This window comes from Populus trichocarpa, chromosome 6 (genome assembly GCF_000002775.5).
Source record: "Populus trichocarpa isolate Nisqually-1 chromosome 6, P.trichocarpa_v4.1, whole genome shotgun sequence".
Classification (NCBI taxonomy): Eukaryota; Viridiplantae; Streptophyta; class Magnoliopsida; order Malpighiales; family Salicaceae; genus Populus; species Populus trichocarpa.
In genome coordinates this window covers 6,361,052-6,432,408 of record NC_037290.2, presented here as the reverse complement: position 1 = coordinate 6,432,408, position 71,357 = coordinate 6,361,052, and the positions used below count along the sequence as shown (strand labels likewise).

Below are 71,357 nucleotides of genomic sequence, written 5' to 3'. Positions count from 1 at the left end.
ATAGAGCCAACCAAAGCTTGCTTACTTAGTGTGTAAAGACTACAGCTCCAGAAGATACCGGGCATCTGTGAAAGCTAGAATCGGGAGATGATCTAAAGGAGAAAATGAAATTCTTATTGATCTTCACAAATTACAGGGGAGACATTAACATAAACCATTATCCATGAATCATAATAAAATGAATAAGATGATGCTATCTATTATTTTGAACATCGTTTTTTATGCTCACTCAACAAAGACTTTGAAAGTAAAAAGGAGCAAAACGTGTATGTATGAATACTAATTCCCAGCTGTATAAATGTTGATAGCAAGCAGATCTCTCATATTTTCAATTGAATTTATCTACTATCTCAAAACCCTGTTTGAGCTCAAGAAGAAGTTCTCTTCACCCGCAATGGTGGAGTGCAGCCTTCCTGCAGCCCAACCATTGTTCATAACACGAGCACCAACACGAGCTGGATCACCGGTCACTCGACTTCCCTCAACCTGCTTTTCATATTCTGGAAGACCTCCTGCCTTTCTCTCTTGTCTTCTTTTCCTCTCCTCATCTCTTTCCTTCCTCAGCCAGCTCTCCACTGTTCTCTGCAAATCCAATTTTCATTTCGGCATCACACAATGCAAGAGGATTTATATTCTGGAAATTGAAAAACTATCAACAAGTTGAAAAGTAGATTAGAGAATTAGACATAGCTACTAACCATTAGTGACAAATTACTAGTCTCTTTTATTTTGGCCATTGGCAATGCGAATTGCAACTTCCCATGAGCAACATACAACTGTAAAAGAAGAAACCAATTAGACATCGAGAAGAGCAAGCATTATATGTGATGCCTGTTGAACTACTGAAGAAATCAAGACATACAATATGCGTTGGCCACTCCTCCAAACCATCAAATATATGCGTTGCATAGATAATTGTAGCACCTCGCTCTTCACATTCCTTTCTTAGAAACTTCAGAAGGTCAGCCCTTGCTAGCACATCGAGGTCAACCGTTATCTCATCAAGAAGAAGAACCTAGATAAACAAGGAGGTAAAGTCGGCTTATATTAAGACATGTATGGGAAAAACGAGGAAGAAAAGATATCCTCAACAAACAATAACTTGCCCAAATGAGGAGTTACAAGCATTGTAATGGAAACTCATGATATAAGCGAGAGATATGAAGCAAGAAAAAGGGATACCTTGAATGGCCTCAGGAGACCCATGCAAATTTGCACCCGCCTTCTCTGGCCATCAGAAACCTTGTGCATCCTCCATGACAGATCAATGTCCAATACCTATCCAATCAAGATAACAAGTTGTAATGTCCCACTGCTGTCAATGGCACACCTAAAGAAATAGTTTCTCAGAAATGCATCTTGAATAATTTGAAACTCACCTTGATTAGCTCAGCTCTTCTTTGAGGATCAATACCTGCCACCCCAAATATCATCTTCTCCGCAGAAATATCCATTTGTATCGGAACCTCAAAACCAGCAAAAGCAACTTCTCGCCTCCACTGTAAAAGAAAGACTTTTTATCAACAATGATCAACAAATAAAACTTAGAATATGAAAATCTCGAAATCCGGATAGTTAGGTAAAAAAAAAAATCCTATCGAAATGTCCCAAACACACCATGGTATAGTCATGCCAAGCATATCATGCTCAATATTAGACAAAGTAAAACAAACTATTCCATTTGATTATGATAGATGAGATCCAGTCAAACATTGTTCTCATAATTAATTTAAGCAGGGCCTCCTTTTACAGTTTAGGCTGCTCCCATTTCGCAGGCTGGAATCCTTTTTCATGTGGAAATGAGCTACGATATGAAAGGAATATCCATTGCAATGCAACAAAGAATTTGTTTTTCTTTCTTGTTCTTCCAAGGATTAGATTGGCATATCCAATAACACATTACTGGAGGGGGTAATGTTCCTCAACGTCTTATTGAAGATAAGAAATAAAACACCAGTTTCCAAATTTTAAATTAAACAGCAACAGTCATTAATAAGAAAAAAGCAAATTCATGAATGACTTGTAATTTCTAACCTCTCCTCCAAGATAAGAAAGATGTCCAGAAGAAGTTAAAGCAGTGTCGTGAAAAGCAGACCTTCCTAGAACACGAACCATTTGGGGTTCCACCATGTGTTTTCCTCCTAATATCTTCAGAATTGTAGTTTTCCCTTTACAACACAACAAAACAAACCCATTACTATTCTGGTGTTTTGCATACTAATACTATTATCTTATGAAAACAAACAAAGATCTAACCAGCGCCGTTGGATCCAACAAGAAGGCATCGATCACCAGAATTGAGGTTGAGAGAGAACTCATCGATCAACGGTTTAGACCCAGGAGGTGGGTGACCGTCGATTCCTGGGTACGTGAATCTCAGGCCGTTGATAACTATTGTTGGTTCTTGATGCTCCATATCGCCCATCACAACAATCTGAGAGAGCGGTCTCTGTTTTTAAGCTCTCAAGTCTCAATTTCCTACTTCTTCTTCACCTAACTCGATGGGAAAATTTTGGGGACATGGATCCTACAACGTGGCAAATTTTAATAGTACTACGTGGTCAGTTAACAACCGTTTAAGAGTAGCATGTGAGGGCGGGTCTTGTGGAACGAACGATCAAGAGGGATGGATACACGAAGGCAATTTAGGTATTGTGCTCTCAATATCCTATAACTGGGAACCTAAACTAATTAAACTAGATTTCATAGTTTCATAAAACATACATTTAATCCATGAATTCTTTGGTTCGTTTCTAACTTTAGTGTTTTTCCAATTAAAAAAAAAAGTGAAAAGAGAAGCAGATAAGATGGGAAAGGAAAAAAAGGCGTGTTTGGGTTTAAAAAAACCTACTAAGTAGAATATGGCCAACTCTAGTAAAGAGATCATTAGTTATTTTCTATACTACAGGGACTAATTGTTTAGTTTTGATAAACTATGATGATTTAGTTATAACTAAGCTTTCTAACTTGTAAAAAAAACTTAGATGGTAAAAAACTATTTAACATTGTTATTAAATCTTTGAATTCTCATCGACTTTTTCTTAGCCCTAATTTAAAATTAGCATATATAGAAATTGTTTTAATATGACTTAGTCGACTTGAAAGATACAAAGGTAATTCAAACGACCGGTAAAAAGTATTGTTTGATTTTTAATTCTTTTTTTTCAAAATGATATTTTTGTTTCTTTTTAATATGAAACAACGACATATTGGATTAACCCAAGATTTGCAACTTAACCCGACAAACTCACAACTCAGATCATGGGCTTCATTAGGTTTAATAATATTTTTTTAAAAAAAAAAACTATTTTTTACTTAATGATATAATAACAAAGATAGATACTCATAAAATTAATCAACAATTAAATATTATGATGTTTGTATGAGACTAAAATAATTTATATATAAAAAAATGAAACAAATTATGAAGACTAGTTCAAAATCAATCAAATATTAAATGATGAAATTGAAGAGAAAAAAAAAAGCAAAAATGGATTCAATTGAAATAAGAAAATTGAAAGATTGAATTAAAAGGTAAAAAAATTGTGTGATATTTTTATTAAATCCGACCAGTAAATAATTTTAAAACTTTCTGAATTGATATATTTTCAAGTTCAAATTTAAAATTAATTTGTATACTTAACATATTTAAAAATAACCCAAAAAAGTTAACGCACGTTGGCTTTAAGAAAAAAACCACTAGCCCCACAGGGTTTTTTTGGGATCAATCAACAGTGTTTTCTTTCTAACTATGTTACATTTACTATTTATTCGCCTGTGTTAATTTTTAAAAACGTCACAGTTGTTAGGCTTCCTTCCACCACCAGGTGACAGCAAGAAAGGCTTCGGTTAGAAGAAAAGGAAAGAAGCCTAGTATCTAATATATTACAGCAATGCCATTATCAAATTGTGTTGTCTGCAGCAAGTTTTGGAGTTTCTGAAGGGTGGCACGTGTCATGAAAGAGTAGCGAAGATCAGCGCGACTGCAAGATCGATGGCTAACAGTTAGCAATCCTCGGAGAAAGTTTTTGATCATTTCACCCTCGTCATCCTAATGGTGAATTATATTATTTAAGGAAGATGTACTTCCTTCCTAGGCGACAACTAATTATGCTGGCGCTGCACTTTCCTCACCGCAAAAACTATTCGGCTTTTCAGAAATCAGAATAGAAGAGATTAGGCAGGATCTCCCTCAATTTTACAATAACGTCGATACGTCAAATCACCTTCTCTGCTCTTTTTCACCTTTTGGCCCACCAAATATTTCTTCGAGATAGAAATTTCAGCTTCGAGTTCTCTTGGCCTGAAGCTTGATGGGAGATCTCTCTCGGACTTTGGTGTGTATCTAACAGTGAAGATCTTCGTTGATGCTGATATGGCTTCCTTGCTATCTTTTGCTCTCTTTTTTTATGTATAGTTTTCTCCTTTCTATTTCAAGAACAACTCCATCGAATTTCTCAAGATTATGATTCCAATAACTTGCATTTGATAAATACTTGACAATGGTTACAGCTCGAAAAATTACTCTATTCGAGGTGGAAGATCTTCCTTTGCTTTTTTGTTGGCTTAATTGCATGGAATCCTATGGTTTCCAATCATATCATTTTTAACTCTTTTTATTTATTTATTTGGTCACCATTGGCCCTTTTAATTTTTTTTTTTAGTTTAATGTGGGTGTTCGGGCCAGCTTGCGCGTACCTCGACTAATCTCACGGGCCCTGAAGTTAACGACCATGTAAGTCTTCAGTGGTCATCATATGAGCAACCACATGGCTCGAACCTGAAACCACAGAGGGAGCAAACCTCTTAATCTCAAGTTCTTACCACTGGACCACCATCTAGATGGTTGGCCCTTTTAATTCTTGAAGAATAGCTGAATTGACTTTACTTATCACATGGAGAATTGATATCATGTTGATTTCCACCCGAATACTAGAGGTTGTGGCTTCTCTCTTAGAAAGTCCCTCCTTGTATGCCTGGAGGGATGACTCTAAATCGTATTTCTTGCACTGTAATTCATTCGGTTATTCTTTTATTTTTGTTATCTTAGCATGTGTGGTGGGAAGGGATTTAGTGGTTTCCTCTTCGAAAAACCTCAAATATTTTGAGATACCCTTCAAGCTTTTTTAATTTTCAAGACTTGTTTTTTTATGTCATCCTAGGAGGTAGTGAAGATTCTATGTAGTTGAAGCTTTTTAGCATCTTTAATGACCCCATTCACTATTTTTCTGATAGGAAAGTAATCAATTTTTATATTTTTGATTAAACAGAAGATCTTTTCAACTTGATTAGCTAGGTTAGGGACGTAGTGGACCGTTGCATGAACAATATTGTTTATGATACTTTCTTAATACTTAATGATATATTCAGATTTTATCTCGCCTATTGTATCATCACTATAATACTTAGTTTTTTTTTAATGTGCAAAGGTAGAAGGAGCTTTAGAAATATACAAGTTATTCCCTATATTATTGAGGACTAGCAAAGGTAATATTATAAAGGATGTATAATTCTTTTGGGATTCCTAAAAAATGCATTAGCTTAGGATTCTTTAAAATCATTTCCTAACCCTTCGCTGGTATATTTGATCATCCCATTTGAGTTGACATGGCTAGTAATTGTTTGATGGATTCTAAAATTTTATGCAAGCTATTTGGTGATAAAATGATATGGAAAGTTAATGGACTTTTATATACTTCTTCGTCAATGAAAAATTAATATATAGGATGAGATATTTAAGATATATTATTATAAATATAAGATTTTATAAATAAAAAATAAACTAATAAAATAATGTTATGTGACATTAAAAAGAAATATGAGTGCCTTTACAAATTTATATAAATAGAGAGTTTTACCCTAAACACGAGAAATTATAATTTTTCAGGGAGAGATACAAAATTTTATTCAAGACAGGCTCTTTAAATAAGAAAGCTCTTTCAAAAATTTTTAAACCCCCTTCATGTACGTTTCAAGTTTAAAAGAAATAAAGCTCTGTTTGAAGAAATAGTCCAACCTGCTAATGTTTTGTAACTTTACAGGTCAGGTTGGGTTTTCATATCTTTCACATCCAACCCAACTTTTCAATTTTTCCAACATTGCTCTCCTAGTTTCTAAAATATGAAATAGAATGAAAATAAATTCTATTTTTTAAAATAATTGAGAATTTGAAATAAATATAATAAATGAAAATGAAAAAATTAAAATTGATGAAAGGGGTGGTATTTGAAAGAAATCAAAACTTACTAATAATGTTTTTTTAACTTTTTGTTTTTTAATCCCATCACTTAATATCTTTATTGTTTAAGCTTAGCCATGAAAAATAGTTTTTTTTTCTTTACTTTGTTTTAAAAGGTCAATGCAAAGTGTTACATTTATTTTTAATATTTTTTATTTTTTATAAATTTCATAAATATTTTAAAAGTTCTTACTTCAGAATTTGAAGATCAAGTCAAATTAAAACTAAAAGGACTTATATAGTATATAATCAGCTAACAATACATATGAGGTATGTACTTAACCCTCTCTGTTTTTTTTTTTGTTTTTTTTTTTTGCATATTGTATTGTTTGGGTTTGATGCTTCTTATAATATTTCAATGGCAAGGACTGTAAATCTTGAATCATTTATATATATAAGAACAAGCTCGAATTTGAGAGTTGTCGTGGATAAAGAAATTCTAATATTGCATTTGACATCTAAGGAAGATAAAAAAAAAATTAGGGTTATTTAATCAAATTTTATATATTTGACGTATTCTTCCATATACCTTCTTTTTTAAAAAAAAAATTTCGTTTTCATTTGTCATTTTGTTAAATTTTTTTAATGTGTTCTTACAATCTTCAAAGGAAAAATTAATTTTCAAAATATTAAAAAACTTTAAGGTCCATGAAAAGAAAACTTAAAAACATTTAAAAACTATAACAAAATAAAAAATCCAGAAAAAAGAAAACTAACTTCGAAAAATATATATATAAAATCATATCCATAATGCTTCATAAATATAAATTTGTCTGTGCATGGCGGTGAAATAATTTTCCCAAGATGAGTGTTTTATAATATTTTCATTAGTTCCCAATATATATATATATATGGGTTAATTGTTTCCATTTTTTTAGGTCTTTTATTTATCTTTTGCACTATATTGTAAACATAGCTAAGTATGTTCGAGGTCAATCATCCATGTGTATTAGAAAAGATTTTAGCAAAATCATATGTTTTGTTTGTGAGGGCAAAATAGTTATTATAAAAAGTAAAAAAATTAAATTATCCTCAATTAATTTTATAATGTCTAATAGACTATTTTTAAAAAACCATTCTATCTTTAATACCAAGATAATTAATTTTTTTGTTAAAGGATAAAATAATAATTATATTGTCGTGGTGAATAGTAAATTGTGTATTGGCGCATAATGAACTCCCCATGGAATTTTTTTTGTAATTATAATATAATAATTATCAATTTACCAATGCATTAATTATATGAATTTGGTTGGTTGGTTTCGAAGGACAATTTTTTACTACATAGACGTGGTGTATTTACAATGTTTCAATCTCAACATATCAGAATATATTTGATAAGTTCTACATGTTGAATGCATTTTATACTTGTATTTGGTTAACTAAAACCTATAAATATTTTAAACTCCATCTTAGTCTCATTTAGAAATTGTCATTAAATGTTATTCATTTTGCAATATGTAAGTGAAAATGAATTCTTTAATAGATTTATTTATTACATTATAAAAAAATATTTTTTTTATTTGTAATTTTCTTAATTTATCCTAATTGTGATAATTATGAGTATACTTTCACAAAAAAAAAAAGTATCTTGTTGCCTTATATATAAGAAAAAAATATTATTTATCATGTAAAAACCTATTTTAAGTGATTATGAATTAATAAGTATTTTTACTTTCGGTGTCTTATTGCTATTTAGAACATGATTACGGTTGCTTTTCAAAGTATTTTTCACTCGGAAATGCATCAAAATAATATTTGTTTTTTTAAAAAAATTATTTTTAACATCAGCACATCAAAATGATCTGAAAACACTAAAAAATATTAATTTTAAGTAAAAGAAAAAATTTTAAATTTTTTCAAAAATATTTTTGAAATACAAAAATAAACAAGTTTTAAATTTAATAGTGTGGTAGCAACTATACTTGCTAAATAAGTCAATGCCTATTAACTATTTATATTATTTATATTTTTAGGACAAGGCATTCATGCCTATAGAACTTTATAGTTTGTAGTATAGGTGGTAGGAAGATTCTTTTTATATATGTGGAAAGTAAAACTTGAAACTTGATTTCATAAATTTTTAACTAACTTGTTGCTTTCTATCATTTTTATTAAATCAATTTATTTGATGAGTTAATCTCAGAAATCTTCAAAAATTTAACCTAGACTAGGTTTTAATTTGAAAAAGAATAAAATCTGACTTAGTTGAACTTGAAAGAACCAGTACAAATATTTTTTTAAAAATAAAAACTAATATTATTTTAATAAATAAATATTAATTTAGGTTAATTCAACGAACTAATAACTCGTTGAGGAGGGGAAATTGTTGTTCTCTCCTCATAAAGTACTGTTCTTCGAAATAATACCTTGTTTTATTTTTTGTTTTTAATTTTGTTATTTAACATTATATTTATTGAGAATTAAGTTTTATAGTTTATTTTTGTTTGTTTTATAGGAGGTTGTTTTAGTTCCATGACTCGAATCATGAATTTTATGAGTTAATTTAATTGACTTGAGTTTTTAGGTCTTTTTTGTAATTGATTTTGTTTTTAATTTTATCTTTTATTATCTAGATTGATTAAAATTAAATTTTATAATTTATTTTAATTTTTTTATAAAATTATTTTAGTTTAATAATCTGAGTTAAGAAAGTTTGACGGTTTAAATTAAATTGAAATGATATAAAATTAAATATAAGATTGGACGCAGGGGTAAAAAGGGAAGGGAGAGGGGGTAGTAGCATGAAACAAACCTGGGGTTTATTTGTACTGTTAACCACTAACCACAGGAATAATAAAAGGGAGAGGAGAAAATGGCCCACCAGCAAGTAGAGCCAGAGATAGATGGAAAGAGAGACAATAAAAACAAAGCAAAGGGAGAAAAAACCGACGTAACGTATCACTGACAAATTTGCTGCGCGTACCAGAGCGTCCTGTCACTTTCACCTCTCGTCTCCTTGTGCCGCGAAACCCGGACTACAGTCTCCCCCACCTCAGTAGGCCCTCCTTTCCTCCCAAGTCGAAGTAGGGTTTTGAAAAATCTTAATTCCTTAAAATAGCGTATATTGAACGTATTTCCTATGAGAAGATATTTTCCCACGCAGATCTAAATTAATCTGATAAAATATGTTTAATTCCCACACAATCACGTGCTCAGGAAATCCATTTTATCTAAATATCAAATAATATATATAAATATCTATCGAAAACACACTGTGTATCCAAACAATTTCACATGCACAAGATCTAGAAGACATTGTCGTGCTGCAGAGGGGGTTGTGGTAAAGAGAAAATAGCGCCGATGCCCATTTACTTCGTGGAAAAGTTTCCCTTTAATTTATCATCGACGAGGAAGAACATTTACAGCGGCGTGGCAAGAAAATCTCTAAAACAAATAGAAATTAACGTGAAGAGAGATGTGTTTTCTGCCTTTTCTCCTGGGTTCCCTAATTTTACGCATCCACTCTCGCCATTGCTTGGTAATTTTGTGAGATATTAATTACTTATTTGCGATGTACGAACATTATTTATGTGGACGGACAGCAGAGACGATCGGAGCTCGGTTGCCAAGCTTTGACTGTTAATGGAGCATTAATGCAAAATTAACTTCGGACTAATTTCAATTTCCTTGTCGTTTTCTCTTGTCATGAATTTCAATGCCATCTAATCAATAAATCAGTTGTGTTTCAATGCTAACATTGGCAGAAAGCATGTCGTTTCGACAAATAAGTTTATAACTAACTACCCTAGTCAAGGCATTAAGATTTAAAACTACAAATACTTGAAAGAATTAAACAAATAAAACTTCTCCCAAGTCCTAATGCAATACCAGCTCCTCTTTCTTGAAAGATCCCATCGTACATCCTACCCCCCTCTAGTGAATCTACCCTGCCCTGATTTTCTGATTTGGATGTTATTTTTTTTTGTTTTAAATTTTTTTTTTTATTGTCTTGGTGTGCAAAATAAATTAAAAGAATAAATATTATTTTAATATACGGTATATGCTGCTAAGAAAACTAAATCAGGTGACTATGTATCTGCTAGGCCTATCTTTATAGAATATAGAGTAGTAGAGAGCAGAGAAGCAGAGGCTAGCTTCTCAAATTGTTTCTGTGAACTGTAACGAAAGGGGAATTCAGAATTTTCTTGGGAATCATCAACGCTTGGTGTAACTGTTAATTTGATGATAATCAAACGGCAAACGTGACGTCTATCGACGGGGCGAGGGGTTTGACGGAATAATAAATAATGGCGTGTTCTATAATTACTTTGCTTTGGTAAAATATCAGCCTTTTCTCTGCAGTCGCTTCCATACCAGTTTATTGCACCGAAGAGCCATTATTTACAGGATTCCTCCTGCGACGCTGAATTTGACTTCGATAACGAATCTTTTCTCTCTGTAATTAGGAATTGCTGTGGTTCCTAATTATTATAAAATCTTGAATAATAAAGCTTATGGCTTTTATACTAAAATTCAAGGTGTTGATATATAATGAAACTCTTAAATAATAATATAAATTATATCTTGAAATCTCATTTAATAATTTAAATTTTTAGATTGAGATAGTTCTTTGATATGGTATCAGAGCCTTGATGACCAAGCGGTCACGAGTTCGAATCTCACCCTATTTATTTGATAAAAAAATTAAGCACAAGATAATATGAGTTTATGCAAGTTTCAAACCCAAAGAGTTTTTACTTGAGAGAAGATATGTTAAAAAAATGATTCTTAAAAAAATCACCCCATTTATTTGATAAAAAAATTAAGAACAATATAAATCATATTTTAAAACCTCACTTAACAATTTAAATTTTTAAATTAAAATGATTCTTTCCAATAACTACGTGATGGAAAATTGCATAGAAGCAGTGAGATTTCCCCCATGACAGATAGAAATTTTGCATTGCATGCAGGATAATAAACAGGAAACGAGCGGTCCCAGCAATAATAATAATAAAAAAAAAAAAACATGCCTGTAATAATAATAATTTAAAAAAATTGATATTACGGAAGTTTTGCTATTGTGCGCTGAAACGGTGGTCTTAATACAAGCTACAAGCGGACTCCTCGTTGACTTAGGTTTTGATTTATAGTATTAAGTCAAGCAATAGATTAATTAGGATTATTATTATTATTAGCATGGGCTTATGTTTAGAGTAATTGTGTTAAGAGCAACAGGGACCACGTACGTGCCTGATAGTGTCACGCTTCCCAATAACATGAAACCGCCGTAGCCCTCAATCACTCTGACTGCAGGTGGCATATGCATCCTTCATAAAAATCGAGAGAAAAGTTGACTTGTTAAAGTCAGAGATATCCATGGCTGTGATTTTGCCCTTCAATACCCTTAAATAACAGGCTTGTTGTATCTGCTATGTTTTTTTTTTTTTTTTAAAAAAATGGATTCACGTCATGTGTGTTTAAACAGGAGAGCGCATGATTACAGGAGGAGGAGTGATAATCAACCCACAAAACTAGAAAGCAGCAAAACGACGGAATGTGGCGCATTTGAAGCGCTGAAATCGAGCGTACACCGTTGCCTCTTTTTTTTTTTTTTTGTCTATATCTCTTCCTCTGTAAACCCCATTAATTTAATGCGCCTCTCACTTCCCACTCTGTAGACACTGCTACCTACTCTCTCTACTCTCTTAGCTCTGTCTTTCTCTGCAAACACTGTGCTGTCAGTTGCTGTTGTGGAGATATATAATGGTGGTGGCTGTGATGGAGGAGGTGCACCGGAGTAGCTGACCCTAGGACATTCCTTATTATATAAAAAAAAAAGGAAAATCTTGTTTTTGCCCTTTGTCATTCGCGTGCCCCCTTTTTAAGCCTAGTGTCAGTCGTCAGATCTCTCTCTTTCTACATGTTTAAGTTTGTTAGTGTTTTTCTCGAAAAATTAATTTTCTTTGCAGTCTCAAGTCTAATCTCTCATTTCTGTCTTTGCTCTCTCGTATTCTGTTCCGTTCCTGCTCGTTCCTCTCTCTCTAGCTAGGCAGGCATCTTTCTCCCTCTCCTCCAGGGTTTGTTTTAGCCCTTTTCAATTCCCATTTTATATAAATTAACAGTATTACATTCGAGATGCGTCGAAAAAGAAGTTCGGTTTCAACCACTTGAAGAAGAATGTACGTGACCATGTTCCTCTTTAATATAGTTTTTCTTTTCCTGCTATCCCTTGCTTCTTCCTTCCAAATAAGAGGTTTGGTTGCTGGATTGTTTTTTTCTGTATATATATATATATCTCTGGATCTAATGACTGCAGCTTTTGCTTTCTCGTTTATTATTAGAGTAGTAAAAAAACCGAAGTAACGGTAAAGATTTTCACACAAAAATTGTTTTGTCAGCCCGGTAATAAAGTATAGTTGCTTGTTGTGTTTTTTTTTTTTTTTTTTTGAGATTGTGTTGTTTCGATGAAGAGTGCTATTGTTAATATTTTATAACATTGTTGCAGTAGCTTAAACGATTATCTTTTTTTCAGATGCCTCTGATTTGTGGCTAATATATAAGTTGTTTTCTTAGATTTTTCAGAAATATTGATATTTGAAACACAACCATTAGATTTGGAGGACGTTGATAGAAATTTGGTTTTTTTTTTTCTTAAGCTGCAGGTCTATGTATAGTTTTGTATTTTCCGTTGTGGCTTGAAAAAATAAATAAATAAAAGTTATGATATCAAGAACAATGGATCATACGGTTAACAAGTTTCGCTTTTTGCACCTTATTTGTTGGTAATTGATTATGGGATGCTCACGACCATTATTAGTATTTTGTGCAGCAAACAAATCCACAAAGATGCATTTGTCATAATATGCCCTTTTTTTTATGCTGAAGTTTATGATTGCTTGAGGAATTCTGGTAGATATAAGTGAAGTTTCACTGAATTCTTTTGGGTTTACAAATCATTGCTATACACGTTTTTGGGAGTTACATATGATATGGTAGGGGAAACAAGGATTTGATGAGATTGTGTATTTGGATGAATTTCTCAAGTATTAGACCACACCACATGCTGTTTCGTTGCTGATGCCTATGGCCCAATACCAATGGTGAATTATTGGTGCTGAGCATTTCTAAAAGTGGAGCTACTTGGTGAATTATTGCTTGACATCATTTGCTGTTTGGGCTGGAATTCTATCATCATAACCCAGTAAATTGCTCAATCTGTTATCGGTTGTAATTGCTTACTTGTGCCTGACTTATGACATGATAAGAAATTCATCTTGCTTATTCCGTGATTGTTTGTTGCCAATGATAGAAGCAATGTGTTTGTTGTGTGTTTTAGGATTATTTTATTTTTTATTAATTCTATGTCTTTTTATGGATACTGCTACTAAACTTGTTCAGGTGTGTATATATATCATACACATGAAGGCGAGCTTTTCATTACTCCGTTTGTACATTCTTGATGCAGGTTATGGCCCTTGTTCGCGGGTCCAAGGTTGATAATTTTGTTGGGATCCTTATGTTAATTTCTGCAGTGCGGACCTACTTATTTAGATGTTATATATTCATCTTGGGCTAAACCCTGCTTTTCTTTTGATGTGGAATAGTAGAGTAATTATTTACATGTTTTGCCTAGGTGAAGGAGATTGATGCCATGTTCTGCTATGTTTCAGATACAGTATGAAGAGTTCAAGGCAATGGAAAGTGGTGTCTACACCTAGAAATGAAGGAGAGGCAGCGTTGGAGAGCTGAGGAGGACGCTTTACTACGTGCATACGTGAAACAATATGGTCCAAGGGAATGGAATCTTGTATCACAGCGCATGAACACACCCCTAAACAGGGATGCTAAATCTTGCTTAGAAAGGTGGAAGAACTACCTCAAACCAGGGATAAAGAAAGGATCTCTTACAGAAGAAGAGCAGAGTCTTGTCATTCGGCTTCAGGCGAAACACGGGAACAAATGGAAGAAAATTGCAGCTGAAGTTCCAGGTCGAACAGCTAAGAGACTAGGCAAGTGGTGGGAGGTGTTCAAAGAGAAGCAACAGAGAGAGCTGAAGGAAAATAACAAGACAGTTGAGCCAATTGACGAGGGCAAGTACGATAGGATTTTAGAGACTTTTGCTGAGAAGCTAGTGAAAGAGCGCCCTTCTCCAGCATTTGTAATGGCCACTTCGAATGGGACCTTTCTTCATCCGGACCCCCATCCCCATCCCCATCCCCCTCCCCATCCCCATCCATCTACTCCAGCACCAACTATGCTCCCCCCTTGGCTTTCTAATTCTAACAGCACCTCCACTGTCAGGCCACCATCCCCCTCTGTAACGCTAAGCCTCTCTCCATCAACAGTTGCGGCATCCCCTCCAATCCCATGGCTTCAACCTGAGAGAGGTCCGGAAAACACTCCTCTTGTTTTGGGCAATTTGCCACCTCATGGAATAGTCCCTGTTTGTGGTGAGAGCTTCTTGATGTCTGAGTTGGTCGATTGCTGTAGAGAATTGGAAGAAGGGCACCGCGCTTGGGCTGCACACAAAAAGGAGGCTGCCTGGAGGCTAAGAAGGGTAGAGTTGCAGCTGGAGTCAGAGAAGTCATGCCGAAGGAGGGAGAAAATGGAAGAGATAGAGTCAAAGATCAAGTCTCTTAGGGAAGAAGAAAAGGCATCTCTTGATAGGATTGAAGCAGAGTACAGGGAACAATTAACAGGGCTTAGAAGGGATGCAGAAACCAAGGAACAGAAATTGTCCGACCAGTGGACTGCAAAGCATTTGCGTCTTACTAAGTTTCTCGAACAGATGTCTTGCAGACCTAGGCTTTCTGAGCCTAATAGTCGTTAAGGAGATATCTTACGTCCAGCTGTATCAGGTCTACAGTTTGGTAAACACTGGGTCGTTGCTCTTCCTTTCATTTTCTCTGTTTGATCTGATGTCCATCCTCTTCAGAAACTCTTATCTGTTAGCATCTATTTATATTTTCATGACTGCTTATGACTTGGACTGCGTGGATTAAAGTTAGTATAAGCGTGATCAACCCTGTCTTGCATTCTATCTCTCTTTTTCAGAAATATATATCATAATTATATTTTGCTGATTGATGCTCTATATTTTCTAGACCTTCTCGTGAAAGGGATTTGCATTGATGGGCTAGATTACTGCTCGTGAATAAAAATATTTTCTTTGTACTGCATAAATTGCCGGAATGGATGCTTGGAAAGTGAACCGGACGTTTGTTTTACTGCTCCTGATGTTCTCATTCCCAACATCACCTAGCTCATATCAATCAAGTTGAACAACAGCAATTATTTACTATGGGTGTCACAATTCTTGACTATCTTGCACGCCCATGATCCTTGCCCGCCAAAACACCTTGCCTTTACTTCTGAAGCCATACCCAAGATTAATCCAGATTTTATTATCTATACCAAGAAGGATCGATGCCACATTGACAGAAGCCGTCCTCTCTACCGTGTTTGGCACGACCACTTCCAGGAAAGTCTGGTCCCTGTTGGCTATGAAATTTGCCTCTCGGTCAGAGCCTCATGCTACTCATTTAAAGCGATCACTACAAACAACTCGCCAAGACTACAAATCTTGCACAAAATATCTTCGGACAACAAAGTCTCGGGAACGTCACCGTGACCATTGATGACTTTCAAGTAGAATTACTAAACCATGAACTGCTACAAGCCTACATCAAAGTCACACCCCACCTCCATATCTGATGAACATAATTTTGTCATGTCTCACCTTTTCAGTCGAAGAAACACAAGTATGGTGTCCACACCAAGTTGCTTTCCCTCAAAACACACTCAGAAGAGAACCATTTGCTTGTTTCTAATAATAAAATGTCATTTTGCGATCACTGCCAAGGAGCAAAATGCAATGAATTACCATTTTCACACTCCACTCAAGCACTCATGCTCCACTTGAACTTGTAGACTTCGATGCATGGTCCTCGCCCATATTTTTAGTTGGTGTCTACAAGTTTTATGTGGTTTTTCATGCTTTACTTGGATCTTTCCACTTAATCGAGAATTTGCTGTCTGCCAAAATCAAGTCTTTTTAGTAGGATGGAGGAGGTGAATTCACTTCTACAATTTAAGGTCTTCTTTACATATGATGGAATCCTACATTGCATTTCATGTCCTCGTACTGTACCAAAAAAAAAGCTCCATAGAATGCAAACACAAACATATTATTATTCTATTATTAATTTTAAAATCCAATATTAACTAAAATAAAAAAATAATATCTAATTAATTTTTTAGATATGTAAGTTTAACGGTAATACATATTAAAAATAATATATAATTTTTTTATATTTCATTTTATTTTATCTATTATTAGCCAAATAAAATATATAAACAATCACTTTATCTTGTATTTTAATAGTACTAAACACAATTACATTTGTCTTTTTTGTTATGTCTTGTCTCTTCTGTCCTAATATTTTCTTCTCTTTTGTCTTAAAGCACTAACAAAAAAAAAAAAGTTTTAGTTTTTGTTGTAATTATTATTTTTTATTTTCAAATTGAGTGGTGTCCACTCTTTAATACATGGATCCACTCTTGATCTCGAGAGGCTATGGCTATTTAGAGTCATTACCTTGATACCACAAAAGAATTCAAAAACCTAAGGATCAACAGGTCAGGTTTCACAGCAATTGCTCGAAATGTATTTGAATAATATTTTTTTTCTGGTCAGAATGGCATCAACAATGCATAGAGCCCTTGCCAGTCTATTGTTGTGCATTGGTATTATGGTAAAGCAAAGCTCCAACAAGCAGAACCTTTCTGGAAATGCTTCGACTTAAATAAAGAGGTTGACTTATATATTAACTAGAGAGTCATCCAGACAAGTCATAAAAGCTTTGGGTCTCCCTTCACTTGGCAGGCTAACTACTGTTGAATTTGAATGGATCATATTCTCCATTGGCGAGGTCCTCCAAATGCCATGGTTTTTTATTGACTTTCTCAGCATTACTAAGATTACAAGCAAAGTTTTGCCGCCATCTGACTTATTCCGAAACTCATCAGTTGAATATAATCTACACTGCAATCTTTGTTAAGATATTGATAGTTATCCCATTCAATGCCTTGAGTTGGAGAAGCTTTTAAGAAGCAATATAGGGTTCAATATAAATAAAAAGAAAACAGAGCTCTCTAGTGGTCATCGACGTACCTTTCAAGACGCGAGCAGGCTTTTCTCTCATGATCCTAGCCTGAATCAAGATGTGAAAATAAAGTTTCTTGGAAGAGAGAAGGATAAAGAAGAGTAGCATAGGAATCTCAGTTCAAGGTCAAGTTCAGGTTCACCTACTTATTAGCGGACTCGGACATCGTCTTCTTGATACTTTCCATGGCTCTCTTTTGAGTTCTCTACGAATGATATTGAAAGAAGAGGGATGAAACTCTCCTGATGTTATAGAGGAAAATGATTTTTTCTTTTTTTGAGAAAAGCATCGACAGTGAATAGATAGTGGTAGTGCATATAAAATGCTGTTTGTCCTCGACCCAGACGGCTATCTGGCACCTGAAAATTTCCCAGCCTGGCCGAATGCGCCGCCACACTTTTTTTCTCCTTTTTCTTCAGCAAGCCCCCATGTAATTTTTTGAGTCTTGAGATGGCAGAATCTGGTACCGCACCGCCGCACACAATATTTTCATAATTATTGGAGATATCTTTGACTGATTATTTGTAATTTTTACACAGACACCATAGTTTTTAGTCAGTGATCAACAATGCAAGTATGAGTTATTTTCTATGGAACTCAGCAGAATTTTTTTTTTTGGTGCTAATATGTCGTTCACTTTCACCACCTATCCCAGCAATAACAATTTCAAACACTAACATTTCTACCAATTGATTACAGTATTATTCTTCACGTTCAAGATAAAAAAATCCATTGTAATAAAGTATATAAATATATTGGATCACCGGTAAATAAAAACTAAGTCTCACGAGCCATAAAATTTACTTTCATTTTTCTCCAGACTACATCTTATCTTTAATATTTTATTATACATCACAAGACTTTTCGTCCTAGATCATATATAGGCCTGTCTTATGTTGCAAGATATAATTTTTTTATATTATTTTTTTCCTATCATCATTACTAATTTAAGTATTTAAGAATTTCTCACTACGTGGAACTTTTTTTTCCAGGAAAACTCAAGTCCAAACTCAGAGCCCAGCTTTGTAAGTCTTCGCCTAGCTTCGGAAACCATGAAAAGCTTGATTCATGTGTGAAGTTTTTCTTAACTTTATCAGTGACATCGTATCGTTTGCGAGGAATTTAAACAAAAACTATTTCATTTATGCTTCACATCTTTTCAACAAAAACACTTTTTTTTTATATATTTATTAAATTACCAAGTTGCCCCTCAGTAAAATCATAATTATATATAAAAAACAGTGTAAAAAGTTGAAAACCTCTATATGCAAGATAAAAAAAGATTTGCTTTTAAAAGTATTTTAGTTATTTTACTGTTCAAAAAAGGTGAAATTTTAAAAAAACTTCAATTATTTTTGCTTTTAAAAATGATTTGATATTTTTAATATGCAACGAAAGTATAAAAAGCTTGAGATGCTTCAATAATAACTAGCTAATCCCATAAAAAAGACTGTATTACCCCCTGCCAAGTTAAGTGATGTGTTTTGGGAAGGAGATAAACATCATTTTATTTTTCTAATCTATAGTAACATATGTTTTAGTCCACAATTAATAACTAATTTTTTTTATATATAATTTGAGATATGAGAGAGAAAATAAAAATAAAAACAAAATTTTATATCTTGTGCTTATTTGAACATTTCCAGGGGTATTTTAGATATTTACCTTTTAAAAATCATGTGTTTTCACGTTACTTTATTAGATTTTTTTTTTAACTTTAACATATGACCCTCACTAAATGCCTATTCGAGACTAATAGTTTGATTGTTTTTGTGGTTTAAGTGGTTTTTTAAATTATATTTTACTTGAAAAAATATGAAATTAATATTTTTTAATAATTTTAATCTACTGATATTATTTTTATAAAATCACCCGGGATTACTGAATAGACACTAAAATGTTCAATTGACTTGTAATTAATATTTAAAGCTAGACAATAACAAAGTTGAGGTAAACTTGTAATTAATCGAGCCAGGAAATTATATATTGAGTCTATTAGTTCAAATGTTACAAAGCATATCATTATTGAAGAAATAAAAAATAAACATAGGATAAAAAAGGTACTCGATAATTAAGAAAGCAATAAAAAATGTGTTTCATAAACGGTGTCAAACAACAAATTAAATTTGGAAATAAGATTTGAATCATTCTAATAAAAACAGAGGTCTTTAACTATATCATCTCCGAGATTAAATTGGTTACCAAGGACCCGTACCGCTGTTGAAGCATCCTCAAGGTCACCTAACTGACCAAATATATCTTCCACATCTCCTTTTTTTCCTGTATTTGATTCAGTAGGGTTTGAAGTTGACGTTACATTGTCCTTCTTCTCCATCACCACTGATTCAACAGGAGTTTGTATGGCAAGATCTCCTTCTTCTTCGCTAGAAACAATTTCAATGACAGTTTTATTCTGCTTCCCATCTCCAGAATTCACCAGGGCTTGATTTGTAGATGAGGAGTGCCCACTCTTCCCTTGCCCTTCTGGTTCATAAGCTCTTTTGTTTCCTACAGACATTGGAAAATATTAAAGATAGAATAAACACAGAATGATGATTTTGGTAGTGATTAGCATAGAGAACAGAATTAATTACTCTTCAACCCCTGAATTTCCTGACTGGGAGGATGTTGAAAAGGTTGCTGAGCTCGATATACATCCTCATCACTTTCTGTAGCCTCACTGTCAGAGTTGTCTAAATTATCTGGTTTAACTTCAACTTCTTTATCAGAACTTGGAAGATTTTTATATGAATCTCCCTTCAATCCTACAAAGTCCTCTTCCGTTTGATTCTTGTTTAATTGCTTACGTACACCAGAACTCGAGGATGCTTGATTTCCATGGACTAATGTTTTTCTTTTCGTTCCAGATCCTTGTTCCTGAACAAGACATTGCAATCCTAGAGTAAAAAATCACACAACCAGCTTATCTTTCTTGATGTGTGTGCATAGACTTACCAAAGGGTTTTCTTGCAATGCACTCTTCTCAGTCACTTGCTTCTTGCCCGGATAAGCATTATAAAGTATGAAGTTGACTACCTCACTAGCTGACCGGAATGTCACATTTGATTTCTCATGATGATAATACTACATAGAACATCGAATATTCATGTTATTTTCTCATTGAAAACAAAATCAATATACATGAGAATATATTAATAGATGCATTTTCTAATACAATCTTATGTCATACATAACATCTGTTAAATTTTAAGCCTTCGGCTCCTTCTCTTCACTTTTATCCCTTCAATAATAGATGTTTACTTCATGATAAGGAGGAGATCACAAGTAAAAACAGATACACTTTCAGTCAATGGAAAAGTTGCAAGAAAGTTTATATATATGTGTATATATATACATGCTCCTAACATCATCTTATCAACTTAAGAAGATTTCATTCATATCCAGTAGAAAATAAAAGAAATTACCAAATCATGTCTCTCATCTGTTCGCCTTCTACGCTCGAATATCCAAGCATTTGTTCTCTCAGAGAAAGGAAACGAGGTCACTTTTTTGTTATGAACCGGTGCTTCATGCACATCCAAATAAGGCAGTAGTAGCTGTTGTAACCGTACAATTAACATGTCAACGACTATACTGATATGTACGTTTTCAAGAAGAAAGAAATTATGCGACAAACTTGAGAAGAGAGCCCATCTAATAAGAATCGACTACCTTATCCATGTCCAATGCAAGATATTCTTCAGGAATTTCGAATGATAAAGGCAACACACCAACCAACACTGATTTAGTTGCTTTTCTCTTCAAGGAATGCTGTGTGAGAGACTGCAACACAAAATCTCATCATTCCTACCATATATGCTTTGAAATCTGGTTAAACAAATCTAGTTGTATGAACGTGCACGAATTGAATTGTGCAAGACCTTCATTTAATAAAAATGGCGCCGTCTATTACGTATCGCACGAATGCTTATTTTTATACAAAAAAAGGAAAGCAGTAGCAGGATTCAAAAGATTTTTATTATGAAACTACCTCTTGTAAACTAGCAGCATGCCAACCGTTTGGAACGCAAGGTACCAGACTCGTCAAGTCTGAAAAACCATTGATCTCTATTTTTGATGATATCCCATTCATTTCTATAAGAGTTCTTTTGGAAGCCTGTTAAGATTATAAGATTAGGCATCATTTAACATGGTGTAAGAAAAAAGTATTCAAAAGCAATTTAAAAATAAAAAGATATATACTATATATTACCTTAATTTGGTCTTTGATCATCTGCGATAGCTTTGACAAAATCTCACTATGAACCCTTGAGCTGCTAAACGTCATCTTGTTCGAGACAATGGTTTGCATCTCTGACACGTTGATCTCAACATTATTTGGAAGGACGGGTTGAATCTGCAATATTCTTGTGGGATCCATCTGCTTATTGTAATGGAGGTGGTTTGTATGTATCACAAATCCAACAGCCTGTATTTGGTTTTTTGTATTTGAAACAGTGCAGATCAATGCTTGGGATTTGGTTTGTAATATACTGAAACCTTTCAAGCTCATGTAAGTGTGGGCAGTTCTTAAAAGAACATAGCCATATCGTGCCCTAGAGAAGAGAAAGATTTAGAGAGTAGTAGCCATATCGTGCCCTAGAGAAGAGAAAGATTTAGAGAGTAGTATAACTAACGAAGCAAAATGAAGGAGAAACTGATAGATGGTGATGGAAGTGAAGACATGCTGAGGGGGTTTATATGAAATCTAGATAGATGCTGATGCAACACCCAAACATGGAATGGCTTATCTTTCCATCTCAAGACTTTCGTGTTCTATTATTAAAAGGCTATTTGACGATATACAGACAATATCTAATTTCATTTATTTATTTGTTAAGGAAATCCATTTAAGAACATGTTTCCTTACATGCCTCGTTACCATTTTGCGCTCATGTCCTTACCCTACTTTGAAAAACCTCTTCAGTTATCTATATCATTTTGTTGTCAGTTATTTATTATTTTTTAACTGTATTTAAAATTGAGAAAATTATTAACCCTAATTATTAATTGGTTGCTAAAATCCAATTCAGTGTTTTTCTTTTTTTAAGAAAAAAACAAAAAAGAGATGAGTAATAAGGTGATTATATATAAAGTGACATTTAAAGTCTTTACTTGCAATGATATCAATATATTAAAATTATTTTTGTAAATATAAAATAATTAACAACTAAATTAAATGTTAAATGATTAATGTCTATAACAATAAACTATAACGATAACCGATCAACGTCTATAACGATAAACGGTAAACGATAAATGGTAAGCCATACATGAACTAAGACATTTTGTGATATTAAATGAAAAGAAAAATATTATAAGGTAACATATTATTAAATGTTTTCTTATAGCTATATCAACATATTAGATTCACTTTTTTAAATAGTATATACTAAATAATCAAGTTAAACAACAAAAGATAGAAGATAAACAATGGACAATCACATCTCATATTAGTCGAGGTGCGCGCAAGCTGGTCCGAACACCCATATTAATAAAAAAACAAAAAAAAAACTTATATAAGGTAATAAATTATTAAATATTCATCTTCATCAATTAATTATTAGATTTTTGAATATTAATAAAATAGAATAAGCAACAATATACTTAAATTCAATTTAGAATTACAAAAAATAATTCAATAATTATATATAGAATGATAGCACTAGAAAATTACTAAATACCTACGTAATATTCTGTTGGAGTACATCCATATATATTCATTTTAATGAATGATATTATAATAATAGAGAAAGCTACAAGTATTTTATTATTATATATTTTTATATTCACAAAAACTATTGACTAACACATTTTATTTGATATGATCATGGAGAAAACATTACTAAACTACGTTTTAAAACAAAATAAAATCTGCAAATCTTATATATCTTCTAATTATATCAACCACATAAGATTTGTTTCCATAAATATTGAGTGCATGTTTAGTACTTGTGATTTTAAAGCACTTCTGCTTTTTATTTGAAATGATTGTTTGGTTAATGCTTATTTTGTTTTGAAACCAAAGCAGGATACCCCTGCTTTTAACCAAAATCACACCTACTTATTGTGGTATTTATTTTTATTTTAATTAAAATGATAATTTCCTCTATTATTAAGTTTTTTAATAATATATATCAAAGATGCAAGTGTGTTATGTAATTATATTTCAAAATTATTTTGTTTATATCATTGATTTTATTAAAATGATGTATTTATTATATATATATATATATATATATATATATATTGTTATCCTATTTAACTTTGCTTTTATTGTTTTGATTTTAAGAATCAATTTTATAAATAATATGCAAACATTTTGAGAAGTCATACATCACATAATATAAATAAAATATATTTCTTAGAATATTTTTAGTAAGATATAGTATTTATTAGTCAATTTTATATCTCATAAGGGGTTAATATATGTTTTCTTATATCCCTCTACCTTTTCTTTTGTGTTTAAAAGATCCTTGTATCATTTTTTTTATTATCTTAATATCATCTATCAATGCTATATTTTTATCGTCATCACATCCTTCCATTAGTTGGTGTCACTAACATAATTAAAAATTGACATGTCATTTTCCTGTAACATGAAATTTTCATTAATGTATATTTGGTTCTTGATTTTTTTTAAATTTTTGCTCCGGTCCTATATTTTATATTTTAATTACAAATAGGCCTTAATTAAAATATTTTTGGTAATCATATTTTATAATAAACATAATTTAGTCCCCTAATCAATTTCTTAATTGAGTCCCTACATATCAAATTGTAAACTTGGTCAAGATTAGTCAAATAATTTAGCAAAAGATTTTTTTTGGTGAATTTAGGGACTCTCGTATGATTGAGTCAATGACTTTTGGAGAGAAAATACAATAATATTACAGAAAGATACTTTGAAAATAAATATGCAGTCGAGAATAGAGATTCTGAACCTTTTTTTATTGGAAATATGGAGATAAGGGGCTAAACCATGATATTGCCTTTATAGTTTTAATGATAGAAAATATCATTGATATATGTGATAAAGTTGATAGAAGTATTCCTGACATATATATTAATATTGGTAAAAAATATCTCTGACATATGTATTAAAGAAGAAAAATATTTGTAACATATATATTAATATTGATGGAAATATGATGGGCTCTTAGATGATTTTTACATGTTATTCCTTACACAACATTAATATATATGGAAATATGGTGGGTTCTTAGAGGATTTTTATACACTCAAGGATGTAGAGAGAGTATGATTCAAAATATAGTTGTGCCTGTAAGACTAGACTCTTCCCTTAAGCTGAACCCAAGAGAGTAGGTTCTTCCCTTGGCTGAGCCTAAAAGAGATCGTGTCCTTCCATTAGTTGAGCTCAATGAAGGGTGAGTCATTCCCTTAGCTGAGCCCAAAAACGTTTAGGTTCTTTCATTGGCTGAGCCCAATGCAGGTAGGGTCCTTCACTTGGCTAAGCCCAAGGGAGATGGGGTCCTTTCCTTGGTTGAGTCCAAGGGAAGTTTTTGAAAGGTTTTTTGGACCCGTTAAATCTAGGGTTATCACTTTTCATTTCCATTAAAAATCCCATACATCTCTTAAATCATTCTCAACTCATTATAAACTCCTTTGCCTAAAACTCCATTTCCTACTTAATCATAATAAAAAAAACCTAACACACCCTGCTTTATCTCTCTACTTATAACTATTTACATTGGGTTAGGAATGGGGAAACAAAAAATTGAAGTATCAACAATATTGGACATAACTTTATTTCGGTGAGTATATTAGAAGAGATTGATAGGTCTTATGATAAGATTATTAAGAGGTGAAAAAAAAGATTTCTATTTTTTTAAAGTCGAGATTTAATTTTAGAACCCTTCTCAGTTGTTTTTAGAAGAAAAAAAGGTTGTTATTATAGATGTGAAATTGTTTGCAATAATGATTTGTTATTTCTATTTTGAATTGATTTAATGAAAGATGAGATTTTGTTAAAGTTCAAAATAAATACTTTTAATTGGCCATTAATGATTGAGCTAATTTGTAAAAAGTTTATTGTTTAGGGATGAAATCTAAATAGTTAGGAAACAAAGAGGATAAAATGAGAAAAAAGGCAAATTTTGTTAAAATTGTGAAGAATAAGGTGCGTAACCAACAATAAAATTGGGGAACAATTTTTTCATGAATTGAGTTACATTACAATAACTATTGTTTAGAAAAAAAAATATTTTTGGAGGAATTTTATTTCTAATTAGACTAGTTTATTTTTCAAGTTTACATGACTATTAATATTATTTATAAATAAAAAAGTATTCTTTATTATGATGACAACAATTCATTACAAGCTTTCTCAAGTTTCTCTATAAATTTATCTTTCTATAATTTATCTTTCACAATTTACTTTTTATAATTTTATTATTTTCATCTCTCTGCTTTCTTCATGGCATTATTTATATGCTTTAAATTTATATCTCAATTACTCTTTATGGTTAAATGTTAATTAGTGTGATGCTTTACTTAGACAATTATTTATCCATGATTAAGATTAGTACGTACAAATAGAAATAAAAGATTCAAACAACACAAAAAATACAAATATAAACTTTTGATATGTATCAAATAAATAGGTATTGACTTATGCTATGTGGTGAAGAATTTTGAAAATAAAAAAAGCAATACTAGATATGAAGAATTTTAAGTTAATTTTGAACATAAAAAAAAATAAATATCATGATATTTTTTAATTAGAAAAAATAAAAAAATATATAAACTGATAAATTAAGAAAAAAGTTATTAATACTAATTAAATACTAAAATAGAAAGCTTTTTCTTCTATCAGTAAAAGACAAATTCATGTGCAAATATATAACCATGATATTCTTTTATAATTTTAATGTTTTTATTTATTTTATCTTCAAGATTATTCTTTTTTCCAAGAACAATAAATTTTAGTTTTATAAATATATCATGCAAATTCAATTTATTTATGTAAAACATGAAAGGAAACTTTTTTAAAATAAATTACAATAAAGTTTTTGAAAAATTATAAAATTTAAAACCAATTAAAAAATAACTACTATTTTAAAAAAGATGAACTAAATAAGTTAAAAAAATACGAGATAAGGTACTAATTAAAATTTAGATATAAAAAAATTAATCTAAAATAAATAAATAAAGAGGGAGGGTGTTAAATAAAACTTAAAAAAAAACTAATGCAAAAAAAATAAGTAAAAAGACAGGGTTTTAATTAAAATTATAAAAACAAAAACAAAAGAGGCTTGACGATGAGGGTCTGATAGGCTAGGCCCATATACCTAATTAGTAATCCAAAAGCTCAAACACGTTGATGCTGTTTTCTTTGGTTTTTGTTCATGGAGCATTGTCCATTCGAGGTTTTTTTTTTAAATGAATAATATGTCATTCACTATAGTTTATGATTAGTCATCTTTGGTAAAAAAATTTCCAAGTTTTAAGTTTTGGAACCCCAAAACTGCATTTTTCAGCTTGTTTTAACTTGAAATTATAAATGCATCATGTAAATATAAATATAATTTCTTTGAAGCATTATAATTTTTTTTAAAAGGAAATAATTACTTATTTAAAATAGATGAACTAAACAATTTTTTTTTTTTTTAAAAAGAGAGGGATGAATTAAAAGTTAAACTAAAAGATCCTGAAAAAAATATAAATAAAAGAGAGGGAGTGAAAGTTAAAAAAAAACAAAAACAAAAAAAAAAAAAACAGAAAATGCTGGGTGTTGCTAGACTTCGCAAACCATGGCCATGCATCCTGTCAACTCTAAAGTCCAAGTGTGCATTGGCCTAGAAGCCTAGGGTATGCACCACAGTTGATTTATTTATTTGTTTTTGGCTAAAAGGGTAAATGACATGTTATTCATATTTTACATATAAAAAAAGAGCCGATGATCCATCATTTGTCGTGTAAGATGATGCACTGTTTACAAATTCAATTTTTTTTTATCACAAGAGAGGTGGTTGAAAAATTAGGTTGGGGTTTTTTTGACCCTAAATATTATTTTTTAATATTTTTTACCTAAAAATATTAAAAAATAATATTTAGGGTCAAAAAAACCCCAACCTAATTTTTCAACCATAAAAATATTTAGGAAGCATCTTTATAGTATCACCAAATCAATTTATCAACTCAAACACCCTGAAATTGGTAAAAAAAAAAAAACCTAAACTAAACCAAAAAATATCTCTCAATCCCGATCTACTTTGTCTAACAAGTCGAAAATCAAAAAACATTTTAATGAAGTTTTTCTCATCCTATGGAATTCATTGATGCCAAGAACATTCTTTTTATGATCAGAATGATGTTAAACAATAACTTTTTTTCTTTTTTGTTTTTTTATAAATTTCTCCAATCCTTTTTGAAACTCAAAAACTGAAAAAATAAACAAAATTAACTTTATAATTAAAATAAAATTCATAAAAACTTTGAAATTGGCAATATATTTTCTATGTGTTTTACATTGTGATATTATCTTTTTAAATTTTATCTTTCTACTCTAATTTAAAATTTTATTTTATGAAATTAGGTTATAAAAAATTAAATAAAAAATATTTTTTTATTTATAATAGACTTGTTCCATGAATGAATCAACACTCTCATGCACAAATAAGCCACCGAGAAGGCGAGTATAATGGGCTATGGATATTGATGGATTGAAATAATAGGCGAAAGCCCACATACGACTTGATATTTCACAAGCTTTAGCCTCACAGAAACTACTCCATATGAAAAAGAACAAGCCAGACTAATCAAGATGCCCACGCCACCCCCCTAACACAATTTTTTATTTGCTTCTTATTTTTTAAATAAAAAATTACCAAAAAAGAAGAAGAAGGAGGCTAGTAATCTCTCTCTGCCGTGGTCCTCCCTCATAGATTCTTCCAGATAAGAAAAACAAGGTTAACCCAACAAACTGAGAGCGAAGGAAGATACAGATACTGAGAAATGGTTTTTTGCTGATACAAAATAAAATTTTAATTGGTGTAGGTTTAGGGTTTGCAAGTATTATTGAGTCGTCGGTGGTGTTTTTCAGATTGGGTGTTGCGTTTTAAGATGACGGATAACATGGATATCGATTTGCCTCCAGAACCTCCTAGCTCCATCGAGCCTCGTGATCGACTTCTTTTGGTATTCTCCATTTCTCTGTTGAATCGTCGTTATTTATATATATAAAAGAATTCAGTTTCAGCTTTTACTTAGCAGGATCTCTGTGTCCTATTGAGTGCCAATTTATAATTTGAATCTACGGTTTTGATTACGAATTCTGCTAGCTTTATTGTTGTTGTTGTTGTTGTTCTTTCAATTGTGTATGTAAATGGCGGTTACAGTGATGGTGGTGGTTCGGGAAGAGGAGTGGGAGACGGTGTCTAGTAGAATCTAAAAAAGAAGACCATTATTTTTCTTTTGTGGTTTTCAAAAGTTTTGATAACTTTTAAGAAAAAATCTAACCAATGGAATTGATACCAAACGATTCTTTGGTTATTTAAAATGTGCTCTCTCCCTCCCTCCCATGTTTTATACATGTAATCTTTCTATTTTGTAACAGAGGCTTACTCAGTTTGGAGTTCCCAAGGAGTACCGTGTTATGTTGCATTCTGGCCTGGTTGATTATATCATGGATAATTGGTCTCGCATACCAGAGCTAGTGGCAGCAATCTTGCCTATTGATGATGAAGTGGCAGAGATTCTCCAAAATGCTAAGCTAGCCTCTAAAAAATCTGCTAGCCAGACAATGAAATACTGTTTCAGGGAATGCATGGTTTGGTTACAATGGCTGATGTTTTTGGGCGAACCAGCTGTTGCACTTAAGAACCTATCTAAGATGAGTGCTGGGCGTGGTGTTTGCGGAGCTGTTTGGGGAAATAATGATATAGCATATCGGTGCCAAACTTGTGAAAATGACCCCACATGTGCAATTTGTGTTCCTTGTTTTCAGAATGGGAACCACAAGGATCATGACTATTCTATTATATACACAGGCGGAGGTTGCTGTGATTGTGGGGATGTGACAGCATGGAAACGAGAGGGGTTCTGCTCAAAGCATAAAGGTGCTGAACAAATACAACCCCTTCCAGAGGAGTTTGCAAGATCTGTAGGGCCTGTCCTCGATGCTCTTCTAGGGTGTTGGAAAAATAAGCTAGTGTCTGCTGAAACCATCTCCCAGAAAAATCCAAATGCAGCTGATCGTGCTGCTATGGGCAAAAAGATTGCAAATCAGCTAGCATTTGCAGTTGTTGAGATGCTACTAGAGTTCTGTAAATGCAGTGAGAGTTTGCTTAGTTTTGTTTCCAGGAGGGTGATTTCTCTAGGAGGTTTATTGGAGATTCTTGTGAGGTCGGAGAGGTTCTTGAGTGAGGGTGTTGTGAAGAAACTTCATGAGCTGCTCCTGAAATTGTTGGGAGAGCCCATTTTCAAGTACGAGTTCGCCAAAGAATTTTTGCGTTATTATCCATTTGTTGTACATGAAGCGATGAAAGAAACTGTTGATGATATGCACAAGAAATATCCTTTGCTATCAATATTCTCTGTGCAAATTTTTACTGTGCCCACTCTCACCCCCCGACTTGTGAAGGAGATGAACTTGCTAGGCTTGTTGTTGGGGTGCTTGGAAGATATATTTATCCAGTGTGCTGGAGAAGATGGTCGTTTACAGGTAATGCATTTATTTTTCAGTTTATAATATTTTTTATGCTTTATCTCATACTTTACTCCTCATATCTTGTAGTGAGCCTCTTAACTGGATTATGTTTGCAAATAAGCTAGAATAAGTTTTACTCTGATTTTACTTTTGATAGAACAAAATTTTGTTAAGAAAGAAACGAATTTAGAGTTATGATAAGAAAATAGAGCATTTACTAAATTAAAGCAATTTAAATAAAGGAGCTTTCCAAGCTACTGAATGTTAGCTAAGCAGTGGCTTTAAAATACTACAAGCATATCATCATAAATAATAAGAAAATAGAACTCTATTCCACTTTCTTAGTTAAATAATTTATTCTGGACAACTTTGGTTTTGTGATTCTTGACAAGCTAGGTTTGAAGAATTTGGGATTTATGTGGAAATTAGGGTTAGGATTTGATGTATATGGGATTGAGGATGTGTTTTAGGTGGGATTGGGATTGTCACTGTTGTTGTGAATGTCAATCCAATAGCAAGAAGAAATAGAAGGAAAGGGCCAAGAAACAAAGAGTGTTTGGAGAAAAGAGAAGAGAAAGAAACAATGCATAGGGCTGCAACCCGTAAACTAAATCAAATACTCACAATTTCATTGTTCAAAGTCCTACAATTGTATAGAGTTGGTGCTTCTTAAACCTCTAATAGTTCTGAACTAAGAAGGAAATAGAAAACCAAACAGGAATGGGAAATCATAACTAATAGAAAGCTCCTAATTAATATTCTTGCTCCTATATAAGCTTAATTAATATTCTTGTTCCTATATAAGCTAGGATTCCTAAATAATATTACTATCTGTAAGGAAGATGGATTCCTAAATAGACTAGTTTTACAGGAAATATCAAAATGTATAGAATTAAAGATTAAATAACTACAATTCCAGCTTCTATTTCATATCCCATGCAGTCAGGCATTTAAGGAATAGGTGGCTTTGTGTCTTCTATGCTTGGGGCATCTTACAATATTTCATAGCAAGGACTTGTGTTGGATTTTAAATTACAACAAATGTTTATTGTTGTCAATCATAATCATGCCTGAAAAAGGGAACATGTTGAAACTTAGCACAACAAGGATTTTATAAGTTTGCATATTACCAAAAAGGAACGTGTTGAAACTTAGCACAAAAAGAATTTTATAAGTTTGCATATTACCACGACACCTTATTGTAATTTTTTGTGGTTAGCTGGTATGAAATGTGACACAAAAAATTTTGATTGGTTATTACCATTATAAATTTCCCCCATGGGTTCAGTTGTGAGAGAAATTGGAACTAGCAAATTAGATGACTAGTTTATATGCTTGTGGAGGATTTTCTTCTATTAACCATGAAAATTTACGAAATCCACATTCTTCCTGTTTGAAATCTGGTAATCCCTTTGTATGTGGTTTTACATTTTTGTTATGGTATAATCTGTTCTTATTTTAAAGAGCTTTTATAATGTACGTCTTCAATCAGTTACCCATTTTTTATTTTAGATTCTGTAAGTACAAAGTTTAAGACTGATTGATAAAGAGTATGACTACGAGTTTCATTTATGCATACTAAAAATATGAAAGTGGGGATGTGTTTGTGTAAAAATTGAATTGCTGGTGCATGTTCTATGTTTAATGGTTATTGATTTGACTTTAGTTCTCACATTCTGTCTTTTTTTTTCCTTTCTCTGTCTGATGAGGCAAAATGGAGTGAAAATCCAATTTAAACTACCAATAAGATTTGTCCTCTGCTAATAGAAAACATTTCCAAAAACAAAGAAAACCCTAGTGTTATAAAAGGAACACTATTAATTGTTCATTAAGCTTCAGGATATAACATACATCTTAGTTATTGGAGTGTTGATGAGATCCATGCAAACATTTCTAATAAGTAATTATTGCCATTCAAGATGTGGGCTTTCAGATGCTTTTATATTGTGTTATAAGAGACAAAATGAGATTTCTAAACTGATCTTGTTTTTATGCAATTATGTCTTGATGATGATGTTTAAAGGCATAGTTAAGCAGGTTAATGGATTCAATTTTAAATATTTCTTTTTCATTGCTTTTAGCCGCTGAAGTTTTAATTTTCTCTTCTTGTTATTCATGTTTCATATTTCAAATTGTTGATTATTATCTTTCTGCAGTTTACCAAGTGGGCACATTTGTATGAGATCGGTATACGTGTAGTTGAAGATGTTCGATTTGTTATGAGCCATGGTGTTGTACCAAAAAATGTAACTCATGAACAGAGGGCTGTCTTGAGAACTTGGATGGAACTTCTTTCTTTTCTGCAGGGGATGGGACCCTTAAAGAGAGAAACTAGCCTCTATGTAGAAGAAGAAAGTGAGAATATTAATTTGCTTTTTATTTTGTGTCATTCTATTGCCAACATCCATTCTCTTTTGGTGGATGGAGCATTTTCTATGTGTGAGGAGGCAGATGATGCTACTTTTCTTAACATGCTTGGAAAAGATATGGATGAACAAGATAGCATAAGACACACAAAAATTGGACGGCTGTCTCAGGAAAGCTCTGTATGTAGTGTGACAGAAAGTTCTTCATTCATTTCTGCAGAGAAGGTTGTTGAAGTTGATTCAGATTCCACTTACCATCACCTACTTCCTTCCTCAGTGACGTGGTTAACCTATGAGTGCTTGAGGGCCATTGAGAATTGTTTGGGAGCTGATGATTCATCTGGGGCTCAAGTCTCTGGAGGTACTAGCAGCATTTCCAATAGCAACTTTTCAGCATTTAAGAAAAAATTGTATAAGATTAGAAAAGGCAAATATATATTTGGTGGCCATGGCAGTACAAGCAAAGATGAATGTTTTTCAGTTGCATATAGTCGCTGCCATGCGAGTGTCAATGTAGATAATGCTAATGTAGTAAAGGACTGCAAAACAACAGTTCCTGGTGATACTGACTGTGCAGGCTCCAGTGACGGTTTGATGGAAGGCAGCAGTTCATCAGAATTGGACCTCCTACGATTTTTAAGTTTGTCTGATTGGCCAGACATAATTTATGATGTTAGTTCACATGATGTATCTGTTCACACTCCTTTGCATCGATTACTTTCCATGCTTTTACAAAAAGCATTAAGAAGGTGTTATGGTGGATCTGTGGTTATAAATGCAATCAATGCTAGCACCTCAACTTCATTATCTAGAACTGATGATGATTTCTTTGGATGTCTTCTTGAGGGTTGCCACCCTTGTGGGTTTTCTGCCTTTGTTATGGAGCACCCTTTGCGGACTAGGGTGTTTTGTGCCCAGGTCCATGCTGGAATGTGGAGGAAGAATGGGGATGCTGCCATTTTATGCTGTGAGTGGTACCGCTCAGTACGCCGGTGGGTACTTTATTCAAACTATATTTTTTCTGGATATTACTGGCTGCGGCATTTCTCACTTTTCTGTTATGCAGGTCTGAACAAGGTTTAGAGTTTGATCTATTTCTTCTGCAGTGCTGTGCTGTGCTGGCTCCACCTGACCTCTATGTCAGTAGAATTCTAGAACGTTTTGGGTTGTCAGACTACCTTTCTCTGAAAGCTGAGCAATCTACAGAGTACTTGAACTTTCCCTTAATTTTAGTAGTTTAGCATGGTTTCATATAATTTTAGGTGCTTCATGTTCTTGATATTTCATCCAATGGAAATTCTCAGATATGCTTCTAAAGGTGATGTACATGACTTGCTGGATCTTCTATTCCCAGTTTTTGTTATCATATCCTAGAAGAATTAAAACAACTGCTGCTCTTAAGTCCTTGAAAAGTCTAAGTCTGAGATGCTCTCTTTCACTTCATGTGTCTAAGTTTTCAAATGGGCCTCTACTTGTTAAATACGTTAGTGATTCATTTTTGAAATGTTTTGTTCTTTAACCTTTGGAATAACACTTCATCTTCCTGAATTTTCTTTTTCCAATTTGTTGTTTAATCACTGACAAGAGAATAGCATGATGTGCTTATTATTAATTAAGTGCCAGGCCAAGACATATGTGCATCATGTAATCTCTATTTGTATTCCCCACCCCCTCCCTGCACGCTAAAGAAAAAGGGACTTCCTCTTCCAGTAGGAAGTTTCTTTATTGCTTCTCTTTAGAATGCCTTATATATGGTCCACATTCTGTATTTCAATGTCAGGGCATATTGAAGTTGATAGAATATCAGATCTATAATATTAATGTTATGGTATGCTATGCTGTGTTTGCAGGTATGAACCAGTTTTGATGCAGGAAATGCTCATGCTTCTTATACAAATTGTCCAGGAAAGGCGGTTTTCTGGGTTGACTCCTGCTGAAAATTTGAAGAGAGAGTTGGTTCATAAGTTAGCAATTGGAGATGCCACTCGCAGTCAATTAGTTAAATCCTTGCCCCGTGATCTCTCCAAGATTGACCAACTTCAGGAAGTTTTGGATACAGTTGCTGTATATTCTAATCCATCCGGCTTCAATCAGGTTATTTTTGTGGCCCACAACATCTGATGGTGTTTAAGAGTTAAATGTTCATTTCAATAAGTTGCTCTATGTATTTTAAATCTTAGGGGATGTATTCTTTGCGCTGGGCATATTGGAAAGAGCTAGATCTGTACCACCCTCGTTGGAATTCACGGGATTTACAAGTTGCAGAAGAAAGATATTTGCGCTACTGTAGTGCTTCTGCAGGAACAACACAGCTTCCTAGGTGGACAAATATTTACCCTCCTCTTAAGGGCATAGCTAGAATAGCTAGTAGTAAAGTGGTCATTAAAATCATCCGTGCTGTATTATTTTATGCTATTTTCATGCATAAGCGTGCTCCTGATGGTGTTCTTCTAACTGCACTGCACTTGCTCTCATTAGCATTAGACATCTGTATTCAGCAGAAAGAAATGGATATGTCATTTCACATTGAAAACACCTCTTCTATGTTTGCTTTTGTGGGTGAAGAAATCCAAGAGGGATTAAATTACGGCTCTGGTGGCCAGAGCTTGCTGTCACTTCTTGTCTTGCTCATGAGGATACACAAGAGAGAGAGTTCTGACAACCTCTTGGAAGCAGGCAGTTACAACTTCTCTTCTTTGATTGAAAGTTTGTTGAAGAGGTTTGCAGAGATAGATGCTGGATGTATGACCAAACTGCAGCAACTTGCCCCTGAGATGGCCATTCATTTATCACAATCAGTTCCAAATATTGAGAAAAATACATTGGGTTCAGCTTCTGATAGTGAGAAACGCAAAGCCAAAGCTCTCGAGAGACAGGCTGCCATATTGGTGAGATGCTGTTGCACATCTTGTAATTCTTTTCAATTTTTGCAAAGAATGAAAATTGCATTAAGTTTGCTTCCCAAAGGTGAACCAGAGAAAGGGCACATTTTCTTTTTATTCATTCTTGTTAATATCACAGATTTAAGATTAATATTATTCCAACCAGTGCTGACCCTAGTTGTATTGTCTTTTCACTATTTAAGATGATTTTTTGACCCAAGGAAATATGATCTTGAATACTAATGAATTGCATTTTATCAAAGCTTACTAAACCTTCAATGCAGGCAAAAATGAAAGCTGAGCAGTCCAAATTTTTGTTGAGTATGAACTCTGCTACTGATGATGTTTCAAATACTGGAGCAGAAGGAATTGACTCAGATGGCACACAGAATTTGGAAGAGTCGACGCAAGATGTTTGTTCTCTTTGCCATGATCCCAATTCCAAAAATCCTGTGTCCTTCTTGGTTCTGCTTCAGGTAAGCTACTGCTTTGTAGGTCAGCTTTTGTAGGATATATATATATATATTTAACTGAAATAGTTTTGATTGTTGACCGAGTTTCCTTCTGCAATGTGAATTTGATACTGATTTCTTGGACCAAGAAATCAAGGCTTTTGAGCTTCATTGACAGAGGCCCTCCATCATGGGATCAAGATCAGCTGCCTGACAAGGGGCAAAACTCTGTAATTGCAAAGGCATTGACCAATCAATCTGGAATAAGCTCTTCAAGTGGTTCGGGAATGATTTCATCTACCCAACTAACACATTTTGTTCAGGATGTAGTCAACCAATTTGCTAATTATGCTCAACCTGGGGAAGTAAATGCTATTATTGAATTCATCAAGGCTCGGTTCCCTTTATTAAGGAGTTCCCAAGTATCTTCTGCATCCAAGGATGGGAAAGATAAGACTATGAATACTTTTGAGATGTTAGAACAAGACATGTACTTCTCCATGCGGAAAGAAATGCATGATAATATGCTCGCTTCAAATTCTGGATTGCAGACTGAGAAATTTACAGCTGCTGAAGGTGGTCAGATAAGCAGTCCTGTTGAATCTGTATTGCTTGGAAAATATATAGCAGCTCTTTCTAGAGAGATAACAGAGCACCCTTCTTCTTCTGAAAGTTCTCCTAATGATGAGCTACAGGCAGAATTTCCTTCCCGGTCTCCCGCATATGATGGATTTGGCCCTGCAGATTGTGATGGGGTTCATCTATCTTCCTGTGGACATGCTGTGCATCAGGAATGTCTTGATCGCTATTTGTCATCATTGAAGGAACGGTAAGTGCCACTGGCGTGAAAAACTTGAAGCTTGTCACTATCAGATCTCTTACTTGACTTTTCAGTTTGACTCAAATATCTTGTCGTAAAGACATGGAGTTTTAATTTCTTTAAAAATGCTACCTGCTTTATTATTTTCTGCAGTTAATTTGTTGGGTTGGGATCAGTAATTGCTTTGGATGGTCATTTTAATCTCAAATACATAGCTAATGGGCATTGAAAAAAGAAAAGTACACAGGAAGTTTAGCTGCCAATTTATTCCAGGATATGGTTTGCAAGAAAAACAACTAGAGATAAAATAAATGACTGGTATGAGATACAACAACATAAATGGAACTGAGCATATTTCTTTAAATTTCAATGCATCATGTTAATAAAGAAACTTCTCTGCATTCTGTTAATGGTAAATGATACTGAAAATAGTAAAAAGAAGACAGCACCTCAAATATAAGAAAAGCTTGTTTAATGTCTTAATATGAGAATACCCTTACTTATGGCATATAATATGTTTGTTAAGGCGTAAAACTGCAAAAACACACCTTTTGCTTATGAGGCAATTGCTTAATTGTAATGGCTTAAAACATTATATAATTGTGTTACCCTTTGGCAGCAACATCTAGGACACCCAAAATGCCTTTTAGCTCCTGACATTATCATCTAGATGGTCCTGGAGTATGAAGGGAATGAATGCCTTTGAATATATAAGTTAGTGTCTGGATAGTTTTTTTCTCTCATTTGTGTGGTATTTTACAACATGCTACAAAGAGATGGTTAGGCCTATAGTCCTTTTATGTGGCCATGTATTTGTCTGAAACGGCTAAATGTTTGTGATCACATTCTTTACACAGATATGTCAGAAGAATTGTTTTTGAAGGAGGGCATATTGTCGACCCAGATCAGGTACTTCTTTTTTCTACAAGTATTTGTGCATTTTTAATGGTTATCGTCCCCCCTGCAGGGGGGGGGGGAAGAAAACATTACGGATTCATTTTTTCTCCCCTTTTTCTCAGGGGGAATTTCTCTGCCCTGTATGTCGTCAACTAGCAAATTCTGTCTTGCCTTCATTGCCTGGGGATTTCCAAAAGGTTTGGAGACAGCCCATGATTTCAACTGTCAGTTCACTGCATGCTGTGGGGGCTTTGGTCTCATCAAGTGAAGGATGTGATTCTCTTCAGCTTCAACATGCCTTGTTTCTCTTGAAATCTGCTGCAAAAATGGTTGAAAAGGGAGATATCTTGAAAGCTATTCCCTTGCAAAGGGGTGAAAAAATGTGGCCGAATCTTGATTCAATTTCCCGTCTCCTTATTAAACTATATTTCCCAAACAGATGGGATAAGTTCTCAGGATCTGCAAGGGTAAACCATTCCATGATTATGTGGGATACTCTTAAGTATTCCCTTGTATCTATGGAGATTGCAGCACGTTGTGGAGGAACTCAAATGACTCCTACATATAGCCTAAATGCGTTGTACAAGGAACTCAAATCTACCAGTGGATTTACACTATCCTTGTTGCTCAAAATTGTCCAAAATTTGAGGAGTAAGAATCCTCTTCATGTGCTTCAGAGATTTAGGGGTATTCAGCTATTTGCAGAGTCTATTTGCGCAGGAGTTCCCAATGATTATCCCAGTGGTGCTTATAGGTGTGGAGGTGAGTCTTTTGTTATTGTGTTGCTTTAACGCACCCAATGGATTGCTGCTGCTGATTTCTTCTTGCAAGCACCAATGTTTCTTTTTCAAGTCAGGGGCTACCATTTTGTATGTAGTTCTAAGATCTGTTATGCCTGCACCGTGCCTATTGCATTGAAATATAATGTCAGTATAATTGGTTGGTCTTTGTTTTATTTTCCCTTCTTCTCTTCTTGTTTGGGGGGGGGGGGTGTTCAGGGCCAAAGGTTGAAAAAAAAAAGAAAAAGGAACTGCTTACATGATACAGGGCTAAGAAACCCCTATCAAGTCATAAACTCAGGGAAGCAAGCTGCCAGTAGCCATATGAAGATTATAAGATTGTGATGCAACCACACATTGCCCAACCAGTCCACCCATCCCCTTCTCTAATTATGTTGCATCCTCAATCTTCATTTTTTGACCAGGAGAATGTATTGGATCAGGGATGATGTTGTTCCATATTGTGGCTGGAATCTTTGGATCATTTGGATTTCATCTTGAAAATCAACCTCAAGAAAAACCTGGGGGCAACCTTTCTACAAAGCCACAGAATTATCTATCAAAAACTTTGAAGGCCTTATCAAGTGCTTGTTTTACATGATAAAATTGCTCATAAGATGGTTATATTTTTTATTGACTAATAGCCAATCTTGCACTGTGTTGTTTTGTTCTCTATTTTATGTTGGTAATGTTGATGCTATTCTACACAGAAAATATGTCGTGCATCTTAGCACACATTGGGAAGGAAGTTTCATACTCTGACGTTCAATTTTGGAATTGGGTGGCTGAACCTGTCCTTGCTCATGATGCTTTTTCATCATTGATGTGGGCCCTGTTTTGTCTCCCATGCCCATTTCTGTCTTGTCAAGATTCCTTATTGTCCCTTGTGCATGTTTTCTATGGTGCTTCTGTAGCTCAGGTATGATAACTGTGCCCCCCCCCCCCCCCCCTCAATGTTCCTGTAACTCTAGTTTCCTAATTCCTGTATTTTGCAACACAGGCTATAGTAATATTTTGTGGGAAACATCAACGTGAAATGAGGGAATCAAATTTTGATGATTCTCTGATTACTGACATCTCCAAGGTTTTTGGGGAATCTGGATGCATCAAGGATTATTTTGTTTCCGACAACATCGATTCATCTTCTGACATCATCAATGTAATTCGTAGATTGAGTTTCCCTTACTTGAGGAGGTGTGCTTTGTTGTGGAAATTGCTGAGTACCTCGGTCTCAGCACCATTCTGTGATAGGGATGTGTTGAATAGATCATCTAACAATTACATGATGGATAACATGAGTGGAGCTCAAGACGAGCTTAATGAAGTTCAAGAGCTGGAAAAGATGTTCAAAATTCCTCCATTATTTTCTGTCCTCAAGGATCATACTCTACGATCTTTAGTTACAAAATGGCTCCATCATTTTTGCAAGCAGTATGAAGTCTTTAGCCCCCAACATGTTCTACATGTCACACCTGCAGTTCCATTCAAGTTAATGCACCTACCGCATGTTTACCAGGATCTACTGCAGAGGTCTGCCATGAGTATTACTCTTCATATATGCTTTTAGATAAAACCTTTTTCAATAACCCAGTTCACTGAGAGAATTTGTGTATGTTATTCAGGTATATAAAACAGAAATGTGTTGGCTGCAAGACTCTGCTTGATGACCCCGCTCTTTGCCTACTCTGTGGTAGAGTTTGCTCTCTCAACTGGAAGTCATGCTGCAGGTTCATATCTTGCCCATTCTCATTGCTGTTATTAAAATCTCCAGCTAAACACTTGCACACGTAGTTGTTCTGAATCTGAATGTCATGTTTTAGAAGGCACCACTTTATGGATTTTAATTGATGATATGTTTATTTTCATCGAAGGGAAAGTGGATGCCAAACTCATGCTATGGCCTGCGGTGCTGGTACTGGTGTATTTCTGTTGATCAAGGTATGGGCACTACTTACTTTTACTAACTTGCTTCTGTGAAGTCCTATCAATTCTGTTTTATTTCAAGTTTATTTATTTGTTGTGAGTGTCTTCTATTTGGAGAGGTGACAAATAATAGTGTTTGTAATTATAGAGAACTACAATTCTGCTACAAAGATGCGCACGCCAGGCTCCTTGGCCATCTCCATACTTGGATGCATTTGGTGAAGAGGCAAGTTGTTTATTCTGCTCTTGTAAAAGGTGTTTCAATGATGGAATCTTGTGTACTGGTTGTTTTAGGCCATTTTGATATGTTTTGTGGTAATTTTGGTTAAGAAAGAAACTGAAGTATCTTGTGAATGTGTGTATGCACGTGCAGGTGTGTTGTGTAAAGTGTTGAAGTCTTAATTCTAACCGGGGCCCATGTTTTGTTGACTTTTTTGTTTTCAAAATCCTTTGTTGCTCCAACTTGCCAATTTACCTCACCATACCCGTGTTGACATGACATGACATGGTATGGAAAACCTGCATTAGTTGAGAGAAAAGGAAGACGATGCACTAGGGATTTTGTTAAGTGTATTACAACTGGCAACATTAAATTACTTAATTCTTCTAATCATACCTATTTTTCTTGTTGGACTTGGGCTTTTATTTTTACATTATGTGAATTTTGGGCCTTAGCATATTGAAATTGAGTTCAGTTTGATGGTGTCAGGGCTATATCATATTGTAATTTATTGGATTAACTATATAAAAAAAATATAATCACCATAATTGATATAAAAATATTCTTAAAATTTGAGAAGAACAAAATATAAATATTTATATATAAAATATTTGAAAATGAAATGATGATATTTTCATTTATTTTATGAACTTTTCCCTGTTTCCCTTAAATTTTTTCTTCTCTTCCTTTTGGATTGCAAGGCATCTGCCATTTGCATTTAACAAATGCTCATCATGTTTGGTTGAGGATTCGATTAGCAAATGCACATCATGTTTGGTTGAGGATTTGATCTAGTTAAAATACTATGAAGTTAGAATTGCTTGTTTTGAGTTCAAAGTTCAATCAAATCTTTTATGTGATATTGTTAATATTCCTAAAACTTCTTGCAGGATATTCAAATTCAGAGAGGAAAGCCATTGTACCTGAATGAGGAGCGCTATGCTGCACTCACTTACATGGTGAGAATGTTTGACAGGCTCTCCTTATTTGATAGTTTGTATACCCAATATCTTGAACCACTGAATATAATTGGGGTTTGCCTCATCTGAGCATCTTAATATTGGCTAGTTGGAGTTTAATCCATTACTCACCTATTCAATTGGGAGACAATAAAAAAGAAAAATGGTGTGGATATTGTAATTGTGGCTGCAGTGCTTTCAATTTACTAGGGAGTCTTTCTTTATACACATTGTCGTTTGTCTATGTTTCTTTTTTATTTTTGTATGTTTTTTTCATAGATTTTTTATTTAATTGTGCATGTTAGGTTGCTTCTCATGGCCTTGATCGGAGCTCTAAGGTTCTCGGCCAAACTACCATTGGATCCTTATTCTTGGTCTAGCTGGGAAGATTCATCTTCAAGGTTCATTTTTTTAGCTTGTTCATCGTGTTTGCTCATGTGTATTGATTTACTTCTTGAAGGTTAATTTCTTTTCTTAGTTTTCCATACGGATTTCTCAGGCATAGAAGGATTTTGAATCAGATTGATATTGGAAGGATGACAAGTGCTTTTCTGTACATGCAAAGATTGCCAAATCGTCCACACATTTTGGGGGAAATTAGTTAAAGATCTAGGGTTCAGGATATAGGTGCTCTGCAGTTGGATAAGCACTTCATACTGGTGAGTTCACTACAGTTACATTTTGTAGTGTTACTCTCTTTTGTTTCCCAAATTAATTTTAGTTTTTATGTCAAAAAGGCACCCTGCCTTCTTACTTGAAAAGGATTCGTGTTGTCCTTGTAGTCAACTGCAAAATGATTAGTTTGGGTTGGGGGGGGGGGGTTAAATATTCTAAACTGGAATTATAGTATGGTTTTGTAGGGGAAGAGTTCTCCCCTAAGAAAGACAGGGCCTGAATACTTTGTAACATTATGAACAATATCTAGTTCCTCAACAGCTGAATGCACAGAGAATATCTTTGCAACCTGTGGAATTCTCGAAATGAATGAGTGGCAATGGGAGGATATTTCTTTCTCGTCATCTTTAATGTGTCACTTTGAGGACACTCCTATTTGGCTGTGTACATAAATTGGGGCACTGGTCTGGGATCTTAGTTACTAGTAAATTATTAATCATCCCATGATTACATTCAGTTGAGGGTTTAAAATGCAAAGGAGTTCAGAAAATGTTGTTGGAGTGGCCTGGTGAAGGTTTAGGGCATGCCTTTTTCAGACGAATGCCTCATCTCTCCTTTTCTTGCTTTAAAGAAGTATTATTTTTTGCTGGAGTTTCCCCGATTGATTCTCTGGTGTCTGCAGATTAATTTCCCTTCTGCTGTGTTTTGCAGAGGAACCCTTACCTGTGTTTTATTCATCATTATTATTCTTATTATTTATATATAATTGGATTTTGCAGATACTTGTAATATTCCTTCTACATGACTTGTAACTGCTGGTTCTCATGTATGTGTTTTTGTCTCATGTGCAGCTCAAAATGCTGGGAGGAACCTATGTTACTGGCTTTGTGGTCGCATGTGAGGCGCGGTTATATATTATCTGTGCATTTGGCGACTTGCTCTTGTCAAAGGAAAATCAACAGCCTTGTGTAAATGTTGTACATAAGTACATCCTGAGCACTTCAGCTTTTGGAAATTATAACGGAGCTCGAAATTTAATTTGTTTATCGTTGTGTGATTATTTCTTGGGAAAATCTCTTTTTAGTCTTCAATAATAATAATAATAATAATAATAATAATAATAATAAACACTAAATTTATCATACTTTAAATAGTCGTCGAGATCTTAAAACAAGGTGTCGTTTTTATTTAAAGTCGGATCTAATTAGTTTTTTCACGCACGAAAGTGAATTAAAAACAAATCAACAGTATTAAAAGTAAGAATTGCGACTATTTTTAGCAACGTAGCTTATTCATAATTTATTGTGGAATCACATTGGCCAACGTGGGACCTTAAATTTTGGATAATTTTGTACATGGAAAATATGGCAATCAATCGTGCGCAAAGATGCGGTTTCTGCATTTTAGTTTATTTAAAAATAAAAAAGGGGAGAGAGAAAAAAAAAAGAAAAATTGATCATCGAAAACAAATTGAAGGTTTATTTGATACATGCACCACCTTAATAGAATGCTCATTTCCTAGGAGTAGTTCTGAGGTTAGAGGACCTTGTATGTGCCGCCTCAATGCAAAGGCTTCACCTATATGCTATCGTGTGTTTGAGGCTTCACTTATATGCTATCGATTGTGTGTATTGCATGTATCAGTTTTTTTTGTTTATCTTTATTCAATTTAGTCTTTAAATTTATAATAAATTTTTAATTGAGTTCTAATTTTCAATCTATTCAAGCAATTGAATTTTTAAATAGATTCATCACTTATTTGAATTAAAAAAAACTAAATATGCTAAGAAAATTATTGTTCACTAAGACTCAGAATATTATTCATTACAATAGTATAATGACTAAATTTCTCATTAACCATCAAACCTTTTAACCAGGTTTTAGGGGTAAGGTGTAAACTTTTTTTTTTTTTGGATTTGAGGAAACCCCACCCCCGGAAAACGTACTTTGTAGGACCAGGTGAGCAAGTAAAACTCTGGCTGTCCCAGGCTCTTACAAGAGATGCACGCCCTGACTCGAACTCAAGACCTGCTGTGCAGATCTCAAGCCCTTTGTCATCACGCTACGCCCCTTGGGAACAAGTAAGGTGTAAACCCTCGATCTAAAATCTTAAACCAATGTTAAATAATGTAAATCCTAGACTGTAAAATAATAAATTTAGAAGAAAATTTTTATGATTTGAGGTAAAAGTCCCAGTAAATTAGCATAAAATCCTGAACAAGATAAAGAAATAAAACGGCATGCGAGCATAATTGATAGTTAGGTAATCATGTAAACCCAATGATAATTCACGTAAATTTTTAATCGGGAAAAATAAATAAATTAAAATAAAAATATTTTATTAAGATAAAATCTCCTAAAATATTAGTGTATAACTTCCGAGAGAATAAAGAAAATAATTGTACAAGAAAAATACTGATGATTGGGGAATTAACCGAATTAACCTATAGATATTATAAGAAGAGGCAAAACTATAAATAATAGAAAAGTCTCTCCCCCTTGATCTTTTAAATTCTAGCCGGTTGTTATAGGAAGAGAAATTTGCAAAAAAATCTCAAAATTTCCTCTCCGTTTTCCTTACAAGTCTGAATTAAAAAGTGTTTGATTAGTGAGGTTTACCTAAGATAAAGCCTTAGTTAGTAAGTTTTAGTGAGAGTTTTAGTGGGAAGAACTAGAGAGAGAAACTGGACTCAATTGAAGAAAAATGAGTGAAATTTGAAAGAGAAGCTTAAAGGGCTTGGAAGGTTGGATTGAAACTCATTAGTAAGGTGTTTTTATATGGTTTAATTGTGCTCTTTCTCTTATTTGTCTTAGAAATTGGAAAGTCCCTAATTTAAGAAAGCTAGGGTTTATGTCAATTTTGGGGATTTTAGTAATTAATGTAATTACTGTGAATTGTGGTGTTATAACATGAATTAAGGATTAACTAGTAGGAAATACAGGCCAATTATGCTTTATTTGGATTAATCTTATAAAAATTGGCAAATTTAAGTTCTTGGACTTTGGAGAGGTTATGTTCATTGTATGGAATGTGGAAATTTTTATCTGACATAGAGGATGATGAGGTTGTGGAGCACCGGTTATATAAGATGGAGAGTCTTTTTTTCAGATTCCAGTGTAGTGGAGGTTTTAGGTATTTTTTTGTTTTTTATTTTTTTTTATAGTTTTTTAATATTAGGTTGTCTATAATCTAGATAGTTAATATCTAGTTTCTTTTATTTTTTTCTTGTTTTTTTTATTATCAATTCATTTATTTTTATTATATTTTATTATATTATTTAAATTAAGAATTAAATCAATAACTTGAATCTCATTTTTTTTTACCTTAAAAAACATCAAAAAAAAATTATCCAGGCCGCGAGGAATCACGGCCAGCAAATCTAGTTTAAACTAAATTGGACTGCTGCTTGTTTTATCCTCATAAAAGCTGCCGTTTGAGAGAACAAATGGGATGTCCTCCATTAGCTGACATGCGGAAAGCCTAAGTTACAAATTGATCTGAGTCGTGCATGCCTTAACTAATCTCAACCACTTTAACCCTAGCTCTTCCCTTCATTGTCGTCGTCGTCGTCTGCAAGAAACTCCCCTGAAATCTTGTTCACTGTACTCTTATGTTTGTGCAGGTGGGCTCTAGTTCATTATAGAATTCCTAGTCGTTTTAGTATATACTTGGTAATAACATGTGATGGACAAAACCATACCCACTTTTCTACAAGACGTACGTACTGGCAAAATAATTATCTCGCCATCAGCCCGAACTCACAAGAAGCTTACAATACGCACACTACTCATTTGTGTGGAGTCATGGGTAAGAAGAAAGATGAACCCTGTAACTTCCTTCTATATGTATGAAAGCATGCAAAATCTCATGTATTGTTGAAGACGAATCATGCTAGAACGAAGGGTCCGAGAAACCGAAACACACCAGGGAAACACCTCTTTCTAGATACCTGCGCCTAGCAAACGTTGAAGCACCCTAATCAAGCCTGCCAAAAACACAAGGAAACTAAAGGAGATCCATATTTTACTATTTATATTCATTCTCCCACATTTTGTTATTTATATCACTGTTCTTTGGGCAAGTTTCTTTTCTAGGTCAGCATAGTGAAATGGCCATTTTCTAGGTCAGCATAGTGAAATGGTCATCAGACTTTAATATTGGATTCTTCATACATATAGTACCATTTTTAATTGTTAGTTAGATGTAAAAGCATTCAGTTTAGTTTCTGAACTTTTATATTTTTTCACCTTTGTTCTTTATAGTTTTTTATTATTTAAAACTTCATTCTTCTTGATCGTTGAGAAATGAGAGAGAAAATCACTAGAAATTAGTAAAATTAGTAAAAATAAAGAGAAAGATACAAGTTGGCAACATAGAAAATAAAAGCAATTTTGGTGTCAAGTATTCTTTGTTTTAAAAAGAGAAGTTTGTTTGAGGTGGTTTAAATCAATAATAATATCGTAAAAATATATTAGAGTTCACAAATTAAACTTGTTTTGATTCAATTTAATTTTGAGCTTTAGAGTTGATTAGAAAGTGTTTTAGAGTTGGAAATAAGGTTACAGAAGGTCTCTAAATGGTTTTTTGATGTTTTCAAATGAAAATAAGTTAAAACTTAAGATTTGAATTAGTCAAATCTTGATTTTTTTACCACCTTCTTATAGTGGAAGACACATCACCTCCTTACATGGATGAAGTGTCATCCGTTCACTTTTGAAAAATAATGAAAATTTCTTTAAATAAAGTTATTAAATTAATATTTAAAAAACTATCCGGATATAATATAATTTTCAAATAAAATTAGAGCTTGTTATAATAATATTAACAAATGATTATATATGAAACTAATATATAAATTTGTTTTAAAAAGATGTTCTTGAATATTCAATGAAATATTTATTTTATTATTTTTTATTATAATTTCCCTTTTAATTATTCTTTTTTCATGCAACCACAATATAATTCTAAAGGCATGTTCTTATGTGTTTTTAATTGAAACTTGTTTTCATATTATGATAATTGTTTATTTAAAAATCATGTTTCTAATAAAAAAAAACATGTTTTTTTTGTCAAAATTAAAAAAAAATATATGAATAAAAAATGAGAATTTTGATTAAAGGAAGGTTGTTTCTTCTTGATTTAAATCATTGAAATTTTTATGTATATTTATTTTAATTATCTTAATTTTTATTCAAATTGTCATATTGCTGATAAAAATATATTGTTCCTAAAAAAATGTGTGAAGATAAATTTTTATTGAAGAAATAAATCTTTTTCTCTAAATACATTTGAACTTTTTATGTATTTATTTTAATTGCCATATATTTTAATAAAAGATTTCATAAAAAAAACCTTGGAATAGCGTGTGGGCAAACTATGATATATATGGTCAATGTCCTTTCAATAACACATCTCAGATGTCTTTTCACGATTCATTACGTTGAACTGTACATTTTTATAACTAAACAATTAGATTTTAATGTATTTTGGCATTTCAGGTACCATAATCAAACCTTTGTTGCATTTTCCCTTGTGATTGTGTTCTTGAAGAGCCGGAGCTATATATTTTTTTTAAAATGTTGAAATTAATAATTCAAATTTAACGTTATTAAAACCTTTAATGACACCAAAAAAAAAAAGAGTTTAGACGCTCTCACACTCAGCATCTTAGACTCAAGCTCCGCGCAGCCTTGACTTAGGTTTATTTTTATCCCTGACAGGTTTATATCAAAAAATTATCTCAACTCAATAGCTTAAATTTTTAGGTGAGGTCCTAAGATATAATTTATATTATCTCTAACACACCCCCTCAAGTGAAAGCTCTTTGGGCTTGAAACTTGCACAAACTCACATTACCTTATGCTTAATTTTTATCAAATAAATAGAGATGGTAAGATTCGAACTCGTGATACCATATCAAAGAATCATCTCAACCCAATAGCTTAAGTTGTTAGGTGAGGTCTTAAGATATAATTTATATTATTCTCTAACAAGCATAAACTCAACACTTCTTTGATAATTTTTTTCAAGATCCCACACAAGTTTCTTGATATTTTTTATTGATCTAATATGTATTGTTATAAATGCAATACAACTCAAAATATCACTTTAATTTATAGAGATGAAATCACTATTCAGCCCTTCTTTTCCACGAAAAAACAAGACTTATATTAGTTATAAATACCTTATGAATCCACCAAGTTCAAGGTTCATAATTTCTTCTTTCTCAATATTTTTAACATACATATTTTCAGAGTTTATCTTTTTAAAATATCGTTTTATTTTTTTTCTCTATGAAATATTTACTTAAACATCCGAGAGTCCTCACATCTATTAAAGATGGTCTTTTGCAAGCACCATTCACTAATCACCTCGGCTTTTCAAACACTAAGTACTATCTATCAGCCACTTTGGCTAGGAGAATGAATTAGATTATTAAAACCAAAAAATTAATTGATTATCCAACACATAAATTATGCTCCTAAGCTACTTAGATTTTTAAGAACATTATTAGAAATATATAAATAGCTAAAACAAATAGATATATCTTAACATATTAAATATTGTATAAATACGAAAATATATTATAGATTTCATAATCAAAAGTGTGGAAAATAAAAAAAAACACTGAACATAAGCAATCCATGTAACAAGCTAACAAAGCATATGGTTTTGTTTTACATATACATAACATAAACCAAAATAATTAAAACCTTGAATTTTTTTTCTAATCAAAGAATTACACATTTAGAATAAAAAGCAATGAATAAAAAAAAATAAAAACTTACAAACTTCTAGTATATATCAAAACATCTACCACTTCATCATCATAGTTGACTTTGACAACCAATATAACCATAAACCATTTATCTTTCATCTCTATCATCACCATTATCATCTTGTTTCCAACATAACTATCATTTAAATACCACCATCATTGCCATTAATAATATCATCTTACCATTGATTATATCATATTTTTATTAAGGACTTAATTGAAAGACTACAAAGATATAAATAAAGAAATAACAAACCTAATGGGAAACGACCATTACTTGTGAGCTGTGACATAATTCTGGATTCTTATTTTTTTTTTCTTATTGGGAGGTTCTGTACAGAAAGTTACATTTCAGGTAGCATAATTGGGACCTATATCTCTTATTCCACATACCAGAAGCCTGCAGCCACCGGCTCCTTTTACAGGATGGTATAATGTAAGACGTAGCTGTAAGACAAGAAAAAATGGGTGCGAGTATCTGCATGACTGATTAGATAGATGATGCAGGATTCATAGCATATGAACAAATCATTTTGACTTGTCACTTCGAAACAGCTTCAAGATATTGGAAACTGTAGAGTCCGTGGCCAACCTCTAAAATATCTCCACTCTATATATCCCTGAAAAACAATCACAAGGAAAACTGAGCATTAGATTTCCAATATTTGATTAACAGGTTTCTTAACCACCAGAAAGTTCCACTTCTACCACAAGTTTTCTTCCCCTCCACCTTGTTTTTCAATTGGTTTTGTGCAGGACTCTAGGTATTAACCAATATAAATACACAATGATATATACAAGACTACATCTTTAAGACGCTTCACATGCTTTTTCTTTGAGAAGCCGTATCTTATTGAAGGCTTCTCCGCTCAGAATATGCAACGGGACTAGAGGCCAAGATTATTTCTTGAAAGGGAAAAGGGGTAATTCCCTATCATAAACTCAACATCCATTCCGGTAAAAATATAAATGAAGAAGATCAGACCAAAATAGTCTCCGGAATAAAGAGGTTACAAGTAAACCAAAATACAAGAAGCTTAGAACTCTCTCATATTAATTAGACCTCCCAACGAGAGACCAATTTCTTATAGTTTAGCAATCTCAATTTTATCCCAGAGACACAAGTTAAGCAATATATGGATTGTTCTTATTGACACAAATCGGAAAACACTTTGTCATGGAAATATGACAATAATGAAGTTTTACATGAAGAGCTTGTTGCTAAGAACTAAATGCTGTCAAACAAAGTTGTATGATTGCCAAAAGATTTGAAGTATCTAAAATGCAGAAATCCAGTATGGAATGCATTGAGAATGAAAACGATGCATAAATAATGATAATAAATTTCAAACTCAATAAACCATCTCAGAGAATTCTTCACTAACCCAGCATGATATTAAAAATAAAAGTATCTCAAAAAATCTTTTTGAAAATTTATTGTAACTGAATTGTGATATCATTTTCAATGATTCCAGCATACAAAAGCTTATCATTAAAGATTCCAGTTTTTATTCTTGAATAAACATGAAAATACAGTTTTAGTTCTGGATCATTACTCTGATGAAACATAATGAATGAAACCCATAATGGATGTATAAGGAAAATCTAATATCAGTAGGAAGAGCATAAATATTAGAAGCAATTCAACTTTAGACATGGCTGGAAACAAAAATTATGACTTACAGATTTTCTCTAGGTAACCCCCATCTTTGTTGCACGAGAACAATCTTCAGAAACAGGAGAGCCCCGTTTCACGGATAATCTCGTTGGTTTGGTACCATCACTCCTGCCTTTTTCAAATGTAAACTCAAGTTGTCTCTCCACTGACTTGAAGACAGCAGTCCGTTTGGATCTTAATCGATATGGAGGAGAAGCATTAAAGGGCTTATCATTAGGCCGAATAGTACCATTACCCAAAGAAGCAGGACTCTCACACAAACTTCCATCTTGAGCAGCTGTCTTTTCCAAAGTATTTTCAATTTTTTCATGTTCAACAGACATGTCTAACCTGTCTTTGACGGTTTCCTCACCTACTTTCCCAATTTTACTAGGAAGCAGATCCACTTGAGCAGTCTTCCTCTTTCGAAATATTGAAGGGGTATTAGGGAAGCTCATCGCAGCAATTCTCAATATAGATTCTGGACTTTGTGCACTCAAATCACGACTCTTTACACAAGGTGGGGTGAAGAAAATAATAGGAGATGAAACTGGGCAAGAATTGTTCTCATGCTGCACGCTACCCATGTTTGAAGGATATGAATCCAATTGTTCTACTAGTGGTGGCTCATAATACAAAGAACCATAAGTTGACCTGTCAAACTGCAATCCAGACCCAATACCTTTGTCTTGATGATCTTCAAACTTTTGCTGCGACTCTGAATCACAGCAGCTAAGATCTACAGAATCAGCATACTCATTTGGAAGAACACTTGATGAAGCTGCTACATCTAGCACCAATGTAGACTCTAACTGATCTTTTCCATCTTCATCTAGCTTACATATATCAGTAGTTCCTGACGAAGTTTGGGCAGCTGAATCTGATTCTTTCATTGTTTTCATCACAGCTGATTTATTCGTATCTTTAGTTCCATTTTGGAAACCATTCTTTGAAATTGGAGGTAGTTTCCCCGTAGACAGATAAAAATCTAATTTTTTCTTCAAGGAACTATTCCAGTGGTTTTTAATTGAATTATCAGTCCTGTGTATAGAAAAGTTGAGATAAATTAGTGTAGCTTGAAATATCCAATATATAAGCTGTTCACACACACACACACACACACATCTTGGAGAGGAATACATGACATGGCAAGCTGTTGTTTTTTTACTATTTAAATAGTAACATTATCCTGAGCCATGACTAGGTTTATAGCAATGTCTAACTCCTTGTACAAGAATGAGGCATTAGACCCATAGACCCTTAATAAACAAAAAGTGGGATCAGACATGCAACAAAAGGAACTTTATATGAATTTTTGTATTTTGACTATACTGAATTGATCACCTGTATAATATTACAAGAGGATCATTGTTGAGATTCAAAACATATTTTTCTTTCAGTTATAGCTTTGATTCAGTCACAATAAGCCCAGTACGAAATAAATAGACTTCTAAAACCATAATACATCTTAGATAGCAAAAATGAAATGCCATTGCCTGTATTAAATTAACTCTAATTACCAAGACGCATTCTTAATCAAATCAAATCAAATTGGCAACCAGGCATAAATGACAAGACAAAATATTCTCATTCAGAAAGGGAAGAGTAATTTTATATAAACTCCCAAGCATAATAACAATATCAATGTACAAAATTCACTTTCAAATAAGCTGGATCCTCTTTTGAGATCAACACTACTGCATGAATCAGCAGATTTAACATTCTGCCTACCCTACTCAGAAGAATGTGAGCATCAACTATTCAAACGAAGTTACTGAATTTAGCAACTAATTTCCTATAAAACATAAAATCAAAATCAACATAGCAACTAAATTTCCCTCATAGTTTTTACAAATTATGCAAGAGTACCTTCCAGGCAGAACCTTTGCTATTTCAGCCCATTTGTTTCCATATATCCGATGGGCATTCATAAGTGCCAATTCCTCCTCCAATGTCCAAGCATCCTTTTTTATATCAGGATTCAAATGATTGTGCCACCTGCAAATATTCCAAATAAACTTTCACTGGTGTACAAATATATGCTAACCTCCGCTCGATGACTGAAGGTACTGAAAAGATCACATAAGTTTTCTGGCATGATAACCACAACATGCAAGAAATAAGTTAAGTATTAGATTATTGGTCAGGTATATGATTTTCAACTGTTCTAGGACCATGTTTCCTGTTCCAGGGAGAAAAGAGGTTGCTGTGCCATGAATTGTGTTGTGGATGAAAAAATAAAATGAGTCAATCAGCAACCTTCTTAAACAAAATCAACCTGAATTCATAATGAGTAAAAGTTACCTCTCTCGGCATTGCTTCCCTATACGACCAGGTAAAGCTTTTGCTATGACAGACCATTTTGTGGGTCCATATTTTGCTACCAGTTCAACAATTTTATCATCCTCCTACAAGCAAAAAGAGCAGATATTTTAGTGCCTAGATATAGTCTACAACAAGAGATACATTACAAAAGGAGGTGCCAACCTCTTGAGTCCAAGGTCCTTTAACAAGTTCTGGATCAAGAACCTTCTGCCATCGATGCAGACATTGCACTTCTGATCTATCAGGAAAAAACTCAGCTGCATAACATCAAAAGTAAGACCAACTTAAGATATTTGACAAGAATATTACACAGAAAACTAACACTTTTACTATTTATCCATGTGTATATAATCTTATTGTCACATGTAAACCATTTTTTTATTCAACACAAACAAGGAATCAGTCATTTCAGACTCCAAACAGGTCCTCCAGATAGAGAAGGTTATTGGAAACAAACAGCAACTTGCTTGAAATGGACATGAACAAGCTCTTTCCATAATTGGAGAAAACAAGCACTGCTCTCAGATTGTGTGCGAGTATGTGGTTTGGCTCTGGCAGTGTTAACAACTAAATCAGTAGAGCCTAAATCTAAGTTCATTCATGCTCTAAAATATTCTATCACATGAATCTTCGGCCATAATTCAGAACCACCCACAAATCTAAACAGATTTAGGGTGACTTGGACACTAGGTGCAAGGAAAAAATTCTAAGAACGAATTTAATTGATTCCTATAACATTCTTTCAGTATAGCCCCACAAGTAGTTCAGTTTCCTCCTTGTCAAGGGTGAAGTAACTTTTTGATTTTAGTGGGGCACCCAGCTTGACTGGGGGGAAATCAAAAGGCAGGAGATAGATTAGTGTCAAATTTTTGAGGTTATTTGCTAATTAACTCAGCAAATATAATTGTAAACCGCAAATGATTGAGTTTTGGACTTCGCTTACAACGTATTTAACCTCTCTCATTAAACACTTTACAAGTAGAAAAGGAGTGTTGTTACTTCTGAACTCTATTACTTAAGCTTCTTACTTCTATTTTTTTTGTGGATTGAGAATTGGACCGATCTGGTTTTCTAATAAAATGTGCACTGATGAATTGTGAGACCGAAACTTTTCTCTCTTGCACTTTCTCAAAAAACGTTTTTGTATCATGTTTCTTTGTTGAAGTAATGAGACTGATGTGGTTAGCCTTATATTCTTTTAACAGTATTTTGAATCTTTTTATTAGTTTGAAAATTAAATTAAGACAGTCAGATGCATAAAAGTTGTTTTTGACAAGGTACTAAATTACTGAATGATGGCTCTGGAAAATATTCCTAGCTATGCTACTGACTCTGGTTATGCACTTACAGTTCCTAGGCTGCCATAATTCTCTTTGGGTCAGCCAGAGCAAGCTTCTTTATTTTCCTAGATCTACTTCAAAATACATTTTACAGGATCTTCACAACTCTACGAGTCTCAGCTAGCTCAAGTACATTATACAAGTCTCACTGTGACTTTTAAAGGGAACTGTACATAAAGCATGAACAATAGGCAATGCTGAAACAGAAATCCATAAAAAAAAGCATCGAGAATAATCATCTCTATTGCTAAACAAGTTTTAGACAGGCACTTCTGAGTTAAGAAAGAGACCTATTTTCTTCCAACTTTTCCCCTTATAAGTTGCAACAGCAGTTCTTAATGTCTCATCCTGTAACACATTAAAAAGGTTGTCAGTAGCAATTGGATTTTAGCACAATACTCCATAACAGCAGAGAAGCCACAGCTGACAGCTGAACACTAACAGAGATCTAGCTATATTGTGGATGCTCATGATCATTGTAATGATCATGCTATCATGAATAAGAGGATAAAAATAACACTGAAAACTAGTAAAGCATCATGCTGGTCCAGGTTTAGAAGTGACTCAACCACTGACTTGGACCAAACCCCAACCTCCAATAAGCCAACAAACAAACAAACAACAAGACCTTCTCGCATAGGAATTAAATAAGTCAAGGAAAGCACTAACCTCCTCCGGAGTCCAACCACCTTTGGCTCTCCTAATTGGGCCTGTAGTTCTTCTGCAAATCCAAATTCTCAACTCATAATTCTCAAACAAAAAGATCATACACATAAAGCATTTGAATTCAAAACAAGATCACGAAAAACAAAAATAGAGAATGAATAATTCAAAGCGGATAGACATAAATTAATAAAAATACCTTCTAAAAAACGGGTAAAAGAGAATTAACGGATAGTAAGTGACCTGTTAGTCGGCGATACCGTGGCTGGACTATAAACTCCGGGAGACTTAAGAATAGCACTGCCACTACCTTCTTCAGATTGAGAGGAGCTCGAAGCGGGTGTTAATTGCTTGTTTTCAAGGCAGCGCTCTTCTATCTTTAGTTCATCCATCTCCTCTTTCTACAACCATCTCCAAAACCCAAAATCATAATCAACAACTACATAAATACATACATAAATTCGTACTACTTAAATCAAATAATAATAATATCAGTAACATATAGAGCCCTAAAATATATTTAGCAATACAAACAAAACCCAGATCTTAAAATACACCGATTAGATCAAAAAACCAGAAAATCGTATTCAATTCTACCGTTTCTTAATCAAATCACACATACTTTAAAGCTAATAATCGTTCGATATCCAAATCAGTTAAACGATAAAAAAAAAAAAACTGACCTCTGCTTCAAGAGAAGTGGCGGGAATTGAAGAGGAACTCATCGACATCGAGAAAGAGAGAGAGAGAGAGAGAGAGAGAGAGAGAGAGAGAAAGAGAGAGAAATAAATAAGGAAGAAAGAAAGGAAGGGAAACGTCTCTCTCTGACTCCCAGAGAAAACAAAACAAAACCAAACCTTGCCCGTTGAAACAAAATAAAAAAATATATATACGACCAGACCGTAAATTTGTATATAACGAATATATTTTGCGCCGACCGTCTCCGTTAGTTGCCGTTATAGACTGCTTTCCTTTCTAGCATTTTTTTTCTTCCTTTTTTAAGGTTTTGAAAACCCTATTTGTTAACGGTGCTTAACGGTTTTTAACCTTTGTAAGCCCAAAGTTTGAACCTCAAACGGCACTCTAGCTAGTGCGTTAAATCTCGAATTGGTCTGGGATAGTGGGTGTGAAAGGCCACCCGTTCGCGGGTGTTTCTTGACCGTTGGATTTGGAAATATATGATCGAGGTTTAAGTGACGTTTTTCCAAGTAAAGATACGTTTTAACTGATTTAGGGTTTTTTTCTCTTTTTAAAACCAAATGGATTTACTTTTGATTTATTATAATTATCTGTCAGTTGAAGAGATTTATACGATCTCTTTTAATTTTTACCTTTTTTTTATGGAACTTATATTTTTTTTATTTAATATCAGTTTTCGCCCCTTAACTATTGATTTAGCCCAGTTTTGTCCTTAAACCATTATGTTTTTGACAAATATCCTCCCTCTACTTGATTTATTTAACTGTTAGATCAATTAGTCAAACTTTCACTATTGGTCAAAACTCATTCTAAAAAAAACATATTGTGATATTTTCAACTGAAATTTTACACATGCTAATGAAACTTCTATCCAATTTCATAAATAATTTCAAAGATTTTTAAAATAAAAAGATACTTTTTTATTTTTTTGAATAATAAAAAATCAAAAAGTTGTGAAACAAATATAAAATAAGCTAAAATTACGTCAAAAAAAATTGAAGCTCCGAATAGTTCATATGAATTCACATAGATACTCTTAGCATGTTTGGCAGTGTGGTTGCGGTTAATTTTCAAATAACTTTTCGTGTTGAAATGCATGTCAATAATGTTTTTTTATTTTTAAAAAATTATTTTTGACATCAGCACATCAAAACGATCCAAAACACATAAAATATATTAAATTTTAGCAAAAATAAAATTTGAATTTTTGAGGAACGCGGTTTGCATGGTGTTATGTGTTCGACCATATAAACATTTTGAGAATCATACAATGAACAAGCAAATAATTTATATGATTTTTTAGACTCCCAGGCAAAACTTGGGATCGTTTCAAGTTATTTTCTTTTTTTTATGTTAATATTTAATGTCTAAGAAAAATCTAAAAATTATTTTTGAAAATAAATTGAGTTTTGCTAGCAGATATGAAAAATTTAAGCTCAAAATACCAAAAAAAAAAAACAAAATTTGGGATCATTTCAATTTTTTATTTTTTTTAATATTTAATGTTTAAGAAAAATTTTAAAAAGCTTCTTAAACTCAAAGTTTCTAAAATTATTTTGAAATTAGATTGAATTTTGGTAGCACATGTGAAAACTTTAAGCTCAAAATACCAAAAATATGATACGTCATTTTATGAATGCTAACACAACCTAAGTTAACACAACCTAAGTTATTCATATGATACGGTCTTGAAACTTCATTTTATGAATGCTAACACAACCTAAGTTATTCATATTTTCAAATAAATAATTTTTAAAAAATGACTAATGTGGTTTTAATTTTTGTTTTGAAGGAAATAGATAAAAAAAAAATATAACCAAAAAAAACCAGAAGTAGGTTGAGCACTTTAGGCCTGCTCTTATAAATTAAAAATAAAATAGGACAAATCAATGACGAGTTGTTGTTTTTAAAGTAGCCATTTATACTACCAACCTTTTTTCATTCAAACCCTTTTATCGAATTCTAGTGCCAACCAAATTAACAAAAGCTTGAGGAGGAAAAAACGTTATTTATTGGTAGGGGTGATCATTTTCGGTTTGATTTGATTTTTATCCAAAAAAGTAACCAGACCAAATTTTTTTAAAAAAAAAAACCGAACCGAAACCGGTTTCAGTTCGGTTCGGTTCGGTTTTTTAGGACAAAAACCAGTTCAAACCGGTTTGACTCGGTTTTTTCAGTTTGGCTCGGTTTTTTCCGGTTTGGCTCGGATTTTTTCGGTTTGGGTTCGGTTCGGTTTTTTTAGTTTTAAGCTTATAAAACCGAAACCGAACCAATCGGTTTTTTCAAAATTTTAATCGGTTTTTTCTCACGGTTCGGTTTTTTCGGTTTTTTTTTTCCGGTTTTCTCGATTTTTTGGTTTTTTTACTCATCCCTATTTATTGGGAGAGGATTTACTGTTTATTTAAAATAGTACAATGATTATATTATTCTTCTAAAAAAATTGATGAATTATCTACTAGGGGTAGTACGGTCTTTTCACAAGATTCATTAGTCATTATTAAATTGATCGGGGATAGCTTGATCTTTTTATTTTTTAAAAAAATACAGTGAAATAACTAAATTACTATTAAAAGCAAAAACTTGTTTAAGAGGCGTCTAGGAGCGTTTTTGTATTTTCATCCTGATTTTTTAATTATAATCAAGTTCACGTAGGAGTAAAATGGTATTTTAGTAAATATAACTTGAAAACCAAAGTTGGTTGGTGTTGTGGTCTTCTAAATTCACGTGTGGCGTTTGCCAACACCCGAACAACAACTTTCGTGATGATATTGGAAGCGTTTAGACGTCTCCTTCTACATGGGGAGGTGTATGTCGTCGTTCATGCGACGATGTGTTGCTAATGGCTTTTTTTTTTTTTTTTATCTCTTCTCCCCTTACAATTCATAGTGGTCATTCAAAATTTCAGAGTTATTCTCTCATTTAGTGATATTTTAACTTTAGTCCTTATTTTTTTTAATTTCTAATTTTTGTTATTGGTCCTTTTATCAAGTTTCGATTTGTTTTTATTTCATACTTGAATCCATAATTATGATTTGTTATTTTTCAAATAAAATCCTCATCCTTGTGATTTTGATTTTTGTTATGGATTCTTTTATGAATTTTACTTTTCTTTTTAATTTCTCCCTTCAATTCAAAATTCTAAGTTGTCCTCTCATTTATTTTTTATTTAAAAGTTGGTATTCATTTATTAATTGCTATCTTTTGTTTTGGATCTTTTTGTATAATTATTTTTTTTATTTCATCCTTTCACATTAGATTTGTTGGGAATCGAGTTTCATGGTTTTTCCAAATGTGATGATTTTAGTTTAGTGACTCGAGTTACGAGTTTGAAAAGTTAACATACGTTGATATTATTTTTTTCACTTATTTTTTTTATTTCATCTTTTGACTTTGTTTCGAAAAATGAGTTTCATGATTTTCTTCGGTTTTCTTTCACTCAGATTATTTTGATCCCATGACCTAAACAACAGGTTTGGCTAGTTGACCTGAGTATTTTTTAGGGTTGTTTTTTCTTAATATTTCTTTTTACGGTGTCGTCCTTCAAAATTGGGTTCTTTATAAAATTAAAATTTGTCATTTTTTCTCACTTCGTCTTCTATTAGGTTATCTCATTCACATAATCTGACTCGTAGGGTTTGATGGTTTTACCCAGATTTGTAGGAGTTTTATTTTTCTGGGCTTCCTTTTGTTGACTGGATTTTTTCTCGATTTTATCTTTCTACATTTGAATTATTGGGGATTAACCATTATTATATTTTTCAATTTACTTTTTATGAGATTTGTTCAACCTCACTCGGGTTGTGAGTTTTCCAAGCTAGCTTGGATTGAAATTCAACTTTTTAACTTTTATCTTTTTGACAGGTGTTCATTTTCTTCTAGTCATCATTATCACCTTTTCTTTTAAAATTTGGTTCATTTATCGTCGTTGTTTTTTCTATCATATAATTAAATAAAATCATCTTACTGGACTTAGTAAAGTCTATAACTCAAATCGTGTATTTGTTTTCCTTTCTTAAAACATACTAGTAGCGTCTAAACATCTTATTTTTATGTCACAAAAAAATTGATATAGCTTGCGGCAAAACGCAAGCCACTTATCTAGTTTTGTAGTAAGAAAATTAGGACATTCTAGCCTTTTCATTCAGTTCAATCACCCAATTAATCTAATAATATTATTTGACTTATGTACACACATGTTAATCCATGCTTGAAAATGGAAATTTTCAAAAGAGAATCTTTTTTTCTAAAAAATGAAAATAAAAAGGACATAATGGAGAACTCCACCCCTATTTTAACATTTAATATTAATCTCGAAAGCATTAACACATCTTTCTTAATCTTCACTCGAGCTCTTGTTAGACCAGATATTGTATATCCAAGAGGAAGGTGGAGCATTAACAGACACTAAGTCGTGTGGCCAAAATATTATAGCATTTTTACAATTTATTCTCTCACAAATCATTGTAGATTACAATAGTAAAATTTTAAAAAAATTATTATTTGATCTTCAAACTTTTTTTTTTTGCACAATTGAACCTTTTTAAGCTCAAGTTAGCACCTAATTGTATTTTTTTTTAAAGGAAGGGTTGCATTGAAAGACAAAGAACTAAAATGTAAAAAATGGGTAAAATAGATGATATCTTAAATTTTCACTTGAAAAGTTTAATTTAATCGCCCATATTTTTTATCTGTTAGGTAACCGTTCCCTTTAGTTTTTTAAAATTCAATTTTAGTAGCTCATTTTATTTCTCTTATTTTCAATCTCTTTTTTTTATGAGAGGAGAGAGAGAGAGGCTCACTGGATTTCAATATAGAGAGAAATTTGTTGTTGATAATATTTTTGACAACAAAAATAGATGATTTTGGTGCTAACGGGTTTCATTTTATAAAAAAAGTTTGACCTATATTTTTATATATTTTTTTTCCCGATGAGGTAGATCGAGAATTATTTTGGTTTCAAGTTGATTTTGGTTTTTTAAATTGTTTTTTTTGTAGTATATGTTTATCAAATATTTTGGATATTTTGAGCAAAAAATATATTTTAAATTGAAAACAATTAAGAGACGGTATTTATCAAAGAAGGCGCGCCGGTATTAAGCTAGGAAGGAACGACCCTAGTAGCATGCTATTTACTCCTGCCTTTAACTGCTATCAGCCCTTTGTGTTTATATGCACGTTAGGAAATAGCTTTTTACGAGGAAGACACAAGAAAGAAAGTTTTGTGTGCGTGTGCGTGTGCGTGTGCGTGTGCGTGTGCGTGTGCGTGTGCGTGAAAGAGTAATATTAATTAAAAAAACAAAATTCCGAAATCAAAAGAGTGATTGACTTGAAAAGGTAAAGGATTTCTAGTCACCTATGACTTTTAATGAGCATAAACCGTATAGAAATGACTATAACAATTAGATGGGAAAAAGAGAGGATAGAGGGTCTCCAAATCTATTTAAAAAAATAAAAAAAAAAAACCCCCCACCCGCATTCAATATTTTTTAACTCACTATTAGCAGAATTATTTATGAATTAGCAGAAATATGACGGGTATAAGAACCACTTAAGGCACTAAAGAAACAAAAACAAAAACTACTAATTTAATATTTTTTAAGAAAATCGAAAGCTAAGTGATAAAGATTTTGTGAAATCTTCTAATTAATATATTAATGGGTAAAAGGACTAGAGTTGGTTGTGTGTATTTACCAAAATAACATAATTCTTTTTATGTTAAGGTACACATAGAAATAAGTTATTGACATAAGTAAAACTAAAGCAATTATAGTATTTTATATCGTTCATGGATGCACTAGTTCCCTTGAGGTAATTCTATGATTTCTCAAGGTAAAAAAATTAGGAATTAGTAAGGTTGTTTTTAGAAATCAGGGTCTTATACATATGCGGGAAGGTAAAAAAAAAAAGGGAGATGAGTTCTTCCTTCTTCACCATAATTGTTATTTGAATAAATAAAAGTTATGTGTTTGTTCGGGATAGCATTTGTTATTAGACTGGACGCTGCATATATGGAAAAATTGTAAAGTTCAATTCCTAGCAAATCAAACGCTGAAGGATGAAATCGATGAAAAAATAGTAATTAAAAGAATCGTGATGAAAATCAAAATAAAAAAATAAATTAGAGAAAAACTATAATTTTTTGATTGAATGGTTAAACTAAAAAGAAAAATAACTTTAAAAAAGATAAAAAAAAATCAAAAGAATGAGGATCAAATTGAAAAAAATAATATATCATAAACTTTGATTGGATGATGGAATTGAAAACCAATAAAATTTTTACAAAATGATCAAGAAAAAAAACTAAAAATCAAAATAATAAGGCCCGCATTGGAGAAAATAATATATAACAAATTGAGATTGAAGGACTAAATTGAAAACAAATAAAACTTTTACAAAAGAGTCAAGAGCAAAAATTAGAAGTCAAAAGAATAAAGACCGAAGCTAAAATATCAACAACAAAAAAAATCAATTTGTAATTTTTAGAGGAGAAGAGAAAAAAAAAAGGAAAAAAATCTAACTAGTGACAAACTATCCCACTGCTACTGACAAGTGCCGTACCAAAATAAAAAGGATATTATAGAAAGGTATTTTATACCACTAGGAAACATCGCATGTGCCGCTGAAAGTGAGAAGACACCTCCCACATATCGGTACGTGTGATGCACACTCCAACAAGTTTTTCAATTCGATTAATATTTTATCCTTGTTAAAAGATTATAAGCTTTTTATGAACTTGGTAATCATAAAAAAGCCAAAATAAAAAGATTGAAAGGCCCCCATATATATATATATATATATATATATATATATATATATATATATATATATATATATATATATGCGCGCGCATGACTTCAAATTTTTTTTCAAAGAGTAAATCTATTATGTTACTTTATTTTAAAAAATATAAAAACAAAAATACCTCTCTCAGCCAATTTTTAAAATTTTGACTTGAAGGTTAATTCAATTGTTTTATTGAAGGTCAATTCTTTAATATCTAATGGGACATATAAAAATACCAAAACATCTGCAACACAAAGACCATTAATTTTATTTGAGAATTTGAGTAAAAAAACGTCAATTAGTGGTATAATGAACCAAAAAGCAATCAATCGCTTTCGGATGAAACGACAAAAAGCAACGATGATTTTTTTTTTTTCATGAAGTCAAAAACAAAAAAACCTGCCTCTATCAAGAAATGCTCTTATTCTTCTCCTACCACAGTTCAATTTAGCATGGTGCTTCAAAATTGGTATGTTCCATTAATAATATATAGAGGTTAATTTAATCAAATTCATATATAGTAGAGTTACCTCTTATAATTTTTACTAGTTTGTAGCTCATGCTCTGCTCTCTTGCAAGTTGTACCAATATTTTTTTACTAGTTAGATGATTTTACTAGAAGAAATTAAAGGACAAGAAAAAAAAAGAATTATTATTACAATTTACAGTTAACTTACCTTCATTCTGTCGTGGACTAGATCAAAAATTAATTTTTATCGCAAAAAAAGTAATATTTTAATAAATTTCAATTAAAATTAAAGACCCATTGAATTGGGTCCTTTCTTGACCTAGGTTTTCAATAAAACCATGTTAAAGTTGACTTCATATTACTCGATTGACTAAACAAGTCAAAGTATCAGTCGATCAACCCAGCAAAAACCTAATTTAACTTCAAAAAAATTAAGATGATGGCATTTTAACAGTGTTTTTAAAATATTAAGATGATGATAACTTAGATCGACTTAAGTTAACATGTCAAATACATAACTTGATTAAGTCAAATAACTTTTTTTAAATAATTCTTTATTTAACAATAAAATAAAAAAATAAGCATGCTAAAAAAACCGATTGAATATTAAAAAAAAAACATCATGAAAGATTGTACAAAAAAACACTTGCTAATATATATATATATATATATATATATATATATATATATATATATATATATATATATATATATAAAGCTATGATCATAGTTTAAAAACAAACGTGTAAAAATTGAATGGTATTCAATAAAAAAATTCTCAAATAATTTCTTAATCAATCTATTTAATGAATTTAAATTAAGATTTCAATATAAAAAAATGACAAAAAATAAAGAATCGGTGCATGGGTTTGGGTGGACTAGCGCATTTAATCTATATAAAAAGTCAGACTCTTAGGCCTAAACTTTTTATTTATTTATTTATTGATTCTAGGAGTGCCCACATTGTCTGCTTTCTTAGTTTTTAACTACTAGAGAGGTGGTCGGAAAATCAAACTTGGGTTTCCAAGATTTAAAAAATTATTTTTAATCTATTTTCATCTAAAAACACCCTTATAACCTAAATAAATCAATCTATCAACTTAAAAGAATCCAAAAATTGTTCAAAAGCACAAAATCAAACTGGAAGAAAAACAAAATCTTTTTCAATCCTGATCTAGTTTTTCCATCAATATAAAGGGTAAATAACATTTTTATGTAGCTTCTCTTATCAGATGAAACATGTTGACACTAGAAATATATTTTTTGTTATTAGAACATGGCTAATTAACAACTTTTTCTCTTCTTTATTGTTTTTAAATGAGTTTCTTTCTTTTTTTTATCAAACTCAAATATTAAAAAATAAGTAAAATAAAGTTTTAAATCAAAAAAAAATCCAAACTAAAGGAATAAAAAGAAAAAAAAATCAAAATAAAGGGATAAAAATTAGATTTGCCAAATTTTTAGGCAAAAAAATTAAAAAAAAGCACTCCACAAACCGTGAACAAAAAAAAACAATGATAACAAAATAGAAAGAAAAAAAATCACCAAGTCTAATTTCTATAAAATGAATCGTGGTTAAATGAAATTGAAAACAAAAATATTTGATCACCGACTAAAAAAGAGAAATATTGTTGAATTGAAATACACAATGTAATGCACTGTACAGCCACGATGAGTAGTTTTTACGTTTTCGTTATTTTTTAGCCGACAATGCCCAGGTCGATACTTGCGTTTTAACCTGATTTGGCCAAAGTTATAATGCAAATTATATATATATATATATATATATATATATATATATATATATATATATATATATATATATATATAAAATGGCCATTAAACAAGCTCGATCCCTTAATTTGTTTTGTTCAATAAAATTTGATTCATGGGTCAATGGATTTATGGCAGAGATCCAACTCTTGCCACAACTTCCTAATCTTACCATCATTTTCTTGATTTTTTCGTTAGAAAACTCATCTCAACATTTATAATTGTGTCTTGGGATAAGTGTTTTACTATAACTCAATCTACAGTCAAATATGTTTTGAGATATAGTAAAATTATCAAGCCTTTTGATCCCAAAAAAATTAAGTCTTTTGGGTGAGGGCCATGATGTTTTTTTTTTTTATACAGTAAAAATATTGTTTCGCCTCTAAAATCAATAAAATATAGAACTATTGATCAAGAATTTTCTTAACTTTACATAAGTTTCTTAACAGTAAAAATACAAATTTTCCCTTATAGTCAAAAAATTATTGTATTGTTAGATAAGGATGTTTTGGGGTTTTAAAATTTTACTATATAATGCAAATACATCTTTAATCTTGGAAGAGACAAAACATAAGCTTAGCATTTTAAGGTAATTTTTGTACTTTCATATGGATATTTTGTTTAATTTTCTGGGTCATGGGGGGCATTTTTGTATTTTTAATATTTTTTAAAAAAATTTAATGCTTAAAGTTGTTGGAGCGTGCTTAGCATGTCCCAGCGAGTGAGTGGCATGCGCGTCTTTCAGGCGGCATGTGTGAAGCCACTCGATGGACATAACTGGTCATCCACCGTCTCTTTAAATGCGCAGTCATATCCTCTTCCATTTAGAGTGGCACATAGCAGCTTACAGTGGTTGTTTGATTTTTTTTCCCTCTCTCCTGGCATGTAATATACATCATTGTCCTCTACCGCCTCCTTAAATGCACAGTCGTATCCTCTTCCATTTAGAGTGGCACATGACAGTTTACGGTGGTTGGATTATTGTCGGTGGTTGTTTGATTTTTCCCCCTCTCTTCTGACATTTAATGTACACCATTGTCTCTTTTGTTTCTTACTTTTCAATTTCAATCCTCATTCTATTAGTTTCTTATTTCGTTTTTATTTCATTTATAGAAGTTTTAATTCTTTTCAATTTAGTTCTTCAATTGCAATTTCTATTTGGTTTTTTCATTAGTCCTTATTTTTTAAAATTTCTGATTTTGTCCTCGACACCTATGTTGAAGTTTTTTTCTTTCAATTTCATCATTCGATCAAATTTTATGTTGTTTTATTTTTTTTAATTTGACTCTCATTTTTTTTCTTTTATTAAAGATATTTTTTAATTCAATTAAACTCTCCAATTGAAAATTTATATCCCTCTAATTAATGTTTTTTTCTCACCCTCATTTTTTTGGATCCTTTATGTAATTAATTTTCTTCTCTGTTTCATCTTTCGACATGTAGTTTGTTAGGATTTCAGCTTCGTATGATCTTATTGTTTTGCATTAAGTTTTTTTTAATTTTGATTTTGAGATTATCTTTAAGTTTTTATTATGGATTTATCCTAGTCTCATGACTTAGATCATGATTTTCGTATGCATTTTTTAATATAAGTTTTTTTAGTTGTTTTGTTTCTATTTTATTTTTCAAGGTATTATTCTAATTCATCTATAATTTTTTTATACAAATGAAGTTTATTTTTTAAAATAAAAAATATTCGTTTTAAATTATATTGCTGATGTGTCCGGTCTTGCGTAATATTTTTAATGACGTAAGGTTTATACAAGCAGTTTCATTTATATTTATCTTTTAAGTTATAAGTTTTTTTAGTTGTTTTGTTTCTATTTCATTTTTCAAGGTATTATTCTAATTCATCTATAATTTTTTTATATAAATGAAGTTTATTTTTTAAAATAAAAAATATTCGTTTTAAATTATATTGCTTATGTGTCCGGTCTTGCGTAATATTTTTAATGACGTAAGTTTATACAAGCAGTTTCATTTTTATTTATCTTTTAAGTTATAAGTTTTTTAGATATTATATTTATCTTTTATTTATTTAAATAAATAAGTTTAGTAAACACAATTAGATGTATGTCTTATTTTATATTATGGAATATCTTGATCTTGTTTACAGACTTTTTAATTTACATTTTAAATTTTTATGTAAAAAACTACATTGAGGTAACCTGTATACCCGGTATTTTTTTTGAAAAAAAATATTATAATCCGGGTTAAATAGCTAGGGTATAATATACACAGCATCGACCCTTTATTCCTATACTATATTATGGAAATACTCTTGCTCAGGTCTTTAACGGAGAATCAAGGAGGCAAACGTTAATTTTATGTCCACTCATCAAAAATTCTGCTAAGGTTTATATCATTAATTAACGGATTAAAACAACGTTCCCCGCCATCCTGTCTAACATGACCATGATACCTTTCCTTGACTGTACGTATCTGCAAACTTCACATTCCATCATGCCACTTGCCATAAATCCTATATATAAATCCTACAAAGCAGCACTTTGGTATTCACCTACCAAATCGAGAGGTTTTATTATTTGTCCGGAAACAAGAAAGGATCGATGGAACTTCCCTTCATCTCCCTGCTTCCCTATGGAATCCTCTTCATCATCTCTGCAGTTTCACTATCATACCTCATAAACAAACACAAATATTCTCTCTCCTCCCTCAACAACCTCCCGCCTGGTAATACCGGTTTGCCATTAATCGGTGAAAGTCTGGAGTTCCTGACCACGGGGCAAAAGGGTCAGCCGGAGAAGTTCATATTAGACAGAATGGCAAAGTTCTCATCCAAAGTCTTCAAAACCTCGTTGTTTTGTGAACCAACTGCAGTATTCTGTGGTGCAGCAGGGAACAAGTTCTTGTTCTCTAATGAGAATAAGCTTGTCACTGCATGGTGGCCTGATTCTGTCAACAAAATCTTCCCTTCCTCTCAACAAACTTCTTCACAAGAAGAATCCAAGAAAATGAGAAAGCTTTTCCCACTTTTTTTCAAGCCAGAATCACTTCAAAGATATATTAGTGTGATGGATGTGATTGCACAAAGGCACTTGGCTTCTGATTGGGAAGGCAAACAGGAAGTCAGTGTTTTCCCTCTGGCTAAGACGTACACTTTTTGGTTAGCTTGCCGCTTATTTCTAAGCATGGAAGATCCTGAGGAAGTCCAAAAGTTCGCCAAACCCTTCAATGATTTAGCCGCTGGGATTATATCCATACCCATTGATTTGCCCTGGACACCCTTTAATCGCGGGGTCAAAGCATCAAATGTGGTGCACAAGGAGCTTCTAAAGATCATAAAGCAGAGGAAGATTGATCTAGCGGAGAACAAGGCATCCCCCACACAAGATATACTGTCCCATATGCTAACCACAGCTGACGATAATGGGCAATGCATGAAAGAGATCGATATTGCCGATAAGATACTTGGTTTGCTTGTTGGAGGTCACGACACAGCCAGTGCTGCTATAACTTTTATTGTCAAGTATCTTGCAGAGTTGCCTCATGTCTACAACAAGCTCTTGGAAGGTAAAATAAAACTCCAGTATGCATGTATATATATACCTGCAAATACTTACATGTATATACATGTAGGCCTATATATATATGTAATTAAATATTGTTGGATGACAGAACAAAGAGAGATCGCAAAAACGAAAACACCTGGAGAGCTGTTGAATTGGGAGGACATACAAAGGATGAGATATTCATGGAACGTTGCCTGTGAAGTGATGAGAGTTGCTCCCCCACTCCAAGGAGCTTTCCGAGAGGCCATGACCGAGTTCAACTACGCAGGTTTTACAATTCCGAAGGGATGGAAGGTCAGTTAATTAGCCATCAAGATTAATCCATATTAATTTGTTTTAGCAATTAGCAATTAGCAATTAGCAACTGGCAAAATACGTCTTCTGATGTTGAGACCAATTGGCAGCTGTATTGGAGCGCAAACACTACACACAAAAATCCTGAATGTTTCCCTGAGCCAGAGAATTTTGACCCATCTAGATTCGAAGGCAATGGACCGGCCCCATACACCTTTGTTCCATTTGGAGGAGGTCCTAGGATGTGTCCAGGCAAAGAATATGCTAGACTGGAAATACTTGTTTTCTTGCACAACTTGGTTAAAAAGTTCAGATGGGAGAAGCTGCTTCCTAAAGAGAGGATAATTGTAGATCCAATGCCAATACCTTCAAAAGGCCTTCCGATCCGCCTCCACCCTCACGAGGCTGCCTAAATCAACCAAACATCAATTTAACTTCCATTTTGTCTCCATTCAACTTGTGTCTAAAGGAATTGATGTTTAGAACATCGATTAGTTTATCATTGATTCCATTTCAATTCAAATGCTACTTGTTCAAACCGGGAGTGTCATCAAGCCACGAAAGGGCTTAAACAGGATTTTGCAGCTAAGCACTCCACTGAAATACTAGATAACAAAAGTATGACCTAAATAAGAACGTGGATTTAGAATATCAAGTCCTCCACAAAAGTCGTTGACCAGTGTGCACCAAAAAAGAATCCTCTTCTCTCGAGGAATTTCACACTTCTAAGCATAGATTTTCTTGAAAGATATCACCGTAAATCATTGATCTCCGGCTGCTCTCAAAACACACTATCATGGAGCGATCCTCAGCGGGTCACGAGGGAAAAGTGATGTTTTACGAATGTTGTTCAGACCACAGAATAGCATCACCACACGCTCCAACCCTGCTCCAAACCCACCATGAGGAGGGGCACCATATCTGTAAAAAGAGCGACCATGGGAATCCATCAACAGGCAAGGAAAAAGTTCCACTCCCTTTCATTTATGAAGGCTAATACGAAGAAAACAACCAAGACAATCAGACTCCACAATACAATCAGCAAAGAGAGAAATGAATGGCCCCAATAAACTCCAAACCAGAAATCTGCCTTTTTCTCCATTGTTTAATAAATAACAAATAAAACGATTACTTTTATCCCCATTAATTGAAGTAACACATGAAAATATATTAAAGATGATTCACCATAGAAAGAAAACAGCTCAAAAGAATTATCAACTCAACTAACTACAGATCATTCTCAGCATTTTTCTGATACTCCTTTTTGGTTCATTTTTTACTTTTATAGATAGCGAATGGAATTCAATATATCAAACATTCTGTAATATATATTTTCTTGCTCCTTGTTGACAAGACTATGTGAACGACTTCCGGTACATAAATACTGACGACTTCACATTTAATAGACTCAACTCAAATAATTAGATACTACCATCACTGTCACAACATCCAAGCAACTACCTTCAGACAGGGAGATCCTTTTAGTGCCATATAGATGCAAAATGGGTGAAGAAACCTTGCCAGATACAATGCATCAAGTTTCAAAAGAGAACAACAACAAGAGTACATAAACTAATTTCACCATGAACACAGAACAAAACAAGAAGAATTGCACCTTCATTTTCAATTTTTGCATTTCTTTATCAAAGAAAATCAAGGAAATACAAAAAAATACCTGAAAGAATCAATGTATGTTGATATTGTGCTGACATCAATCCCACATGCCTGTGCACGTTCTACCAAGAATTCTGGTACATGGACACGCTGTGCTCCGGAAATTATCTCCTCACCTAACAGACATGGGTCAAGTCAATAAAATTCACAACCAAATAGTAAAAGAGTATCATATCTCCATTCCATAAACATTAAAAACATGTCCAAGCATGCACATATTCAAGACTCCAGATATAAAGCAAACAGTGTAACATTCATACTAATGAGATAAAAATACTCATCAAATGGTTTACCTCGAATAAAGACATCAAATGAGTTACTGTATTTTGGATCATCATAGCATGGCATGGTGTAGAATGGCCTAACAGCCAAAGGATACCGGTGAAGAATGTAAAACTCAGTGCCGTACCTACCATAAGAAGTAAGGATTAGCCCATTTGATTACTATGGCTACAATAGAGAAAATTCTCCAGTCAATAAATTGAACACAGAAAATATGAAATTACTTCTCCAAAACAAGCTGCCCAAGTTTTCTCTCTGATTCTGTATTCAAGTCCCCATAAGGATCAATTTCCACTCCTGCTTCCTGCAAAAGGAAATTGAATTTACGATTGAGCATGTAAAATTTTCCATAGGTATGCAGCAGCTGTATGTCAGCCTTAGCAAGCATAAGCAGCAGTTTTAGTCGCTATAATTGAAAAACAACTATTTTATACTGTTGCCAAATGCCTCACATTTTGTTCTTCATACAAAACCAACTTAACTGGCATTTTGAAAAGAAAATCAAGGACTCCAACAAACATAAGTCATGGAGAGATTACACAAGAGCCTTGGACAAGTCCTTTACGGTCTTCCCTTTCCATCCTATTTGTATATGGCTGTCATACATGACACCATATATCGACAATTAAAACAGAGAAAGCACCTTAATGGGATCTTCTGCCAAATAACAGATACAAAACTTCCTCGTATAGTTCCTAGGTAGTTTCAGTTCAAATCAATCATCATAGCCAAAAACATATCCTCTCTATGTATATGGTTTATTCCATAAAGAGGGGGGGGGGGAATTCTAAACTAAGAGCATGTCAAAATTCGAAAAACAGAACATATATGGAAATAAGATCACTTAATAACAGTTTATGAGTGAAGGTTGTTGCATGAAGTTTTACATATCAACAAATTGCCTTTCTCGTGTATAAGAAATCAAACTTTTAACTCTCAAGTGAAATGACCTACATCATAACAGTGTGTACGTCAAAATAGGTGGTAAGGGTTCAGTTCAATAGCAGTGCATCAACAAATTGCCTTTCTCGTGTATAAGAAATCAAACTTCTTCTAACTCTCAAGTCAAATGACCTACATCATAAAAGTGTGTACGTCAAAATAGGTGGTAAGGGTTCAGTTCAATAGCAGTGCAACAGAGGCCATTCAGGTTC

General features: G+C 32.8%; 6 protein-coding genes across 11 annotated transcripts in view; 3 read left to right on the top strand and 3 right to left on the bottom strand.

The window, feature by feature from the left end:
* Positions 1-93: 93 nt before the first annotated feature.
* LOC7454929 (ABC transporter I family member 20) lies at positions 94-2,696 on the bottom strand. The gene is made up of 7 exons (XM_002308124.4): positions 2,257-2,696; positions 2,035-2,168; positions 1,380-1,499; positions 1,183-1,278; positions 863-1,015; positions 699-776; positions 94-582 (listed from the first exon to the last, which is right to left on the bottom strand). The coding sequence occupies exons 1-7, from the start codon at positions 2,423-2,425 to the stop codon at positions 346-348; spliced, it is 987 nt and encodes a 328-aa protein (XP_002308160.2). The 5' UTR covers positions 2,426-2,696; the 3' UTR covers positions 94-345.
* A 9,124-nt stretch (positions 2,697-11,820) lies between these two features.
* LOC7487258 (transcription factor AS1) lies at positions 11,821-15,267 on the top strand. Of its 3 annotated transcripts, XM_002309024.4 has the most exons (3): positions 11,821-12,363; positions 13,650-13,676; positions 13,855-15,267. In XM_002309024.4, the coding sequence occupies exon 3, from the start codon at positions 13,905-13,907 to the stop codon at positions 15,012-15,014; it is 1,110 nt and encodes a 369-aa protein (XP_002309060.3). In that variant the 5' UTR covers positions 11,821-12,363; positions 13,650-13,676; positions 13,855-13,904; the 3' UTR covers positions 15,015-15,267. The 3 variants fall into 3 exon arrangements, with proteins under 3 accessions (XP_002309060.3, XP_052310235.1, XP_052310234.1); XM_052454275.1 differs by lacking the exon at positions 13,650-13,676 and having other exon boundaries at positions 13,818-15,267; XM_052454274.1 differs by lacking the exon at positions 13,650-13,676 and having other exon boundaries at positions 11,822-12,363.
* Positions 15,268-28,109: 12,842 nt separating this feature from the next.
* Positions 28,110-42,992, top strand: LOC7454927 (E3 ubiquitin-protein ligase PRT6). Of its 3 annotated transcripts, none has more exons than XM_024603964.2 (19): positions 28,110-28,509; positions 28,928-30,034; positions 32,176-33,377; positions 33,452-33,592; positions 34,236-34,479; positions 34,566-35,273; positions 35,552-35,743; positions 35,869-36,548; positions 37,397-37,448; positions 37,559-38,198; positions 38,926-39,134; positions 39,216-39,745; positions 39,838-39,942; positions 40,087-40,153; positions 40,287-40,364; positions 41,249-41,317; positions 41,623-41,718; positions 41,796-41,976; positions 42,784-42,992. In XM_024603964.2, the coding sequence occupies exons 1-17, from the start codon at positions 28,435-28,437 to the stop codon at positions 41,695-41,697; spliced, it is 6,174 nt and encodes a 2,057-aa protein (XP_024459732.2). In that variant the 5' UTR covers positions 28,110-28,434; the 3' UTR covers positions 41,698-41,718; positions 41,796-41,976; positions 42,784-42,992. The 3 variants fall into 3 exon arrangements, with proteins under 3 accessions (XP_024459732.2, XP_024459733.2, XP_024459730.2); XM_024603965.2 differs by having other exon boundaries at positions 28,111-28,509; positions 41,839-41,976; XM_024603962.2 differs by having other exon boundaries at positions 28,111-28,509; positions 41,817-41,976.
* A 5,878-nt stretch (positions 42,993-48,870) lies between these two features.
* On the bottom strand, positions 48,871-55,574 carry LOC7454926 (transcription factor MYB3R-5). 2 transcript variants are annotated; one of them, XM_002308122.4, is made up of 9 exons: positions 55,380-55,574; positions 54,940-55,097; positions 54,703-54,754; positions 54,324-54,381; positions 52,856-52,950; positions 52,673-52,776; positions 52,238-52,366; positions 50,395-51,409; positions 48,871-49,331 (listed from the first exon to the last, which is right to left on the bottom strand). In XM_002308122.4, exons 1-8 carry the CDS (start codon positions 55,425-55,427, stop codon positions 50,404-50,406), a joined length of 1,650 nt encoding a protein of 549 aa, XP_002308158.4. In that variant the 5' UTR covers positions 55,428-55,574; the 3' UTR covers positions 48,871-49,331; positions 50,395-50,403. The 2 variants fall into 2 exon arrangements, with proteins under 2 accessions (XP_002308158.4, XP_024460215.1); XM_024604447.2 differs by having other exon boundaries at positions 54,940-55,107; positions 55,380-55,566.
* Positions 55,575-66,765: 11,191 nt separating this feature from the next.
* Positions 66,766-68,886, top strand: LOC7487256 (beta-amyrin 28-monooxygenase). The gene is made up of 3 exons (XM_002309021.4): positions 66,766-67,954; positions 68,060-68,247; positions 68,358-68,886. Exons 1-3 carry the CDS (start codon positions 66,991-66,993, stop codon positions 68,658-68,660), a joined length of 1,455 nt encoding a protein of 484 aa, XP_002309057.2. The 5' UTR covers positions 66,766-66,990; the 3' UTR covers positions 68,661-68,886.
* LOC7454925 (aspartate--tRNA ligase 2, cytoplasmic) overlaps positions 68,705-71,357 on the bottom strand; it is a 5,420-nt gene continuing 2,767 nt past the window's right edge. The window contains exons 7-10 of the mRNA XM_002308121.4: positions 70,428-70,507; positions 70,215-70,330; positions 69,923-70,037; positions 68,705-69,168 (exon numbers count right to left, since the gene is read on the bottom strand). Of these exons, the coding sequence (XP_002308157.2) occupies positions 69,042-69,168; positions 69,923-70,037; positions 70,215-70,330; positions 70,428-70,507 (438 nt within the window). The 3' untranslated portion in view covers positions 68,705-69,041. The remainder of the gene's footprint in view (positions 69,169-69,922; positions 70,038-70,214; positions 70,331-70,427; positions 70,508-71,357) is intronic.

Bases quoted from the DNA above. Each gene is read 5' to 3' on its own strand.
- LOC7454927 (XM_024603964.2), top strand. From the start codon at position 28,435: ATGACGGATAACATGGATATCGATTTGCCTCCAGAACCTCCTAGCTCC. The intron at 33,593-34,235 runs GTACTTGAACTT...CTGTGTTTGCAG, and splicing joins AAAGCTGAGCAATCTACAGA to GTATGAACCAGTTTTGATGC. The intron at 34,480-34,565 runs GTTATTTTTGTG...TTTAAATCTTAG, and splicing joins ATCCATCCGGCTTCAATCAG to GGGATGTATTCTTTGCGCTG.
- LOC7454926 (XM_002308122.4), bottom strand. From the start codon at position 55,427: ATGTCGATGAGTTCCTCTTCAATTCCCGCCACTTCTCTTGAAGCAGAG. The intron at 54,755-54,939 runs GTCACTTACTAT...TTGGATTTGCAG, and splicing joins ACGGTATCGCCGACTAACAG to AAGAACTACAGGCCCAATTA. The intron at 52,951-54,323 runs GTCTCTTTCTTA...GATGTTATGCAG, and splicing joins GAAAAGTTGGAAGAAAATAG to CTGAGTTTTTTCCTGATAGA.
- LOC7487258 (XM_052454275.1), top strand. From the start codon at position 13,905: ATGAAGGAGAGGCAGCGTTGGAGAGCTGAGGAGGACGCTTTACTACGT.
- LOC7487256 (XM_002309021.4), top strand. From the start codon at position 66,991: ATGGAACTTCCCTTCATCTCCCTGCTTCCCTATGGAATCCTCTTCATC. The intron at 67,955-68,059 runs GTAAAATAAAAC...GTTGGATGACAG, and splicing joins CTACAACAAGCTCTTGGAAG to AACAAAGAGAGATCGCAAAA. The intron at 68,248-68,357 runs GTCAGTTAATTA...ACCAATTGGCAG, and splicing joins CAATTCCGAAGGGATGGAAG to CTGTATTGGAGCGCAAACAC.
- LOC7454929 (XM_002308124.4), bottom strand. From the start codon at position 2,425: ATGGGCGATATGGAGCATCAAGAACCAACAATAGTTATCAACGGCCTG. The intron at 2,169-2,256 runs GTTAGATCTTTG...TGTGTTGTAAAG, and splicing joins TGTTGGATCCAACGGCGCTG to GGAAAACTACAATTCTGAAG. The intron at 777-862 runs GTATGTCTTGAT...CTTCTTTTACAG, and splicing joins AGGAGTGGCCAACGCATATT to TTGTATGTTGCTCATGGGAA.